The 62,439-nt window shown below is 39.1% G+C and overlaps 5 protein-coding genes, 1 long non-coding RNA gene and 2 other non-coding genes across 17 annotated transcripts; 6 read left to right on the top strand and 2 right to left on the bottom strand.

The window, feature by feature from the left end:
- The first annotated feature begins 4,572 nt into the window (after positions 1-4,572).
- LOC144050757 (uncharacterized) lies at positions 4,573-5,678 on the top strand. The gene is made up of 3 exons (XR_013293922.1): positions 4,573-4,689; positions 4,766-4,892; positions 5,281-5,678. It is a non-coding gene; the product is annotated as an uncharacterized LOC144050757 (long non-coding RNA).
- Positions 5,679-13,519: 7,841 nt separating this feature from the next.
- Positions 13,520-19,555, bottom strand: LOC144050686 (voltage-gated potassium channel regulatory subunit KCNG4-like). The gene is made up of 3 exons (XM_077564191.1): positions 19,166-19,555; positions 17,259-18,108; positions 13,520-14,745 (listed from the first exon to the last, which is right to left on the bottom strand). The coding sequence occupies exons 2-3, from the start codon at positions 18,015-18,017 to the stop codon at positions 13,903-13,905; spliced, it is 1,602 nt and encodes a 533-aa protein (XP_077420317.1). The 5' UTR covers positions 18,018-18,108; positions 19,166-19,555; the 3' UTR covers positions 13,520-13,902.
- A 13,760-nt stretch (positions 19,556-33,315) lies between these two features.
- On the top strand, positions 33,316-35,817 carry rpl12 (ribosomal protein L12). Of its 2 annotated transcripts, none has more exons than XM_077564216.1 (6): positions 33,316-33,484; positions 34,184-34,257; positions 34,510-34,608; positions 34,748-34,829; positions 35,018-35,104; positions 35,680-35,817. In XM_077564216.1, exons 1-6 carry the CDS (start codon positions 33,448-33,450, stop codon positions 35,796-35,798), a joined length of 498 nt encoding a protein of 165 aa, XP_077420342.1. In that variant the 5' UTR covers positions 33,316-33,447; the 3' UTR covers positions 35,799-35,817. The 2 variants fall into 2 exon arrangements, with proteins under 2 accessions (XP_077420342.1, XP_077420343.1); XM_077564217.1 differs by having other exon boundaries at positions 33,330-33,580.
- Positions 34,297-34,423, top strand: LOC144051126 (small nucleolar RNA SNORA65). The gene has a single exon (XR_013294002.1). It is a non-coding gene; the product is annotated as a small nucleolar RNA SNORA65 (small nucleolar RNA).
- LOC144051136 (small nucleolar RNA SNORA65) lies at positions 35,427-35,554 on the top strand. Its single transcript, XR_013294012.1, has one exon. It is a non-coding gene; the product is annotated as a small nucleolar RNA SNORA65 (small nucleolar RNA).
- A 1,148-nt stretch (positions 35,818-36,965) lies between the features above and the next one.
- pole3 (polymerase (DNA directed), epsilon 3 (p17 subunit)) lies at positions 36,966-39,433 on the bottom strand. Its single transcript, XM_077564218.1, has 4 exons — positions 39,068-39,433; positions 38,541-38,626; positions 38,071-38,189; positions 36,966-37,846 (listed from the first exon to the last, which is right to left on the bottom strand). The coding sequence occupies exons 1-4, from the start codon at positions 39,131-39,133 to the stop codon at positions 37,671-37,673; spliced, it is 447 nt and encodes a 148-aa protein (XP_077420344.1). The 5' UTR covers positions 39,134-39,433; the 3' UTR covers positions 36,966-37,670.
- Positions 39,434-45,034: 5,601 nt separating this feature from the next.
- kmt5b (lysine methyltransferase 5B) lies at positions 45,035-54,810 on the top strand. Of its 8 annotated transcripts, none has more exons than XM_077563478.1 (10): positions 45,035-45,116; positions 47,213-47,470; positions 47,555-47,702; positions 47,801-47,966; positions 48,060-48,169; positions 48,274-48,440; positions 49,636-49,655; positions 49,782-49,918; positions 50,150-50,349; positions 50,540-54,810. In XM_077563478.1, the coding sequence occupies exons 2-10, from the start codon at positions 47,302-47,304 to the stop codon at positions 51,997-51,999; spliced, it is 2,577 nt and encodes an 858-aa protein (XP_077419604.1). In that variant the 5' UTR covers positions 45,035-45,116; positions 47,213-47,301; the 3' UTR covers positions 52,000-54,810. The 8 variants fall into 8 exon arrangements, with proteins under 8 accessions (XP_077419604.1, XP_077419601.1, XP_077419607.1 ...); XM_077563475.1 differs by having other exon boundaries at positions 45,099-45,205; XM_077563481.1 differs by lacking the exon at positions 45,035-45,116 and adding an exon at positions 45,247-45,508 and having other exon boundaries at positions 47,267-47,470.
- Positions 54,811-55,988: 1,178 nt separating this feature from the next.
- On the top strand, positions 55,989-61,895 carry ccnb2 (cyclin B2). Of its 2 annotated transcripts, XM_077563483.1 has the most exons (9): positions 55,989-56,157; positions 56,267-56,380; positions 60,187-60,450; positions 60,529-60,687; positions 60,759-60,848; positions 60,942-60,995; positions 61,110-61,250; positions 61,366-61,476; positions 61,545-61,895. In XM_077563483.1, exons 1-9 carry the CDS (start codon positions 56,131-56,133, stop codon positions 61,650-61,652), a joined length of 1,068 nt encoding a protein of 355 aa, XP_077419609.1. In that variant the 5' UTR covers positions 55,989-56,130; the 3' UTR covers positions 61,653-61,895. The 2 variants fall into 2 exon arrangements, with proteins under 2 accessions (XP_077419609.1, XP_077419608.1); XM_077563482.1 differs by having other exon boundaries at positions 60,759-60,995.
- Positions 61,896-62,439: the final 544 nt, after the last annotated feature.

Genomic DNA, 62,439 nt, shown 5'->3' with positions numbered 1-62,439 from the left:
CCTCAAGCGCTGATCAAATTACTAATTCTTCCAAAAGACAACATCAATTATCGCCACAGATGCTAAATGTCCATTTTGCTTTTTGTTAGTTGTAGGAAGCTTCCTTGAAATGGTTGGGGTGTGACACAGGGTTATGAGGCATGAAGACACTTAATTGCTGAGAAAAGGTGGGCTGGAGGAGAAGCTGAAGGAAGACAGGTAAATATGGTGTACCATGCTGCCAAATTTGAATCCAATTTAGAAGCCGGCACCAAAGCCAGTAAGCAGGTATCTTATCATCAACCTGAATAGTGCAAGGCATGGCATGAATGAAGCAGCTACATTCATATTTCCAGAGGTGGGTGCATCAATGAATTTTCCGTGTCTGTTATTCGGCAATCGTCAACAGTCAGGACACCCTTCCGTCATCGCCAATCCATCTATATTTCAAGCCGAACCATCATTCCGTCATTTGTCAATCCTCAGCAAAATGGAACATCCGTCATTGACGGATTGCCAAATTTTTTGTCGATTACATAGACGAAAACCCCCTTGTGTCAATACTTCATCAATTTTTTGAAGTTTCCTGTCAATCGTCAACAAAATGGGTGGAAGACTTATAGGATGGCTTGCATGCACAACTAGCACGTATTGTGTCAGTCAGACACAACAAATAAGTCTGCAGGTCGCAACGTATTTATGCTTCATCGGACCATTGCTTGTTATGCGACCAACAAAGCAGCCAAGTACAAGCCCTGAGCACGTTGGAATCCTCTCCATCACCACCACCATTCACTGGACTTGTCCTCAATTTTGCTCAAATCTGATTGGTGCAGGCTCATCTCATTTTAACTTTTCAACAAGGTAAGAATGAAACCTGAAAACACTGTCACTGCTCATTGTTTATTAGTCGGTCCCATGCCACGAGGAAGGAGAAACAAAAAATGTTCGGCCTTTGGTCGTTCGCACTGAAGCCCCCTCCCATCTAAAATTCCCGGGCCAAGTTTTGGGCCCAGTACGTTCCTGCATGAGCGCAATGTTCCTCATTAATGTGCGTGCGGCTAGCCCAGCGAAGCTTTTGGGCTCCGTCTCGTCCGTTAAAAAAAAGAAAGAAATCGATTTTGTTATTCAATGTGTTTTGAAACCTCTTATTTTGAGTCTTGCAACTACACCTCAACATTGTGTACTTACTTACACACCGGCTATTAAAATATGCATTGCACTGACTGCATTGACTTTGTTTTTAAGGGTGTCACCAAAAGTCGCAATATTCCATCATAATTCCAAAAGTTGAAACTCATGGTAGCTATATTGCATCCTCACCGTTGGCAATAACACATGAAACAACACAGTCAGAAACAGGGCGTAAACTGTTGTGGCTAGTGGTTTCCAAGAGTACAAGCAAGTCACCCTGCATTTTTACCAGCCACAATTTCGTTGTTGGATGATAACAGTTATGTGCAATCAACTTCCGCATTGGGTAAAACAGGTCGGTTTGGGTGTCTGGCAAAACCCTACAGCAGGAGGCGATGCATTCAGTGGAACTGGTATTTCATCCAAAATTTTATTAAGATCCAGATCAAAAGTGTCTATTGTGATATACATTCAAGTGGGCTAAACGTTATGGAGGACCAAAACTTCCAAAATTCTTAATAAATAAATGACTAAATTAATAAATAAATTACTAAAAACTGATAAAAATGGCTATTAAAAAATATTGTTAAAAAATTAAATATGAATGGCAGTAAAACTATCTATTATTACTATCTAATTGCAACAACACGTTCATTTGCATTCGTCACCTCACGGCGACCAATCCAGGGTGTATCCCGCTTCTTGTCCAAAAATCATCTGGGTTATGCTCCAGTTACCCACAACCCTCTTGAGGACAAACAGTAGGCCAAAAGAAATGAATGGATTGATTCATCATAACTAGAATTGCTTCATAAAACTCACGCAGTAGTTTTCTCTTCCCTATTTCATTTCCTTTATCTGCTCTACCAACTTCTCATTAACGTTCTCTACTTAGTAACTGATAGAACTTCTCAAATCTAAAATTCTGAGAAACATGCTGTATTTGAATATTTTCAGTGTCATTTTTCATTCAGGATAACAGTTTCACACATAAATCCCTTTTTTTCCAATTAAGCCTTTTATTGTCACAGTCCACTACAATAAAATAAAAATAAAAATAGAAATACAAAAGGTGTTTTTTAGCCCTCTAGAATATGCTCATTAAGAAAAATTTGCTTTTATCACAGCTATTGGTCATAAAGTTGTAATATTATTTGCTGTTATGCACTATTCATAGAAGCAGCTTGATTGGATAAAAAGTGGAATGTAGTGATTTGTTTTAATTTGAAATAAAACCTAAATACAATGTTGAACTACCATGTGAAATGGTTTTATGATGCCACAAAGAAGAACTTTTTTTTCATGCTGTTCTTGTTGCCCGTGTGTCTCTTGTTCAATTTGTCTACTTGTTAGTTTTTTTTCTACCAATCAACTCCCTCTGCCACTTGTGTCTTATCCAGGTATTCCTCATTGTCTCATTAGTTTCTTGTATTTAGGCCCTGTCCACACGAAAGCCAGATTCAATGTATCCTCACAAGTTTCTTACAGTTTAGGCCGTTCGTCCACATGACGGCGCGGTTTCGGAGCTTGAAACCGATCACTTTTGAAACTGGGCTCCAGAGTGGAAAGATTTCAAAACGCACCCCGTACGCGTCCATCTGAACACCATATGCAGGACATTCCTCCAGCGATGACGTAATGGTCGCAGCTCGATGACGACGCATTGTCGTAGTTTGATGACGTATGCTCCAATTCTAGTGTGACTGCGCGCGAAACCGTCAGTCTGTCAACAACAATGGCGGATACGCTGCCGTAGTCGTATAGAGCAGCCTCCTTAGCTTGCTTATGCTTTTACAGCAAAATATTATGCTTCTGTATTCCCACGTTCAACAAGCGGTGTTGTACTTGAATCATCCGCCATTGTCACTTCTCCTGTGTTTGACTTTTTCATGTTGTTTTGATACATGCAAAGCCATGTTTGTTCTGTAAATTGCAACAAAGTAAAAAACATTTTAAAAAAGTGTTCGTCTTCTTCGCTGATTCTTCTTCTACGCTTTCCGTTAACTCCCTGTGGCTGCGCTACAGCATGTACGTACGAGTATGTATGTACGAGATTTGTTTGAGGAACGAAGCCGGCTTTGCTTCCGTCTGGATGGGGCCTTAGTTCCCTATTTCTTTCCAGTCTGTGTGGAATCGTTGCTTCTGTTTGTGTTCCTGACAAACTCCAGTCTGTGAGTCCACTATGCATATTGGGTTTTTTGTGTGTGTTTTTTTGTGGTTCCTTTTTTTTTCCAGGAAATTGATCAGGAAGCTTCGTAGTGAGCAGGAAAACATCACCTCACTTTAGCTTCTGCAATCCCTTCTCCTGTTGCTGTTCAATTAAAGAAAATGGAACAGTGTAATGTAGTTCTGTGTTTTTCATGCCTTAATGATTTGAAATCTAAGTTAAAGCTACAATGTGGAACTTTTCCCCCAAAATATCTTTACAATAGCCTTTTTATCTGACCATTTATGACTGAAATGTCTTCTAATTAGTAGACTGACACCTTAGTTGTTCACAATGGGTACTCCTGCAAGCCTCTGACCATTAGTTTTCAAACAGGATTCGGGTTCGAATTTCCCGCGCCCTGTCTGCGGATGTGGCGTAATGTGCGCGGTGTGTATGTGAAGAAGGGTGTGTGCGGTTGTATTTTTTGTCAGCAGGTGGCAGTAGCGATTCGAAATTGAATATTCTACGTTCAGTAGCTTTAAAGCATAGGTGTCAAACTCCGGTCCTGGAGGGCTGCAGTCCTGCAGGTTTTGGATGATTCCGTTCTCCAACACAGCTGATATATGATCAGCTCATCAGCAAGCTCTGCATTAGCCTGATAACGATCCTGCTGATTGGAATCATATTTGTGTTGGAAGAGGGAAACCTCCAAAACCTGCTTTTTTATAACTTAAGTCTATTTATCCAGGGTTTGCATGAGTTTATCAATATAAGTTAAATAATAGTAGTGTTTACTTTTTTGTTTCACAGTGGAGTTAACAAGCTAAGCTAAGTCATTGGTTGGCGGATGATTGCTACTTCGAAATTTTTAGGCAATGAGTTGTTTTTTTTGTTTTTTTGCAATGGCATAATGTGGTTTCAGCCTAGTTACACCCTGTCAATGCTTTCGTGTTCTCATTAAAGCATTAATTTGAAAATGCAAGACAATTAAGAACATTATACAATTCAAAACATGGAGACGGACGGAGGTTGTTAGACACACAATGGCCATTGGCCATGTATCCTATAACCAAGAATGACTTTACTTCTCACACTTCAATGCTCATGTCAAAACTTCTTTTTGTCTCGTTTTTTGTGACTGTCTGTTGGAACCTTCATTTTATTCTCTGAAAAGCTCTAAGTGGAAGTGTGTGCTCAGTAGTTCTCAGTAGTTCAATGCAGAAGGAAAAGGGTAGTGTGAGAGCAACAAACCGCAGCTGTCTTCTTAAGAGGTCACTGTAAAAAGTGTAGCAATGTCAGCTCCATATAAAGGAAAGTCAGTGCAGGTCACCAACACCAGAACATGGTGAAGATCAGAAGCGCAGCTGCCACTATGAAGACACTTGCCCCCCTCATCCTCCTCCAGCTGATGTGCTTTGTGTCTGCAGGTCAGTTGCCATTTTGTTCTCATTGAAATTAATGTAACGGTGAGTGAGATTATTTCATGTGCGCATGTGGTTGCAGGCTCAGTCAGCCTAGTGTTCTTGCTGAAGGAAGGGTGTTGTCCAGACAGCTCCATAAAAACAATCCCAAAGGAAATTGTGACCCATGTGGCGAAATCGCCACATGGGTGCCCACACAAAGCAATTATGTAAGTATCAGACCTTTTTTGGAAGTGGATTATTTAGCACAGGTTCAAATGCAGTTTCTCAATATGAGCATATTTACAAAATGTTCATTTAGTTCAGTTGTGATTATATAGACTTTTCCAGTGGGGGGAAAGGAAATGTGTTGGTATCAAGACCAAAGATTAAAAGCATTTACAAGTACAGTCTTTATCATGTTGGTGTTATTCTCTGAGGTTTTTTTTAGAATTTATTTTGATATGTGCAGTGTTAAAGTGTACATAAAACATACAGAAAATAACTACCTGGATGCTACAACAGAAATCGTGGTTCAAGATTAAATGCAATTTCACAAGTGCATTTGGACTTCATAAGGTGGCTTACATTAAAAAATGGGCCTGTTTGTTGTTTCAGAGTCACAGATGTGTGTGATAAAAAGTTTTGCCTCAAACCCAAGTGGAGGGAGGCAAAAAAACTGCTGAGGGATTTTGAAACGGCTTCTGCCAACCAGACATCTCTACCTGCCCCTTTCAATCAGACCAGCTGTGTTAAAATGACATGAGGGGAAAGTTCCTGCATGTACAATGACTTGTCTCACAATTTTTAAGACTATTCTGTTTCCCGAGGGGTTTTTATGACTACTTGTAATGTATTTTTTGTTGATTTCTTATAGCATGTATTTTATTGTTTTAAACTTTAAAGTCGCCATGTTGTAAATGCTATGTACATGTGAACATTGTATGTTCTTAATATTTTTGTCATTATTGCTTTAATTATTATTAATCAATAAATGATTTCCCTGGACACACACATTCCAAAATGTTGCTAATTATATGTAGTATCAAACATAGAATAGCAATATATATAAAGTGCTTAGCATAAATGAGTACACCCCCCTTCATAAAATTAAACTTTAAACAATATGTCAATAAAGACAAAAACAATTTCCAAAATGATGACCAGCCTAAATTTCTATAACATCTGTTTAATTTACAACATGAAAGTAAGGTTAATAAAATAAATTAGAGAACAACATTTTCAGTTTTACTCAAATTAGGGTGATGCAAAAGTGAGTACACCCCACAGAACGTCTCTGGAGCAAAGCTCCAAAAGCCCAAATTTTAGACTAGATACGTCTATCCATCCATCCATCCATCCATTTTCTTAGCCGCTTTTCCTCACAAGGGTTGCGGGGGGTGCTGGAGCCTATCCCAGCTGGCTTCGGGCAGTAGGCGGGGTACACCCTGAACTGGTTGCCAGCCAATCGCAGGGCACACAGAGACGAACAACCACTCTCACAATCACACCTAGGGACAATTTTGGAGTGTTCAATTAACCTGCCATGCATGTCTTTGGAATGTGGGAGGAAACCGGAGTACCCGGTGAAAACCCACGCAAGCACGGGGAGAACATGCAAACTCCACCCAGGAAGGCCGAAGCCCGGACTCGATCTCACGTCCTCTGCACTGGGAGGCGGACGTGCTAACCAGTCAGCCACCGTGCTGCCCTAGATACATCTAGTTGAATCTAATTATTCATTACACAGATGTCAAGCAGACAGTTGACTATAATTGGGGTGTTACTTAAAGAAAACAGTTTCCCATTTCATGCTGTTAGCAATGGCACCACATGGAATAGAAATATCACAAGATCTGAGAAAGAAAATAATAAATAAAGTTGAAGGCTACAGGAAAATCAGCAAATCTTTACTTATCGGTCAGAATACTGTAGCAAAAGTGGTACAAAAATGTAAAAAATATGTTGTTCATTTCATGCCTAGAAGCTGTGCTGTGATTAAAAATCGTGGAGGCCATACAAAGTACTAGATTTAGTCATTCTTGTTGAGGGGTGTACTCATTTTTGCATCACCCTTATTTAAGTAAAACTGAAAAATGTTTAATGTAATTTATATTATTAACCTTACTTTCATGTTATAAGTTAACCAGATGTATTGTTTTTGTATTCATTGAGATATTGTTTAGAATGTTACTTTACGCTGAGTACTGCATATATATATATATATAAATATATATATATATCAAACGTGTAATTCCAAGATTTGTCCATTCATAAAAGGAGACTCGCCGCTTTTTTCAGTCCGCTTGCTTCTTGATTTTGACAGAACAGCAGGCTGTGCAGGTTGGAGCTAAACAAAAAGTGGGAGAGAAAAAGAACAAATGATTGTTGGACTTTCCCTATTTTTCTTTCTTTTCTGCTTTGGAGTAAGAAAGGCTGCCAGCCTCACAAGTTTGAAAAAGATCTTTGAAACAGTCCATCTGCCCCGAAAAGCTAAACACAGTGGAACACAACACATGTTGTTTTGATGATAATTTATTGAAGGAAAAAAAAAGACACAAAGGGTGGAAGTAATTTTGAATGTCATGAAAATAGGATTATGGTTTTTATTTTTCCAGTTCATCATGCAACTGTTTTTCAAATGTAGAAAACAATTAATTACATCACAATACATAACCAGAGTATAATGATTTCTGAAAATTAAAATGATTATGTACAACTGTACTTCTTTTGTTTCTTTATATATGAAGTAAGGTTCTTATGTAACCATATTAGAATGTGTGTCATTTACATTCATGTCAAAATCAGTCAAAATGATTTCCTCTATATAGTGTAAAGGTCATCTTAAAAGTATTGATTTGGCTTATTTATTTATGATAACTATTAACACCTAAGGATCACTTTGCATTTTATCTTCAACAAAACACAGATAATAAAAAAATCTTTCTATAGAACAAATCTGTTTTGGGCGTTGTTTCAAATAGATGTGTGAAAATGTTCTCTGCAGCTTATTTGCTTCACTAGACACAGTTTTAAATATATATATGTCGAAAGTTGTATTTTATTTTTATAACTTCTAACATCAATATGACAAAAGCTGCAAAACATCTAACGTAGCTTCAGTCTTCCCTTGTTTTTCCACATTGAACATGTTTTGCACACATTCAAGCAGCATATATTTCAACTAGGGGAGTTAATTTAAAGTTCCTTTATCACCACAAATTTTTTTAACGTGTGATTAATGACCGCCCCTTACTTGGAAAGCCTGTACTGCGGGAATTCCAGTCGCAACGCAGCAGACACATCCACGTCAAGATTTAGCAGTAAGAAATTTAATAATAATGCATATATTTGTGGAGATTGCTGTCAAGCGGTATTTTACCATTTTAAAAATGTGCAGAATTTCACAAGTTACTTCTTGTTAAAAATTAGATAGCTCTTAATATGAAAAGAAAAATGCACTGAGCTGTCACCAATGTCTTACAAAGGCAATTATGCCATCTAGTGGCAGAAAAATGACCTCAACACAAATCAATATCACACTCGTTTTTTACAGTACAGTACATCTTTTTGATTTTAACTAAATGTTATCAATTATTAAAAAAAAAAAACACTTTTATGTTAACATGAGTATGAAAACTTTATATTTTATTGTACATTTAATTGTGCATTTAGAACGGATATCATTTGTGATTAATCATGAGTTAACTATTGAAGTAATGCGATTAATTACGATTTTTACGAATTTTAATCGCCTGACACCCCTAATTTCAACTCACATTGGGAATTAAACCAACTCTGCTGGAATTTAGCAGGTGATACAGTATGTTAAAAATTTTAAGTACGTTTTAAGACACCTTCTAAAATATCAGTAAAAACGAAGCACATTCAGACCTATTTGTTTGATTTTGGTTCTTTATTGAACATATAAACACAAAGAAAACACATTACAAGTCTAATATATAAATTGAAGTAAAAAAGAAAACAAGAATAGGATGAAAGAAAAGTGTTTATATGTTTAAAAGGGGTAGGAGTAAGTTAACAGCTTATATAGTCCTACCCCTTATTCGTTTTATGTTCATAAAATAATAAGGTAATGTATTTCAACAAAAGGAAATGTATAAACCTAATCATATATACAAGTACATTTTAACATACACACATTTGCTAGTGACATATGCACACAAAATCAACAGACACATACCACAATACATCTATAAATCACATCCTCATACTCACATATTTAATTTTCATTACACTCATACCGATACATCCAATGAAATTACACCATATGTACATTTTTAACAGCTCATGACTGATGTAAGTTTTTTTTTTTACTTTGCTTTTAGACATTTTTTTTTAATTCAGCAAGTGACTGACATCTTTTCAGATCAGTTCCAAAATCATTCCACAAATTAACACCTTTTACAGAAACACACCTTTGCTTAATATTTGTTCTCGTTTTATTTTTTTTGTAGACACGTGTACCCCTTATGTTATAAGGACTCTCTAATTTCAAACAGCTTCTGAGTACTGTGGCAGAGTAGATTGTTGTGCACTTTATACATTATTTGTGCTATTTTAAATTCAACTAAGTTGTAGAATTTCATTGTATTTGATTTAATGAATAGAGAATGAGTTGGTTCTGTATATTTTGATCAATTAATAATTCTTATGGCTCTTTTTTTGTAGTTTGAAAACAAGATGAGTATTTGCTTTATATGCTTTTCCACAGATTTCCACACAATAGGTCATATATGGTAATAATTATGAACAATATAATGTGTATATCATTCATTATTCAGGAGTCAGGACATCCTTAGTTTTAGAGAGTATCCCTATAATTTTTGACATTTTCCTTTTGACATTACCTATGTGTGACTTCCAGCATAATTTTTGATCAATAACTACTCCAAGAAATGTATTTTCATACACTCTTTCTATTTCAATTGAATTAACCATAATTTTGACCTGTTGTGTGGTTTGTCTAGTACCAAAAACTATAAACTTGGTTTTGTTTAAGTTTAATGATCATTTGTTTAAGTCAAACCATTTTTTTAACGTGTTCAATTAATTCTCCACGGTAGTCAGAAGCTGCTTCAGGTTCTCTCCTTAACCTTAGAGAGTTGTGTCATCGGCGAATAAGACACTTTTGAATATTTTTGAGACACAACAGATATCATTTATATACAATGATAATTTGGGACCTAGCACAGACCCTTGGGGGACCCCATGAGTAATCTTCAAGTGTTTTGATTGTATATTGTTAAATTGTTTCTCTTGCCTTTGAAATGTCTTAAGCTGCTTTTCGCTTTTTTTTTTTTTTTTTTTTTAGCTCCCAGTAGCTACAGACAAGTGAAGTAGATGATGGAGTGTTTTCCTTGGTGAGTAAGAATGAACACTCCATGTCAACGGACGGAGACAATACCTTGAAGAAGATGGGCTTATTGTTGTCAAAGCCCACAATCACAATGTCTTCGTGAATGTAAATAGTGTGCTGGCAGAAGGTTTCAACTGCATACACACCACTGGTAATGTTCAAGAACAGAAAATCTAAAAAGACTCTGGAATCAGATTTTGTCCCCCCCCAAAAAAAATTGTCAAAATGTATCACAATGAAAAGAAACAGCTTGTGATCCAAATCATACCACATCAAGTATTAAAAATGTCAGACATTGTTCTATGGCATAGGCATGTATACCCGCTCATCAGCGGCAGCTGGTCAATAGAGGTTGTAAGGGCACTGCATCCTCAGCTGAGTCATCACAAAAATAATATAGTAACACACACACATCCCACACACCCAATTGCAGGTTCCACGTCTAACGATTTTGCAGATTGATTTTTCTTTTTTCTTCTATTTTATAGTTCATAACTATTTTGTTCTATCTTTTGTTTAATTTGAATGAAATTCTACTGTCAACCACTAAATGGCAGCATAATATTTATTTTGCCAGTAAGTCCATCTTAAAGAAAAGGAATGAAAACATGAAGGATTTCAGCCTAGTTTTTTTGTTTTTCTTTTTTTCTTTTTTACTGAAGATTATTGAACGTCAAGTCCTCTTCATTTGTGATTTTTATGCCTACAGAAATGACAGCTGTAGGTTCATTTTTTACATTTTTGGGTATAATTATTTATGTACTGTATATTGCAACATAAGTTGAGTTTCTTAGTTTGGAAAAATCAGGATTTGTTTCATGGATATTTTATTTTTGTGTTATTAATTGCTTTTGTTCTACTTCTCTCAATATATTAAATGTTTTTAAATGTGTTTCTATTGTTTTAAAAGTGTGTTTAAAAAAGTAAGTGCTATAAATTCCTTTAAATAAGATGCCTAGGGAGTATTTAAATGGGGTTTTCTGTAGTGCGGATTTTGTTTATTGTGGTCTGTGGTCTGGAACGTAACTGCCACAACAGAGGAAGGATCACGGTCTTTTGGGTCTTTTGAGATGCACCTTTTTTATATGAGCAAATAGTACGTTTGTAGTTAATAACGAGTAAAGTTGTTTCGTTCATCTCTATTGCCTAATTTTGTGACTTTTTTTGTGTTCTGTGGCGGACAAATCTTTGCCCAATGATTCTCCTTAAAAGTTGGACATGTGCAGTAGCGCCCATTCCACTCAGTACGAGCAGCATGGATCAGTGGTAGAGTGGTCGTCTCCCATCCGTGAGATTGTGGGTTTGATCCTCAACCCTGGTGACTATGTGGAAGTGTCCTTGAGCAAGACACTGAACCCCGATTTGCTCCCAGTGGACCTGGCAACGTCTTGCATGGAAGCAGTCGACCACTGGTATGTGAATATGAGCCTTTGTAAAGCGCTTTGGGCACTAAAGATTTAAAAAAATAAAATAAAAAACTATATAAATAGCAGTCCTTTGCATTCCAATGCAGATAAAGTTGATATAAAATATAGATTAAATTCCAGCGCCTTGAGCTGGCTGAAGTAACATCCGACTCTGTGCCGGCAGCATTAATGTGTTGCATGTTGACGTGTCAAGTTCACTCTTCAATATTTAACTGAATTTCAGGTTTGCTTCTGATCATGCTGCTGCAATTTGTCTAAATTTTAATTTATTTTCTAATGTAAGTTTCCTGTGATACACTATATATATATATATATTATGAAGGAGCTAATGCATGTACAGACACATTGGCCAGCGTTACCAAAGCAGTAGTTTGCTGTACGAATAAATGGTAGGTAATGGCCACCAATCGGAGCACCTCTTGCAATTTTAGAGACCAAAGGTCATTTGTGTTAATATTGTGGTGTCTGACTAAATTGAAAGTAGCTAGCAACGGTGGCTGCAATGAAAACCTGGCAACGTATCTCAGGGGATGAAACTCAGAATCTGGTGATGTCCATGGGCTCTAGCCTTCAGCCACTCATTGACTGCAATTGACTTTTAGCCAAGTATTATGTCTAATGTAATAGTGTATGATAATAGATGGACACCCACACTGTAAAAAAAATAAAAATAAAATAAACGATAAATTTCCGGCAGCTGGGGCGCCAAAAAAATACACTGAAATAACAGAAACTTATTCTTACTTACCGGTAATTCTCATAAAAATACAGTTTTTACCCATAATTAAAACACAGTTTGCAGTTGTAATTTCAACAAGATTTTGCCCTATTCTCAGGTTGTTTTTAATGTTTAATTAGAAAAAAAAAAATCACATTTTAAAACAGTTAAATTACCTATAAATATAGTTGGTAAACGTATTACAAATAGTAATGCTTAAGAGTACAGAAATGTGCTGTTATTAGTTGTTTTTAAATACATGATTTTATGGAACGATGTTTTATAATAATTTGTGTTTGATGTAAAATAACAGTATGACACAAAACATAATGTGATTCATCTTTCAAAACATGTCAAAAAACTGTTGAAAAACTAGATATTGGGTTTAAAATTGCAACATTTTACTGTTATGGTACTTCATTTAAATAGCATTTTTCCACCTTACGAGGCTCTATAACCATTTTAAATTTTGACTACTCATTCAACTTCTAATGACCCAGCATGAGTAGTTCAGTATCTTGCTCAAGGATACTTTGACATGTTCACCAAAGGGGTCAAACCTATAACCTCAAGGATACTAGATGACCACGCTACCACAGCGCCACGCCACCATTGTTTTTAGTCATTTTAGATTACCGGTACATGAAATGTATACTTAGTTGTTAGTGCTGATGTCCCAAAGCAGAGGCAGCATCCCTAAGTTCAAGTCCAATCTTTGCTTTGCATATTTTTCACCCTCTCAAGCTTTCCCCTTTCCATGTCTCAGTAGATGTCCTTTCAAGATACAACCCCAATTCCAAAAAAGTTGGGACACTATACAAATTCTGAATAAAAACTGAGTGCAATTATGTGGAAGTGCCAAATTTTAATATTTTATTCAGAATAGAACATAGAGAACAGGTCAAAAGTTTAAACTGAGAAAATGTATAATTTTAAGGGAAAACTATGTTGATTTTAAATTCCATGGTGCCAACAAATCTAAAAAAAAGTTGTGACAAGGCCATTTTCACCACTGTGAGGCATCCCCTCTTCTTCTTACAACAGTCTGCAAACATCTGGGGATCGAGGAGACAAGTTTCTCAAGTTAAGAAATAGGAATGCTGTCCCATGCTTGTCTAACACGCGTCTCTCTAACTGTTCAACTGTCTTGGGCTTTCTTTCTTGCACAGTTACAGTGATTTCATGTAATTTTACATTCAGTATATAAGATCACAGTCTATTTTTTTAAAATGAAATGATATTTTAAAAATATAGGAAAAATCTATTCATCCATCCATCCATTTTCTCGCGAGGAGGAAAAATCTGTAAAAAAAAATTAAAAGAACATCAAAATTCAGTTATTTTAGTTTTTTTTTATTGCAGTTATTTGTAATATGTCTTACAGTATATTTTGTCAAACTGAAATGATATGACTAGATGCAGTTATGCACATGTTTTAATTGTCCTAAAAGCAAAAGGCAACAAGCTGTTACACAAGACATAATGTACGCAGCCATTTTATCAAACCTAGACAGAAAAAGCAATACGGTTTATCTCAATCATCCGTGTTGATCTACCGTTCTGCTGTTCACTCTTTTCCAGTTGTACACGTCTACTTGTTCTGATTGATTCATAGTTGAAGTGGCAGAAAGAAAAAACAATTGTCCAAACACCAGTTTTGCGATTAAGCGTTCAACAGATTTTTTCCCCCATGCATTTCCAAGATTACTGTTCTGTTAGAAAGCTGTACTTGGAAGAGTAAAATGATTGTCTCTGTCTGTCATTAGCTCCAAATTGTTGACTCTAGTTAGAGATGTGAGCTCATTTGATGTCAACTCAAACTTGGAGCACCTTTCTTCTGACTCTGCTGCAATTTCCTCTCCCCGCTCCTCCTTCCAAATCCTCTCGTACTCCTGCTTCAGCTCCTGATAGGAGCGCGAGAAGGTGTGGAAGATGGAAGTGGCGGGGAAGGCCATGATGAGTATTCCACTCAGGATACTGGTTAATGCCACCATCTGTCCAGGGATGCTGCGGGGGACCATGTCTCCGTAACCGACAGTTGTCATCGAGATGATTGCCCACCAGTAAGTAGCCGGGATGCTGCTGAAGCTGTGTTGCGGATGGGTAGCGGCGTATGGTGCCAATTCACTTTCTGCGAGGTGGACTAAGGGTGAGAAGAGAGTAACGGCCACGCAGACGAACAACAGCAGGAGGCCGAACTCCCTCATGCTGCGTTGCATGGTCAGTCCCAACGTTTGCAAGCCCAAGGAGTGACGAGCAAGCCGCATAACGTACAGAATGCGCAGCGCGCGGAGTAAGCGGAGAATGAGACTCAATTTGTCCAGGTAACCTCTGCCAGCGCCCATAACGACTTCCTCCTGGGACTCATCTCTGACGTCCACCACCAGCGACACATAGTATGGTAGGATGGCAATGGCGTCGATGATGTTAAGGGGCCCGCGAGCAAAGGCCAACTTGCTCTGGGCATTTATGAATCGCAACACAAATTCAAAAGTGAACCAGGCTACACAGATGGACTCCACCACAAACATGCTGTGACACTTCTGGGAACACACGCCCTGCAAGACACAGTTAGGAAATCACACTCAAAGGGTGTTACGCTAAATGAGCACAACTATCAGTTAAAAGGGAAACCCAAATTTTCCTTTACAATATGTTCTAAACGCCCCCAATAGTCTAAACATGGCAGGAACGCACACACACTACTACCACAAATTCTTATTTTGCGTTAGCAAACGAGCATCTTGGCGAGCGATGGCGACTCGGCAGCCATTGTGAAGCTCGGCAAACAATGCCACAAGACCGAGTGAGACGGAATTAGCCGGAGCAGCTAACAAGAGCAGCTAGCGAGAGTTAGTCGGAACCATAGGCTGGAGTGGCTAACAAGAGCGGCTAGCGGGAGGAGCTAGTAAAAAAAAAAAAAAAACTAGTAAAAGAAGAAAGTGATGAACAACAGGCCCGAATCACGGGAGTAATTGACGACCACCTGCAGGCCTCAGCTGTGGAAGGTAAGCTACGGTTGACACATTGACAACATTCGTAAAGTTGTCCTTTGGGCATCCATAGCAGGAAAATGGCGGCGAAACATGGCAGCTCTAGTAAGGTGATAGTAGTGACATAAACAGTCGTTTTAAAAAATGAATGAATTATTAGTTCACCACTAGATGGCATTAGGGATCACTTAATGTCCCTTTAAAAAAAGTTTAAAGTTTAACATTTTCTGGGATTTTTTTCAGCCAACAAGAAAAAAAAATTTGCATTAAAAAATTTAACTCAAATTGAGGAAAAATATCTAACTTTTTCTTAATAAGACATTACAGCTAATATTAAGTAAAAACATTACTCATAACAAGCTAAAAAAAATGGCTTGCACAACGGTTTGCATGAAATGACCAGCAGAAGAGCAAGATTTTTTTTGCTTATTATTTTAAAGGAAAAGCAATTACGGTACACAACTTCTCAATTAAGAAATTAGGGAATAATATGCCAATTAAAGTTTGAACACTGTTTTTGTTTGAAATGTAAACCTAACCTCTGTGAATCTCGTTCTTTGAGAGGCTCTCATTAGTCCATACTGAGCTCCTAGCATAAAACGCACACGAAGAACAGTGTTTTCAACACACAAAAATAACCAAAGTTGCCAATAAAAGTGGCAACATAAGATGGCTGCCCTCTGGCTTCAACTCAGTCTCACATCAGTCTGTTGGTAATGACCAATAACGGCTCACCTGTTTTCTGAGTTTGGTCATGTGACATTTGCAGGCTGAGCCGTGATTGGTCGTTACCCAAGCCCTGAGCAACTATGATGTAATTTAAAGGTGACAGCAAGTCACAAATGGCCGCCCCCTGAGATGGACAAAAACACATGGATTTTGCTGCTTAAAGGTATTACATCTCGGCATTTTAAGCCCTTCCACAGTTAACTATAGGCATATAATGATTTAATTTTAACTTGGACACCATGGCGATGTAATTTTTCAATGAAATATTAGGTATTTTGCTGGCTGTTTTTCTAACATGGAAGTAAAACACCCAACTCAGTACAACTCCGCCTCTCCACACCCCTCTCGTCCTAACCCGGCTGCTGCGCGCACTCTGGAGCGCTGCATTCGAGCACTTTTCTGTGTGGCCATGCAAGACCGGCTAACCCTTGCAGTACAACCGCGTCTTCTTTAAATATGGAAATTTGATGGATGTTCAATTCTTCAATAATTATTTGAAACAAAACGGCTCCTTTACTGCAAGAAATGTAGTGGAGGAGGAGGGGAGGAGAAAAAAAAACATGAATCGGACACAAACCCAGGACGTACTACTTAGAGGGTGGGCGCACTAACCACTACACCATGTTCGGTTCAATTGCACAGAAATTTTACTTGCAGTTTACACAAGTGTCAGCCCCCATGGAACGGAACCTTTCTGGGAATTGAATGGAACAGGACCTTTCTGGGAATTTAAGACAGCAAATTGTCATTGCACTTTGGCATTGCAAATGTGAAGGATAATTGATTGCTTTGAATTCGTTTGGACAGAACGTTTACTGATAAAAGCTACTTTTATCACTATCCTCCGAGCATGGAAGTCTCAGAGAAAGTGGGCGTGTGTTTAGGCCGCATCGGCGGTGCGGGGGTTGGTCCGCACCTGATGACCTCATAGAGTGAGCACCCGCTCATTTTCTCGGGTTGGGAGGGGCTGGTGCTTGGAGAGCAGAATGACCTAGAATTTCTCATAGAGGGGTGAATGGAGGAAAACACCACTTTGGTGAGGAATTAGCATTTTAACATGGCTAAAAGCTCCCAAAAGTGAAATTTTTACATTACTGTCCCTTTAAGTAACTGGATGTAAATATTATTATTATTATTATTATTATTATTATTATTATTATTATTATTATTATTATCATTATAATATTTGAATAATAATCATTACATTTTTAACTGTATGGAAGTTTGCCTTCTGACGTTTGACTAATGTGGCATGATTGTTTTTCTTACTGGTGCATCACATCAATACTTAAGTGATGTTACATAGAAGTGTAAAAATGTCAATGCTAGTGTGACGTTTACATACACACCCTGGTTTCTTCATCTCTGAGGTCTGGCATGGTGCTGATGCACAAGCTAACCACCGTGACCATCACCATAATGACAGAGAGGCAGGCAAATATCTTTCCTGCCAACCCCGAGTGAGGGTTCTCCACCACTTCCCGCAGCATCCAGATCAGCTTGCAGTGCCCCCTCTCCACTTCTGCTGTGCTTTTCTTCAACATCATCCTCATCTGTCTCCATTCCTCTTCTTTGCGCTCTCGCTCGGCCACCTCCTCCACACGGGTGATCATCCGACGGCGGCAGCACCGCTCCATATGACCTGGGTCGACGCCCCAGTAGTCGAGCTCGTCATGCAGAGACACGGCGCATAATTCCCTGAGCAGACGCAATTTGCCTGCTGCAAGGAAATTGAGGATGACCCGGAAAGCTGTAGGGTTGCGGTCAAAGAAGTATTCCTTGCACGTCTCATCATAGTCGTCGCAGAGGTGTGCGATCTCCTCGGGGGTGGTGCAGAAGCGCAGTCGTCCCAGGCGACTCTGAGGGAATTGCTCCAATGTGCTCCAGGGGAAGGTATAGCGATTACCCCCAACATTGATGAGGACTTGAAGAGTGTGATCAACCACATGTGAGGCCTTGGGCTCACGTAGTAGCTGGGCCCGCTGGAAGTACACCCCCTTGATTGTCTCTGTCTCTGGGATCTCAGTGAAGAATCGGTCAAGGCTACTGTCGTCACTGCTAATGGAGTAAGTGCTGAAGTCATGGTTGGCATTGCTGATAATAGGCATTCTGACTTCACTGTATGAGTAGGGACTAAATAGGTACCTGTGCAAGCGGAAGACTGGATACTATGGTGAGCAACCACAAAGAAGCCGACAGCTGAAATGATAAAAAAGAAAAGAAAAATATTGTGATGTATAAGCTTTTATTTTCATCATGACAACTTGACTTGTGATTAGTCCAGGGTGTACACTGCGCCTCCAGGTCAAGTAATGGATGGCTGAGGATTTCAGCAGAAAACGTAAGGCACATTTACAAAGTTGGTAAACACTTGACTTTTTCTTGTTTTGTTCCTTTGATTCTTTTTACAGAGAGATTGAAACATGCATGGTGGGCCAGTACCATGTCAATGCACACCAACTCCTGCTCTTACCATTTTCATATTTGTAATACTCGCCGTTCATGATTTGAGCTATGAGAGCATTGTGTCTTGACTGGTCACAGTTTGATGCTTTATAGGCTCTTTCTGAAGTATATAAATGCTGCAAGGCACATTTTCATTGCCATGTATATAACATTTTGCCTTGTGTGTGGAATAAAATGAAGAGTAAAATAATGTACATTATTTTGCCTTTCAGCACAAGGATGCTGTTATGAGGTGTTCTTATTATTCAAATCATTATCTTTTGTGCAATCTCATTCATTTCTGTTCAACTGGAAATCTGGAAATACAAACCTCATGACTCATGTGTACCTGACACCTAGCAATGTCCATTACAGCCAGACTATAAAACACGCGCACACACAGAGAGGCACACAAAAGCAAGGTTCTGTAACTTCTGCTCATAACAAAACTGTCTCGTAAAATATTACCTTGTGTAATTATTTTCCCAAAATAGGATTTATATATTAACTTATGAAATAATGCCAAAAAGGTATATTTTTTCTACCATTGTATTTATTTTTTAGTTTAACGCCTACTTTTCTTCAAGTACAGTCACTCACCAATACTGTAACTTGTAGTCTATTCATCTATTCATGGTTGGGCTATAGTATTTATAGTATTACATATTATTAGTGATCAACAAGAAGAAAACACATTTCATTTCTTGAATGAGATGCACCCTAACATTGTGAGGTATTATATAGAGGGATTGAAATACAAATGTTACAAAATGGGAAAAATTGGATAAAACAGTAAATTATATTTACTCACCTTAGAGGGCGCGTGTGGTCTGTGTGAGCTCAGTAACATTCCTGCTTAGTGTCCAGCACATTTTCCAAGCTGTTGCTTAAACAAACACTCATCTCGCCCACGAAGACAAAATTGTTGACGTAATTGTGCGCATGTAGTCAAACACTTGTAGTTTGTTAGTAATGCCACCGTTATTGCAATAATCCCCAACTGTTTCTAAATGGTTTCTGAAGTTTCCCTGGTGGATGTATGCTCCAAAGACTGCACTCCGCCAGTATAAAGCGAACGCATTTCATCTGCTGTTGTGTCCGGCTCGTGTTCCCTTTCCCTTATCCACCGTGCCTGCAAGGAGGGACGAAATACGATTATGTGCACTCCTCAAACCTGCTGCTGTATTTTCATCTGCGCTTGACAGCAGGACCATCCTCCTCCTCCTCTCCCTCCCTTTCCTCCTCCTCCTCCTCCTCCGCGAGCACTAGCAAGCTCACTCTTCATGCACACTGAAAAAAAAAGGGGGGGGGGGGTAAGTTTGATCACAATAGCTCGTCTTTGTTTCAATTCAGACGTTAGTCAGGACTGGAGGACAGTTTATGTTCTCCATGAAATTTGAAATCGCTAATCCATACAAAACACAACCTGCAACAACCTGATATTACTGTAAACAATAGTTGTCCTGAGATAAAAAAATAAAATAATTTTTTTACCTACAACTATAGTCAAAGTGTTTCTTAACCAAATAGTTTTTGCGCACATCCTATAGTAGTTAATCGATCTTGCCCTCCTTTTTGATGACCAACTTTCATATGTACAGCGCCTTGCAAAAGCATTCAGCCCCCTTGAGTTTTCAACATTTTGGCATGGTACGAAACATAAATATAATTCATTGAAATTTTATGTGAAAGTTAAACACAAAGTAGCACACTATCATGCAGCAATATCTTATTTCAAACTTGTTTTACAACTAAAAACTGAAGAGTAGAGTGTGCAAAAGTATTCATCGCCCCCGCCCCTCCCCGCCCCACCACCACCGCCACCAATTCAGGGGGTGTGAATACTTTTGTGACATCCCACTTTCAGTTTTTTAGTTGTAAAACAAGTTTGAAATAAGATATCCACTTTGTTTCACTTCATGATTGTGTGCTACTTTGTGTTTAATTTGTACATAAAATTGCAATGAATTATATTATATTTTATGTTTGTGGTCATACTGTGCCAAAATGTTGAAAAACTCAAGGGGGATGAATACTTTTGCAAGGCGATGTAAATTTAACAGATCAAATTAGTTTTATATTTGTGATTTTGTGGCGATGTCTTCCTTGTAATTGATGAAATGCTTGTTTTTTTACAGACATATTTAAAATCCGGGGTGTAGTCAGAACTTTTTCAGTGAGACGTAGCCCTATAGGCATGCATAGAGGCGTGTTGGCCATCAGCAAGTTCGGGAAAATTTCCGAACGACAATCGGCATTGACCGCACAAGAGCAAAGGGCTGCATTGGAACACGGCTGTCGCGCCACCCCGCCCTCAACCAAAAGGTTTAGTTGGGTTGTCTCCTTCCTCCCTCGCGCCGTCGACGACAATGTTTTTGGTGCATGGTCGTCGCCACCAACAAATACCGGCCCCACTTTGATTAGCCAGGAGTCTGCTTCATTCCCTCCCACAATGGTGCAAATGCGCTTTTCAATCTGCGCTTCTGTAGCAAAATACCAAAACAAAAAAAAGTACGCCCACGCACACAGTTAGACTGCACTTCGCACAAGACTGCGCTGAGCACAAAAATAGGTGCCATTGTGTCACCCTTGCCACACCACTGGAAAAAAAAATTGACAACGCCCCTGGCACAAGTACTGCACTATATTTTGAAGTGTCAACTGTGAAACTCTTGTTTTGATGCAGCCAAAGCCAGACTGACAAAGTTTGTGCGGTGCAGACAGGATTTATATCAAGGAAAGAAGATAAGCAGTGCTCGTCTTCCTGTATGTCTATTTCTCACACACACACCTACGATTTGCATGCCTGCTTTACAAGATGCAGGTTGTTTTTGTCCATGTCTAATCAGGACACCAGCTGCCGTGACGATGACATTCCTCCACGTTCTATTCAATAAATGTTTGCAATCTCTGAAAAAATAGTGAAATATTGAGGTACAACCCGAGGTAAACCTCGCAATGTATGACTTATGGACCCAAATAAAAATCCACGATAGAGTGAATCCGCCATAAATAAACCAAGAAGTAACATATATGTACAGCAAAAAAAAGCCTAATAGGCCTATTAATAATTATGATGACAATAAAGGTGTCCTCCTGTTGCCCTGATACCTTAAAAATTATTATATGGGATATTAGCAAGTCTGGAATTTGCTTCTGAAATTATTTCTGAGTCACTCTCAGAGCTTGATGATGCTTCTTTCAACAAATAAGAGACATAATTCTCTGAACATTCTCCTTCATCAGATTCTTCCTCATTAAATCTCCAGCATGTCATTTTACCTATACCTTACCTATATATATATATATATATATATATATATATATATATATATATATATATATATATATATATATATATATATATATATATATATACTTGCAACCCCTAAAATTTAATGTACAAAAACAACAACAAAAGTTATCTGGAGGCCTGGTATATCTAGCTTTTAGCATCACATAGCATAAACAAAAGAAACAAACAATATGGTCATTTGAGGTAGTAATACTCAGGTCTCATTTGTGTTCTGAAATTTTAAGGATAAAACCTTAGAATCAAATATACACACATTTAGAAAACTATTGTACTATTGGTACATAGGTTTTTGTTAAACCAAGTAATGCTGTTGCAAAATTTGAAAGCAGTAAAAATGACTGCTTGGTAGCTCTATTCAAACTCCCAGCCCAGCCACTGATACATATAAATATTGAATGTGATGGATAAAATACTGTACTATAAATTTCCTCCATGAAATTATTTTTAAATTATGGTTATCTTTGATAATTTTAGTAGTGCTGTAGTGTTATGGGGTCAGAATGTAAATATTAAAAAATATATATATATTGAATTACAATTACAATTTAATTTAAATTGTAAATCCACATGTACCGATTTAGTCCAAACAAATGTGTGACTGTGATCATTCCGGTGCTGCCCTGTTGCCTCACAATCAAGACCAGATCATTGTGTCTGTGCTGAAAGGAATATTACATTGTATTAAAACAACCTCTGACCTTTTTGGTTGATGAATACTGGGGATTACATGATAATCCACTCACAGGGGGGACATAAAGGAAAGGCATATTAGAGCATGCTGGGACACAGCCAAGACATCAGTAACATGAAACTTTTACCAATATCGTAATTATTTGTGGTATTATGAAAATTACATGGCTATTATTTCGAGGAATAGAAGGATTTGAGTGCCAATATTTATTTATTTATTTGTTTGTTTTTTATTAACTCTGTATAAGGCTAAAACAAACATGTTGCTGCACTTCATTGTGAAATATTCATTTAATTTACAAAGTGAACATGCACATTTGTTACATTACAAATGAACCACTTCATTAAGATGAGTCAAGGCTGGTTATCAAACAAACAATTGCGGAAGGGAGGCTGAGCAGGAGAAGAAGATAGAGGGTCATTCATGTAATGGAAAAGCGACAAGAGAATTGTCACACTTGACACTGATGCACAGAGGAAGAGGATAAACCATTCATTAGGGACTACATAGTTGAAAGCTAAGACAATCAAAATGATATTTTTTGTGACTAATCCATTCAGCAGTCCATTTCCAACACAGTAGTGAACTTTGTTTATAGGAGCTATGTGAGATCTGAAACAGAGTTTAAAAAACAAAACAATTGAAGGCTTTAAATCAGACGAGACCAAATTACAGTTGTAAAGTGTACTTTTGCAACGTTTCGGACAAGCTGATCTATAAGACTTTTTTTCATGTGGACTTTTTTGACTGAAGATCAATGTGAAGATTCGTTGTGAGCATTAGTCCCTTAGTGTAAAGCCAATCCTCACTCAGGGATTTCATCAATTAATAATTCACTCACCCAGTCATCAATATCCAGTGTCAAATCAACTTCTGGCTGAAGGAACAGGTAAAGAAACGGGATCAGTTTGAAGAAAAAAAAGAAAAGTAAACCATTGTATGAAGAGTATACACGCAAAACACAAAAACTCTGAACCCTAAAATCTGGCCTTTAAATACACTTATTGAAGATCAATGTGAAGATTCGTTGTGAGCATTAGTCCCTTAGTGTAAAGCCAATCCTCACTCAGGGATTTCATCAATTAATAATTCACTCACCCAGTCATCAATATCCAGTGTCAAATCAACTTCTGGCTGAAGGAACAGGTAAAGAAACGGGATCAGTTTGAAGAAAAAAAAGAAAAGTAAACCATTGTATGAAGAGTATACACGCAAAACACAAAAACTCTGAACCCTAAAATCTGGCCTTTAAATACACTTATTAAATCATTTAGTTGGCAAAAAACACTGAACACTATATGAGCTCAATATAACATTGAAGTGGCAAGTAGTAAAAATAGTAGTCATGTTTATAATTTACCCATGTCCTTTAAAAATTGACACTTTTGGTCGTTCCGTTGACAGGATTTCTGTGAAGCAGTTTGATGACGACAACAGCCAGTGTAGCTTGTTTCATCTCCTTCTGTTTGGAAACCTTAAGCCTCTTTTGCAACTTAATTTCCTGATGGAGCTGGAGGTTAACATGGTTCAGTGGAATCAGTCTGGCAGAAGAAATTAAACTAAAACTCCTGGGGAATTGCTCCAGTCTCTCAATTTGTGCCGAATCACCTAGGGAGCTGTGCAGCGAGGCAACAGATAATTCACCCTTGATTCAGCACAATCAGTCCACTCAAACATTGCTTAATTAACTCCTGCATGCTTCACAATCTTATCAGCTGACGGAAAGTCTGCTTCCACCGGCCATCCTTGCTTTAGCATGTTGTGCAACTATAATTCATTAATATGTGGCAGAGCTTTACTTGAGCATTCAGGCTTTGTTAGTGTTGTTTTTCTGTCTCCTCTTTCTCATAATGTAATTGGGAGATGCTGGTCGCAGGAGGAGGAAACCCTCAGAAAGGAATCCGATTATTTAGGCCAGGAGTCATATTACAATTATTGGCAAGCAGAGCTTTGAGCCACCGAATCAGCTTACGTACAAACTGTTTGACAGAAAGCGAAAAGAACATTTCTGAGAGTGTTTTCAAATGTAAACAAAGCTAAACAATCTATATTGTGTCACTTAGATTATGAGACACTTTTACTACAAAAAGATAACAGTCTCTCACAGGTTTTTTTTTCTTTCTACACAGTAAATTTTGTAGAGTACTGTAAAATGAGTCTATTTGGTCCCACTCTAAACAGAGTAAAATTTACACTTGGGAGAGAGTAAAATATTCAGAGCAAATTTTACTCAAACTTTTTTTGTACAAGAGAATGTTTTTGGTCTCCTTTTGGATAGTAGCAAACAGTAGGAGTGGCATAGCCCAGGTGGTAGAGTGGCCTTCTCCCAAGCTGAAGGTCATCAGTTTGTTCCTCAACCCTTGTGTAACGTTTTTTTTTTTTTTTTTTAATAAACTAATAAATTGTACTCACTAAATTTCCTTCTAAAATGTCATTAGAATTTCTGAGTGAAAAAAAAAACGTTACTAGGTTTTTGTCATGAGACAATTAATTAATTATCTCGTACACAATAAAAATACTTTCAGAAAAAATTACTCTGAATATTTTACTCTCTTCCAAGTGTAAATGTTACTCTTGTTTAGAGTGGAACCAAATTGACTATTTTTAAAGTAAAATGTACTTTACAACATTTACTGTGTGAGCAATAATAAAGTGTAATTACCAGAATTACATTTTGCTGATTTTATTGTCAGAAGGAAAATTTTAACATTTCTAGCATCAGCAAGGAGGGTTTTGCAGCTGATAAAAATTATTTCATCAATTTGAAGTCAGATTGAAAACAGATTGCCTTTCTGGCTGTTTGGCAGCAACAGCAAGTACAAGTCAACAAGGAATGTCAACATCCCTCAGCATGGCAAACAAACAGACAGCTCAACATATCAAATAGCATTGATGGTGTGTGTTTACTTGGTGTGTATGCAAGGCTGAAAGGAGTTCTGTTTGTTTGTTAAATATTTGCAACTGAAAGAGGACATTTTCCTTTCCAACCTTGAAAGCCCATGCATGTTGCTACCAAAAATGTCGATGATGTCATCTGCATTTGTCTCATCAAGAGCATGTAATTATTTGCAGTCATTTGTCCATCAACACCCCATAATTTCTGTTGCCGTTTACAGCTCTACATTAAGTCTACATAAAGGAACAGTACTTAATAATATATAATAATCTTACATATTTTTACATTATGCTACATATGACATAAATGATATTGTGCATTTCATATGTGAAAACTAGTCTAACAAATCTATGTGAAGTACTTAGCAACTGTAACATATGGGCAAATGAGAAGTATTTTGACGGTTCTAGTTGACAAATAAAATAAGTGTGAATCCAAATATTTACAGACGTCTAAACATCTAAATTCACAGGCATTACCTTAAATGGCCAAGAAAATGATGTACGCAATCCTTTGAGATTTCACGGCCAGAGATGGATTGCATTAAATGAGGGGAAGATTCAACTTGGAACATTGATTTCATTCCTGTGAGCCCAATCACAGCCAAATGAGTCTGAGCCACTTGATCAATTTGTATTATTGATCATCAGATTGACTAGGTTATTTAAGGAATACAGCCCAAAACAATTTCTTCCAATCTTTTTAATCGAGAGCTCCCGAGCATAACATCTTTGCTTGAAAAGAAAGATAAATAAGCCGTCAAAGTGCACAAAATCAACACTGACTCACTGGTTCTGCTTCACACTCTCAGTTTATGCAAAGAGAAAGACTCACACCTCCCCTCCATCTTGTTTTGTGCCTGTCAAGCACAAAGTAAAAGCTGGGGAGAGGTAAATTTAATTGCATCTCATGCTGCCTTCTCCTTTGCATCACTGAAATACTGCATATCATTTATGTCTCATTTGTTATCTAGTTTATAATGGTGTTCCATTTACTACAACAACTACTACTACTACTACTACAAATACAAATACAGATTCTACAGAGCTATTTCATCACCATCCTCACAATGGAAAACAAAAACATAAAGAATAAAATGCCAAACTACTGTTTGGACTCAAAATAATATAATAAATGTGCATGAAACATCCTAACTGATGGGTTGCATCTGTTATGTGAGAGAGAGATACAGCACAATCTGTGTAAGCGGGTACAGCTGAGGAACAGCTATGATAATAACATTTTTCACATTCAAGTTCATCCATTTAAGGTTATCCTGAAAACACAGCAAATACACAAACGCCTATCAAACCTGTTTCATTACTGTAGGCAATAATTGTGGATGTGTGCTTGTGGATGTGCACACGTGTGTGTTTATTATTCATATTGCAATAAGAGAGCTATTAATCAGAGCTTAAAAATATGTGATACCAGGCTTATGCAAATGTGACATTTCTCATCAATATCTTTGAAAATAGACATATAATATTGTTTCATAACACTGGATGTGAATTTCTGACCATCACTGATTTTCATGGTGCATATTAAAAAGCTTCACAGTGATGATCTCTGATTCTCACCCACTTACTTCCTCTTGTGTTCTGTTGCTATTCCTGTGGAGCAGCACTGAGTCAAAGAGACATTCAAGAATCCCAATTCTGTGTTGCTCTTTCACATAGGGACACTTGACGAGCAAGAGGCCCATTATTCTGCTACAGAGGATGTTCAGCCATTTAGCAGCAACGTGCACCTCTCTGGCTCACACGCACGCACACACACAGGCACATGTGTCATGTGCATTGTGCACTGTGAATACCTGTGGTGAGACCTCCAAACATTCATTAGTCTTTTACCTTCAGTAATCTGACTGATGTCAGTTGAATAACAATTAGTTCTCATACTCCGTACACAGCAAAATCGGCAGTGTTAGATTAACACTGAGAGTGTTAAATCTAACACTAAAAAAGTGTTCATGTGTGTCTACACCAATAAGTAAATCTGACACCTTTCAAAGTGTTACTTTTTTTTCACTTAACCAGTTTTACTCCAACACTGTATAGTGTTAAAAATCTACACTGGTAAACAGTAACACTGTGTAGTGTTGAAAGCACTCAACACTAGTGTCAGTGTAGAACATTTAATTCTGCCAAACTACACTTAACTCTTGTGTTTAAACACTTATGAGTGTATTGCATGCACTAATTTAAATTTAAATTATAAATAAAATAAATTATTCATATAGCGTTTTTCCTCCTCACAGGGACCTCAAAACACTTCACATTTTGACTACTGATGACACAGCGTCAGGAACAACTGGAGGTTCAGTATCTTGCTCTCTTTGACAGAATCGCACTGACCTGGGAGCGAACCCACGATCTCAGGCTAGGGAGACGACCACTCTATCACTGAGCCACGGCACCTCAACGACAACAGCTTGATGTATTGCTATTGAAATATCGACCGGATATGAGAGTCGTCAATTTAACACTCAGGGTAGTGTTACTCAGGTTACACTCAACATCCAACATAAGACGCAAGGAAATTTACTCTGACAGTGTAACTTAACGGTGTTAAAATAACATTGCTTCCTGCATATTTGATCGAACGCTGGAAATTCAACACTGACGATTTGCTTTTTCTCTCCTGGGGATAATGAACGGCTTGACTGACTCACATAGGAGGGCAGAGAAAGTAATTTATGAATGTATATATTTTACTACAGGGTGTCCACAAAGTCTGGGTGCATAGGGGATTTAAATATTTTATTTATTTATTAGTGCTGTCAAATGATATATTTTTTAAACTAATTAATCACACAATAGACCATAATTATTCATGTTTGAGCACATTTTTTACTACTATTTTCTATATTTGCTTCAGTAAAATCAGAGTTAACGCTTTAATTTTGACAGCGCTATTATTTTTATAGTTATTTTTATAGTTATTTTTTCTCCCCAGAATGAAGATCACCCTGTCTAAAATCGATTTGGTATTCTTCAGTGGATTAGAAGGATGTTCTTATCGCAAAATTGCGAGAGTTTAGCCTTCAATGCCCTGCCATGCATTACCATGCAGTCAATGTTCTGAAATTGATGGCAATGCAGACCTATTCTATCGAGTTCGCCCAAATTTTGCAAAGTGCGTCAAATTTTGTATTGAAAATTATGAAAATCATGTTGAAAATATTATTACTGTACAGTTTTTACCGTTCTTTACACACTAAAATGAACATTTTCACATAATTAACATTTGTTTACGCTCAAAGAGCAAAACACCTGTAAGGGGTTGCACGTGCGTGTGCGTATGTGTGTGAAGTTACTTCCTTGTCATTGTTTGCCAATGACCACTAATAAACACATTAGGAGTGTGCTTTATTGCTAAATTGAAAATACGTCATGCAGTATTTTTTATTTGTCTACACTTAACAGTAGAAAGAAAAACTCCTATTTTGTTCAGATTTTTATTGTGGAGTGATATGATACTGTAGCTGAGTATGGCAGAAATGGGGAATCCAGGTCCAAAAAGTAAAAACCCTGCCATAGATTGGCTTTAGCCACAGGTGCTCCTCCTTAACTTGCAGATAAACAGACTTGTCTATAGCACCGGAATCTGACATTTGGATTCAAGTTTGTGAAAATGCATTTAAAATGACAAAACACACAAATTTACAACTTATCCAATATAAAATTATTCATAGAACATACATTACTCAATATATGATAAAGAAAATGGGACTCTCAGACTCCGACATTTGTCTCCAGTGTTTACAAAACACTACAGACACTTATTTTCATGCTTTATGGTTAGGCACTCCGGTTATGTATTTCTGGACTAAAGTCTTAGAAAAACTTTCCGCTATCTTGGACTGTAGGATACCTTTATCTCCAAACTTGTGTTTGCTAGGTGACCTAACAACAACTGACTTACCACATAAACAATTTCAATCTACACTTGTAGCCCTTACTATCGCAAAAAAAACAATTCTTGTTAACTGGAAAAATAAACAAACTCTGAATATCGACCAGTGGTCTAACAGTGGTCTAACCTCCTCATAAATCACATTTTAATGGAAAAAATATCTGCCTCAAATAAAAACCAAATATCAAAATTTATAGAAACATGGTCTACGTATATAGAATATTTTAACCTAATTCTGGTTCCTTAATTCTGTCTGTTAGCGAGAGCCACCACATCGTGATAACTTACATTGATGTTTCTGTATTTGGCAATTTGTAACTAATGGTTGTGTTTTTATAGTCAGGAAACCAGTTGCTGCCAACAGGATCGAGCAGATTCACCTCCAATGGGCACTAAGGGTGAATATTCAGATTCACTGCATGCCAGGGGGTTAATTCTATAGGTGCTGTCCCCCCCTGGCTGGGCGTGGGCGGGTCTGCCCCTCTGTTGGCTGCTGGGTGGCGGCTGCGTCTTGGCCATTCCCTGGGTCTCTTGGGGGGTGCTGCATTGCGGGGCTCTCCCTGGTGTCCGGGGCAGCGCCGCCCCGGCGCGGTCCGTCGCTCTGGGCCCGGCGACGCGGTTCGGGGCCTGTGGGCTGCCGGGGTGCCCCGTGGTTCCCTCTCCCCTCCCCCTTCCTCCCCCTTCCTCCCCCTTGCTGCCTCTCCCTCCTCGTCTCTCCCCGCCCGTCCTCCGCCTCCCTGTCCCTTCTCCCTCGTCAGCTTTACCCCCCCCCCCTCTCTGCGGCCCTGCCGCTGCCTCCTGCCCTTCTTGTCGTCTCTTTCCCCCGTCCCTTCCCCCTCCCCTGTCCGCCTTCCTCCCCCTCGGCGCTCCTGGGGCCTGGAGGGCGGGTGGGTTGGTGTTGTGCCCGCCCCGCTCCGGTGGACCTCCTGGCACATCGGGCGGGCCCAGTATGCGGGGGGCAAGCCCTATCGCCTCGCCGGGCTGGTCCCATATGCCCGCCGGGGTCCCGGTGGGGTGGATGGGGGTTTGGTGGGCAGGTGCACCTCCCGCCCCCGCCCGGTTGGGGTGGGGCCCCGCTGGTCGCCCCTCTTAACTCACTGTACTAGTTTTGCACAATAGACTTTTATAGACACATAGGGCACATAACACACTTTGGGGGGTGGGGGGGTGGTAGGGTGGAAACACCGTCTTCGCCCTACAACTCCCCTCCAATTTTAATGCACCACACAACTGTGTGTGTGGGGGGGCATTGGTTGGGGCAGACCGCAGTATAGAGCAGTGCTGCGGTCCCCTGTCCGTGTCCCCCCCCCTTTTTTTTTTTTTTTTAATGCACCACATACACTCACTGACCTGGGAGGCAGGTGGATCGGAGCAGAGGGGGATATAATTTCCCTCTGCTCCGGTTCACCTGCTCCCAATTTTAATGCACCACACACACACACTTGTATATACACTGGGTGGGGTCACATTCAAGGTAGGGTAGAGTTCGCCAGTCGGCGAGCTGGCAAACTCAGTAACAGGGTTATCTCTCACTAAGAACGCTGGAGTGACGACCGGGGCCTTTCCCCGCTGGGCCTGGGGTTCGGGGGTGCCGCCCGTCCTCCGGTGCCCCCATCTCCCCTTCTGCCCCCGGTGTTCCGTCCCTCCACGCGGTGGGGGATGGGGTGGGCGCGGATGCCCTCTCCGCTCCGCTGCCCAGCCCCGCTTCAGCGCCGGTGCCTGGGTGCGGGGGATCCCCGGAATCTGGGGGTCGGGGGCTGGGGGGCTGCCGGTTGGTGGGGGTGGGGTCGGGGGGAGGGGCGGCTTGTTGGGGGGGGGGGGTGCCGGGGGTGGGAGGGTGTCTGGGGGTTTGGGGGCCTGGGGGCGGCTGGGGCTGGGTTGGGGTGGATGGGGGGCGGGGGTGCATGGGGGGAGCGGGGGCTGTGGACCGGTGGGGTTCCTGGCGGGCCTGTAGTGCCCCGTCCTGCTGCGTTGGGTTGGGGGCGCGGGCCGCGTTGGGGGGCGCTCCTGCTCCTGGGTTTGCTCTCCGGCCGGTGGCCCCTGCGGGGCCCGGGGGTCGTCCTTTGGCGTGGCCGCGGCCTGGGGGCCCTGAGGTGTTGCGCTTGCTCTGTCCTGGCGGGGGTCGACGGCTCCCCTCTTTGGTGGAGATTTTCATGCATGCACGCCAGATCCACCACACCAGCATCTATCGAAACTCAGACACAATCTTCCTCAGGTCATTGAATCGGTGGAGGCTGGTGTCTGTGGATCTCACTCTGCTTCGTCTGTCCTTCCTTCCTTTCCTCAGTCTCTCCTTTGGTCTCTTGAGGTCTCCCTGATTTGTTGAAGTTTGGATGTCTCTGGAGTTGGTGAGGGACTCTGGTTGGTGGCCTGGTGGGTGGTGTCTGGTCGGTGCTGGATTTCGCTTTCCTTTCTTTTCTTTGGTCCTTTCTCGGGTTTCCTGACGGCCTCACGACTCTGGCTGGAAGTGTTCGGTTTAGGGGAGCGGTATGGTATTATTTTTTTTTTGATTTTTTATAGGTTTTAGGTGAACTAATGAATTTGCACGCACGCACACACGCACATACACATATTCACTCACATACAAAAAAATAAAAAAAATAAAATATATATATATATATATATATATATATAATAAAATAAAAAAAAGGAGAGCAATGATGATGACATGTCAAATCGGTAAAATTACCGAATGAACAATACTGAGCTCTCCAGGAAAAAAGAAGAAAAATATTGCAGATAAACAAACTTGTCTCCACCTGTTGAGTAGAAGCCCATGTGACTATCGCCAATTGTTTTCAGGCTTTTTACTTTCTGTACCTGGATTCCCCAACTCTGGAGTATGGTAAGAAATAAGCATTTCCAGTCCGCAGCATCAAACAATGTGGTGCAGTGCTTGGTATAATTTTTGTAGTTTCTCATCTTATCCTCACAAGGGTCGCAAGCAAGCTGGAGCCTATCACAGCCGTCAATGGGCGGGAGGCAGGGTACACCCTGAACTGGTCGCCAGCCAATTACAGGATTCAAAGTCCAATGTTTTTGAGTGACTGGAGAGCGTCATTTCACCGAGTTGACTGCCATTTTGACTTGTGGCATAAGCTCGGAACAGTAATCCGTTCACAAAATATACAGGGCTGTGAGACAGCACTGGGAAACCTAAACAGCTGTCACAGGGGGAAGGGTTTTATGCTAGGCTCTCTCCAGTGAGTCAGTAATATACTAAAACACTGATTTAAAAAAATAAGCACATCAACATTAGTTAGATTGAATTTGATTTATTTAAAAGGGGGCTGTGCCATTTAATAAAACACATAGAAATTCATGAGTTAAAAAAGACAGAATTAGCCAGAAGGCTATTTTCCATCTGTAGTCCCTGTGCCATGATGTTATAAACAGCAATAAAATACAAAAATATAAGTACAGCATAGACACACAATTAGCAAAAACATATAATTGGACTAAACAGGTAAGAAGACTACACAACTTTTATGGAAGAATAGAAACAATACAGTATGTTACAAAACACATAACAGCACACCAGATTCAGTGTATCTTAGTGTTGACAAGTATATGAATCAACAAGCCACTTTTTCAAATGTTTAGTAAAAGCCTTATATGTTGTTGTTGTTGTTATATGTATAATGTAATTAATGTAATTGTGAGCGCTACTTCATATTTCTTTGATTAGTGCATTTTCCAAAAATATATTTGTGCCTGTGTGCTGTCTTGTATGTGTGTGTTAACGTTTTTTTTTAGGGGTATTACTTTGTGCACTTTGGAAAAAGACACTTTATGAAGTTCAGTCCGTTGACTTGAATCAGTTTAGTGGGCAGAGGTGTCACATTCAATATGGCACACGCGTTTACGTATCTCAGGCAACTGGCAAACTTGCTCAAGGCGGGCCATGGTGTGTCCGTGTACACGTGTGGCTATATTTATTAAATCACAGAGCACATCTCATGCATTCCACAGAAAATAAAAACGAGGCAGTTGAAAGTGTTAAGTATTATACACTTTTTATACATACTGTATCTATATTACATCTCTCTCATTTAGGTACACTGCAAACTAATGTCTATGAGCTTTATGGCTCCACCCACACGCTACTGAATCTCGCGAGATTTGGTGCACTCATATAAAGTGATCGCCCCTCCAGTCTTTCTTTCTTTTTTTCTTACACGGTGAAGGTGCAACAGTAATCGGTCGTCCCGAACAGGGTTCATCCGACACCCTCACCAATCAAGCTGAACTGAGCTCACCCTCGATACCAACATGCCTCCCAAATTCGACCCCGGCGAGATTAAAGTTGGTACGTTTTCCTGTCAATGGTAGTTTAAAGCAGACGCAATGTGACAACCAAGATGGAGTCGCATTCTGTCGACCTCCCCACGCCGCTTTAACAATGGTAATATTGGCACTCGAGCTGTGACAAACGTCAGTGTGCTTGTAGACTATTTGTTTTGTGATTAAATTACGTTTACGCATTATACGTTGTTGCTCGACCGAACCCACTCGTGCTTAGCCACGTGGGCTAAACTGGTAGCTGCTAACTGTTAGCTGCTTTGCTATAATGGCGACGTAATGATGCCACATTTGTGGGTCTTATTTTATGTTTGTTTGTTTTTAAAGCGTTCCCACGTTCTGGTAAATTTACGCTTTGGACAGTTTTAAGGTCTTCTAAGAGAAAAGTCAAACGGCGGCTCGGAATAATTTATTTTTAAGATTGTGTGAGTAAAAGGCAGGAGGCTTTTTAGCACTGTTACAACCAAATATTTAAATATTTGTGACTTTTTGTTAATTTAAATGTATGCCACACCGCTGAGCCACGTTTTTATCTTTTAAAGAGTATAGTAATAAATGTGTGAATACAAACTAAAAAGATACTGCTACCATAATAAAGATTTAGGCTATTCCATGGTTAGCCTGTAGTGTATAGTTAACAATGTATTTGCACTAAGATTACTATCGCAAAATTGCTTTATATTCCAAATGTTAATTTGTCTTGCAGTGTACATGAGGTGCACCGGAGGAGAGGTTGGCGCCACATCAGCCTTGGCCCCCAAGATTGGGCCCTTGGGTCTGGTGAGTGTTTTGCGAAGGTTCACACAAACCAAGAGGCCTCCCGCCACTATGCCGTTCTGTTTAAGTGACTTGGTATATTCCAGTGGAGGCCTAGAGTAACCCGGCTTTAGGAAACGGAGCTGCCCAACCTAATGGTCAACCCTGTGCCGGAAAGTCTGGAACACTTCATCCGCAAAGCCACGTTGCCAAGATCAGATTGGTTATTCGGTTCATTAGATAAATTAATCTTTCTTTTTTTTTTCTCTCTTGCAGTCTCCCAAGAAAGTTGGTGATGACATTGCCAAAGCCACCGGTGACTGGAAGGGTCTGAGGATCACCGTGAAGCTGACTATCCAGAACAGACAGGCAGCGGTAAAGACGTGCTATAGTTTCTTTCTTGGGGACATTCTTGACTCCCACTCTTGTTTCAGTTGATTATGAAGTAACACACTGTTGAATTTGGGAGGGTTCAAGTGGAACTGAGGCCTTCGTCTTAATCCTGTCTTTCTAGATTGAGGTGGTTCCTTCTGCCTCTGCACTCATCATCAAAGCTCTGAAGGAGCCCCCTCGTGACAGGAAGAAGGTCAAGAACAGTAAGTGACTGCTGTCCACAGCTAAATAAGTAGAAGTTTCCCCCTGAAGTACAGGGATACTAATGACTGTCACTGATACATTTTGGAATTAGATGCCACACTAGAGATATACTTAATAGTATCTAACTAAATAGCGGGGGTATGCAATTTTCATCCCCTCAATATGTCCTCTTAATCCTTTTTTCCAGTCAAGCACAGTGGAAGTGTGACTTTTGATGACATTTTGGGTGTTGCTCGTGCCATGCGGCCTCGCTCCATTGCAAGGGAGATGTCTGGTAAGGGTCACATTTGGCCAGGCTGTGTGTAAAGTATACTAGTGCTGCCTTCCGGGAATGTGAGAAGTGGAAGTTTTCCAACCTCTGACTAGGAAAAGTGCACTGTAACACCCCTCAAACTGAGATCCAAGTCGTGAAGTTGGAGAAAAAAATGTCTACCATCTGCCACTATTTCCCTGCATGACATTATTTTATGATATGTGTGTTTGCCTGGAACACCAGCAAGTTACAAATGGTACAATCAGAGTAAGATATGTCAGACTTCCCACTTTTCTAGACTGCAGCAATAGACCCAGTATTACCACTATTGGTTATTTAGCCTCCCGCCACTATGCCTGTCTATCAGAGTGACTGAGTATAATCCAGTGGGGGCTCAGATTGACCCAACTTTAGGAAACAGAGTTGCCCAATCTAGTGGACAACTTCTGTGCCGAAAAGTCTGGAACACAATATTTATCTCATATAATTTATGCAAGTATGTTCCTATCAACACTTAGGTTAACTGGGAAGAAGAAGAAACTGATGTGATGACGGTCCATTAGTTTTGTTTTTAATGGATTTGTGTCGTTTGTCAGGAACCATCAAGGAGATCCTGGGTACCGCTCAGTCTGTTGGCTGCACCATCGATGGTCGCCCTCCACATGATGTCATTGATGACATCAACAGTGGCAAAATTGAGTGCCCATCTGAGTAATAAAATGTTAGAAATCGAATCACTTTGTTTTGTCAGTGTTTTTGCACTTTCGCAATTGTCCAGTCTCATTGAAACAATTTCACTTTGGGTTTTTAACGCCCATGTTGACTGAACTTTTTGAACACCTTACATGTGAACTGGCCTGTAAAAGAATCAGTTTTAAAAGAATCTAGCAAAGGGCATAGGTACTTGCAGCCTTTCAAGAACGATTGTAATTTCAGTGGAGGGCGATGTGGCAGACAGCAAAATTGCATGTTATTTGTTCAGCAGCAGAGATAGCGCTGTACTTTTCTTCCCTGTTCTAGTCCTAAAAAAAAATTCTGTCCCCGGGCTGAGAAAATTGTAAGAGTTTTACCATACCAAATGAAATAGGGCTACAGATACCTGACTGGGCTATAGCACCACCTTGCTCGAATGTAGCCATATTCGTTTGTTCAGTTCGGTGTGGTATTTTAACAGGTTGACATAAAGCTCCTCCAGTGGAACTGTTGTGTAAATAACTTGTGGCAGCAGGCTGACAATTACCTGGCTTCCATGTGTAACGTGAATAAAACTGCATGGCTTTACAGGTTGCAAAGAGGCCCTATGCCATAGGCCCTATGGTGAATTTACTTTTCATGGTTCAGTGCATTTACTGTTTTAGACGTTCCACTGGCTTTTTTTTTAGCGTTTCTTTCCACATAACGCGACCTGGCAAGGGCCAAGGAACGAGAGGTTAGTTACATTTTGATGCCTGCAGACACTACTGCCACCTATTGGCGATAGGTTTTGACCTATTTGCGTGAAGCTTGCATGCGAGATACTGTGAACAAAAATACTGAATAGTGGTCCTAAACTTAACAATTAGCTCCAGTTCGTTTGTCTAGTCTTGAGTGCGCTGAGCTCCACTCCAACACTATACTGGTCCCAGCCACGTGGATGGGATTGGAAGGCCCAATGCTAGGAATGGTAACCAACAATCTGGAACAGTCAGACAGTAATTTCTCTCAACCAGTTTCAACCCGGGAGGGAAGGTTGCAGTTATGTTGTGGTCAGTGTACACTTTTCTGACATTTTTGTCTATTAAATATGCTACGATGTAAAATATGTGCTTCAGCTAATCAAGGTTAGGAAACACTAAGGGCTTGCTTGGACCAAACCAGAAAACTGTTAACTACACATTTGGAGTTCAGTAAAAATATTTATTGAAAATTACATTTGTTCATGAAAATCATACAAAAGTACACATGTTTATTACTTTAAGAACAAATCACCAGTGCAGCCCAATACAGTTTGAAACATTTCCCTTTGTAAACATGTTTTTTTTTTTACTAATCCACCCCATGATGCACAGTATTTCTGACATCGACATGTCAAAGGTTCAGCAGAAATTCAACACCTTGCTATGAGCAAAATCTCTGGACTGTCATCATTAAACAGGTAATAAATGCGCGTGCTTCCCCTGCTCATCATCCGTCTCAATTGAATAAACTTTTCCTTTTTTTTACTCCCTGTTCACATCAATTCTACAGTAGATTTGACTATAAAAGTATATAACCATGTGCTTTTTATTTGCAGGGTGGACAATATTGAACCCCCTTTGTCAAGTTGGTAAATTTGTTAATCCAGCATGTACAATTAACAAGTAAACAGGTCAATACCAGTTAGTCAGGGTCTGTTCCATTTTGTCACATGCTCAAAAACAGCTAAGCGGAGGACAGAGACTTAACAGTATGTTGTGCTTTGTTTTTAACATTTGGACTTCAGAAAATAGGAGACAATAAGTAACAACCCCTTCAATAAACCAACCAGTTTCTACTGAGATGACCTCACGGGAGCTGATTGAGTGCATTTTATCATTTAAACAGCACTTCGGACAGCGGGAAATGATTGTCAGTTTTCCACCTCCTCTTCCTCCACCTCGTTCTCTGCTTCAGGTTCTTCCTCCATGTGTTCCTCCTCCTCTTCCTCCTCTCGGCTCTTTTCATTTTCAGAGTCTGTCTTCTTTTCTTTATCTTTGCGCTTCTGCTCTGACACCTCCTTCTTTCCCTTTTGGCCCTTCTTATACACTGTTAATGAACACAAACGGCATCAAATGACAATGGCATTTACTTTTGTTAAATTCCACAAGTATCAATATATATATATATTTTTTTACATTATACAAATTATACAAACAATGTTGATGCCAGAAGTTTGACTCTGGATTTAAGGAGGTTTAGAGAACCATGTTTGTCTTGCATAACAATGTCAGATATTTTAATGATTTATTGTCCACCAAATAGTTACTGACCTTCCAAAGCTTCTCGGAGAGGCTCCATAAACCGCTCAAACTCCATTTCCTCCATTGCAGCTAAGACATCGCCTGCGTTCAGAGTTTTTCGCTTGGCTTTCATGGCAAAGTTGTTTGCACTGTAACATAAAAACAAAGAAAATAAAGAGTATTTCTGCATAAGTGGCTGTAAGTATATTGGGGTCGTAGGCCACATCTTTGGGCCATAAGTCCTTTTTGGCGATGAACGTGATTGTTAAGTGTGCAACGTGTTACTCAAATCGAGCTTGTGGAACAGTATGTCTATTGAAATGACAGTAATGTTATTCTCCTCATAAGCCATCAAAATGATTTTGAAGCTACTGTTTTAAATGTGAAATTACTACATATCCAACTGGAAAAGAAATATTCACAAATTCTAAGCAGTCAAGCAAAATGGAAAGTTGCTGGAATCTAACAAGATTTAGTGAACGAGTTGTCTGTCTTCTTACCAAGATGTTGCATACAACACAAACACACTGGCAGCTTGTGATATTGCTCTCCTTGCTTCTTTTGACACATTCACCCCATCTGGGAGCTGTTGAAAACAAACGGTGCGGGGGAGTTATCTCAAAGCTTCAAACATGTTCAGGACTACACGAGCTGGAATATAATATTTATTTACACAAGGACCACAACACCCTCCTGCAAAAACAACAGTGGCAGTAGGTCATAAATTGTCAGAATGGCCGTTTGTGTTCTTGAGTTCAACGCAGATGAGTATAGATTACGTATACTGTGTAATTTATCGAAAAAAAATCAACTTTTCTGTACTTGGAATCAGTCTCGCTTTATTTAGCCGTGAATTACGCAAGAACAAGTAAAATGAATCACTTTACACGAAAAGCAAGTGCTGTTACAAAAAGAACAAGAAGACATTTCACTTTTCGATCAATTGGAACAAGTCAATCCACTCAAGGAGAGACATGATGAATTTGTTTGTAATGTAATCGGACTACTGAAATGTTTCTGTACTCACCGCCTCTTTGATGATCCGGGTGATGACCGCGTTGGGAAGGTTGAGGTCTTCTGGCCTTTCTGCCATTTCGCTCACTCTTCAAGACAGTATTAACAACCGTCCCCAAAAGTCCGTTGAGAGCTTCGCTGACAATTACTTGCTAACGCGCGGTCAGAAGCTGCTCAACTAGCTTAAAAGCTGTTAGCAAGAATACTTTTAAACGCTATAATTTAATACTTGGAATACGACCAAGTGAGGAAATTCTGTCAGATTATGTTCGTTTGGACAGTAAGGTTGAAAAACTTGGTGCTCTTCCGAAGCGATTTGTTTTGGGACGTTTCCCGCGAACCGCCCCGTGCAGTTCAACTTTGACCTCTGGCGCATGCGTGACGTGTGTTTCTTTGCATTACGTACACAATGGCTGCTATTCTCTATTTGTCTTGTAGCACGAGTAGCGTCAATCTATTTTGTCACACTCGTCATTTTATTATATGGAACTGTTTTATGCATTTACGCAATGAAGGGGGGGCATTTATGCTCATTATAGAGCCAAAGAAAGTCATTGTAATTACTGAAGTACAAGGTAACTTAATTACATGCAATCAAAACGGCAAGGAAACCATTAAGTTTAAATCCATTATATATGAAATCAAACTAAATACTGGCATTGAATCGATGGCGCTAACAGATTCTGGTTGTTTTTTTTCTGCTGAATGACGCTTGAAGTCACGTGACCACTGAAGAAGGCGCTCGCATACTCGTGAGTCGTGATGGATGACTGTTAAAAACACTGCAATGGCCGATTTTCAGTTCAGTTCACACCTTTATTTCACAGGCCTTTAAGACATTATACTAGTTTCCATGGCAGCTGGCTTCATTACTAATGGAGCAGCATGATACAGCCCACACAGTGTAAACCACTCAGTTGCGGAGACCATAGGGCGAGTTTTTACACCGGTACACCCACCTGGTTCAAGTTGCTGTATCTTTCTGGGCTGTGCTCCAGGACACTTAACGCCGACTTGAATCACAATCACAAATCATATCTGTAGTTGTATATGTGAAATGATACATTCAATTACATTAAATTCTGTAGATTACACAGTACATAATAAATGTATAGTAGCTGGGGGTTTTTAAGATGTCAATTTTAGTGTGAGCACTAGCTACATGTAACCAGAGGCATCTTGGAAGAGTTTTGGGATGCACAGTGCTGAGTGCACCCCTTGAAGGTCATAATGGCAATGATATGAGATTGCCATCGCTCCGCCAACTAGTCACAGTTTCTTAAAAATATCAAGGATTACTGACTTAAAAGTAGAATTATAAACTTTAGAACGTTTTCAAAATGTACTTGTAACCAGCTGCAAAACCGTCAAGCTACCTTTGTACAACCTACTGCTGCCATTTTTTAAATACTGTATTAATTGACAGAATCAAGTAACTATAGAATACAAGAACATAAAATACAAGCATAAGGGCTGGTCCAATTGTAACATTAAAATATTTAAATCGTCATACCACACTAATAGTGTGCATTTGTAACCATGTACTTTGATGCTTAAATTAAACTACAGTATTTTTTATGTACTCTTTATCTCAAGAGCATAGTTTATTAGAGGTCTTAAATGTAACTGCAAATCACACAACAGAGTTTCATAATAGATGATGCATTTTTGGTGTATTCATTTGTTTGAATCGGTGTGATTATTACGGTATGACTCCTGTATAAAATAAAACAACGTATACATGTTACCTTCAGGGCAAATATCAAAAGAAAGACAGATGACAGAACAGTAATTTCAGACTTGTATTGATTGAGTGAACTTGCTCTGCCAACATGCTGGTAGTAAATTAGAAAATGCGAGCACTTATAAAAAAGTCAAGTGTGATAAGTTTCACTTTGACACAAGAAAGCATGTCTGGCTATTTTTGTGTTTGTATCTATAATGAACAAAAATATGAATGCAACACTTGAGTCTGTGCTTATATTTTTTTCTACATACACAAAAGGCAATTTCCCTCAAATATTGTTCACAAATCATAACCAAATAATTTATGCCCAAACTGTCAGAAACAGTCTCAGGGAAGCTCATCTGCACATTCGATGTCCTCACACGAATTCTCGAACTCTCGATTGCAGTTTGTCGGCCGACTTGAGTGAGCTTGACTTGAATTGACTTGAGTGGGCGAATGCTCACGTTATATGGCATCTGTCACATTGGAGAGGTGTTCTCTTCATGGGTGACAACAACCTGATCAACTCTATGCAAAGGAGATGCACTGCACTACTGAATGTTTTTCTGGCCCTCAAAATAAAGAAAAACTGCATCTTTCAGAGTGGCCTTTTACTGAGGCCAGCCCAAGGCACACTTGTGCAATTATCATGCTGTCCAATCATCATCTTTTTATGCCACACCTGTGAGGTGGGGTGGATTATCTTGACATAGGAGAAATGCTCACAAATGCAGATTTGTGACCAAAATTTGAAGGAAACTGCCTTTTGTGTATGTAGAAAAAGTTGTGGATCTTTGAGTCAAACTCATGAAAACTGTGAGCAAAAACAAAAGTGTTGCATTTATATTCATTTTATATTGTCAAGTTCAGTGAGCCAAATCCCAAAAGTAGGTTGAAGGACACTGAGTTAAAAATAAATTGCTCATGACATAGTGTAAGGATTTGGGCAATCAACTCAAACCCTGCCACAGTTTGGCTTTAGCCCCTGATGCTAGCAAGCTAGCTAGCTACTTAGCAAGTAAACAAGCACCATGGGAGCTAGCTAGGGAGTTAGACAGGGTCAAATGAAGTTCACCTTTAAGGTTATATATAATGCATTTTAGATTAATAGATCCCTAACTTTTTGTGAGTAGTGAATAGACAGCAGAATGCAAAATGAATTTCCCTTTGAAATTGTAATCTGTATACATTTGAATGAATGAATAGTTTCTTTCATCTCCAGATATAACAGAAAAGAAAACACAAACATCCTTTCAAACAAATCAATTAATCGAAAAAGGAATAGGCTGAAGCACCTGTCTTATTATTGCCTATCCTGTTCAGTTTGCTTCCACTACACAGTCCCATGAATCACATAGAATTACAACAAAACAAAAACTAATTCTATTTTCACATTTTAATTCCTAAATGTGTTACATTTTATCAATGGCAGTATTATTGAAGACACTATTTTTCATTTTAATTATTTGTTAAATCCGAACAGAAAAGTTTCAACGCACCATAAGTCCATTCAAATTTACACCCAAAACTGAAACATATTTGTATTTTATGCTCTTTCTCACTTTACATGTTTCAAACACAAATAAACCCCTTCGATTATAGCTTCCTTCTCTTTATATAAATACATTTTGAATAGAAACAGGCCAGGTAGGTTATTTCTCACTGCACAAAAAAAAGCATTTCCAGTGTTTTCATTTATTTATTTTTTTTTCACAGAAGAGCTCAGTATTGTTCATTCGATTTGACATCATCATTGCTCTCCTTTTTTTTCTTTTTTTTTTTTAAAAAATAACAAATCAATTTAAAAAATTTTAATAAATGTTTTTTTTTTTTTTTTTAAATACATATACATATATATATACATATATATATATATATATATATATATATATATATATATATATATATATATATATATACATATATATACTTTTTTTTTGTACGTGGGTGAGTATGTGTATGTGCGTGTGTGTGTGTGTGTGTGTGCGTGCGTGCGTGCGAGCGTGTGTGTATTCATCAGTTCACCTAAAGCCCATTAAAAAAAATCCCATACTAATAATATAATATAATAATAAATTGCCAAATGCAGAAACATCAATGTAAGTTATCACGATGTAGTGGCTCTCTCTAACAGACAGAATTAAGTAACCGGAATTAGGTTAAAAAATTCTATATACGTAGACCATGTTTCTATAAATTTTGATATTTGGTTTTTATTTGAGGCAGATATTTTTTCCATTAAAATGTGATTTATGAGGAGGTTAGACCATTGGTCGATATTCAGAGTTTGTTTATTTTTCCAGTTAACAAGAATTGTTTTTTTAGCGATAGTAAGGGCTACAAGTGTAGATTGAAATTGTTTATGTGGTAAATCAGTTGTTGTTAGGTCACCTAGCAAACACAAGTTTGGAGATAAAGGTATCCTACAGTCCAAAATAGCGGAAAGTTTTTCTAAGACTTTAGTCCAGAAATACATAACCGGAGTACATAACCATAAAGCATGAACATAAGTGTCTGTAGTGTTTTATAAGCATTGGAGACAAATGTCGGAGTCTGAGAGTCCCATTTTCTTCATCATATATTGAGTAATGTATGTTCTGTGAATAACTTTATATTGGATAAGTTGTAAATTTGTGTGTTTTGTCATTTTAAATGCGTTTTCACAAACTTGAATCCAAAAGTCAGGTTCCGGTGCTATAGACAAGTCTGTCTCCCATTTCGAGATGGGTAAAGACATTTTATCAGTATATGAAAGTAACTTATATATTTTTGAAAGTTTTTTTGTTGTTGTCGGAGAAAGCTTGTTAATATCTTTAGCTAAAACAGGCGGTTGGAGCGTACCCCGAAGTGTTGGAATTTTTTTCTTTATCATATTTTTAACTTGTAGATAATGTAAAAAATTTCCGTTTTTTATATTGTATTTTTGGAGCAAGGATGTATATGATATAAACATATTATCTGAGAAGAGATGGTGGAGATGTGTAATTCCTTTCTGCTCCCACACAGCTAAATGAAACGGTTGGTTGTTAAGTTGAAAGTCGGGGTTATGCCATAGGGGAGAAAGTCCACAGGGCTCCACTTGGGCTTTTGTCAATTCTAGTGCCTTCCACCAGGCAGTCACGGTGGCGGAAATCATTGGGTTTTTAAAACAATTATGGCGCTTAATCGATGTTGTAATAAAGAGTAAATCTCGAAGTCTGAGGTTATTACAATCCTTCTGTTCTAGTTCCAACCAACAGTTAGTGTCTCTGTTGGGTTGTGCCCATAGAACGATATATTGTAGCTGGTTAGCTATATAGTAGTACATAAAATTTGGTGCCTCTAGACCACCTTTGGATTTGCTTTTCTGAAGAGTAGATAGACTAATCTTTGCTTTTTTTTTATTCCAGTAAAATTTTGTTACGGCTGAGTCCAACAACTGGAACCATTTAGCCGTAGGTTTAAATGGAATCATTGAGAAAAAATAGTTTATTTTAGGTAAAACTTTCATTTTAATGGTGGCTATTCGTCCTATTTCCAGTGTTTTCAAATACACCATACATTTTAAAATACCAGACAGATCCTATAAATAATTGATTAGTTGATTCTCTGTCGCCAACTTTATTCATTATTCTAATCATTTCCCCCCCTGTAATTTAATAATTGGGCTATATTTGTTTTATGTACATTTTCCCAAACGTCAGCACGATATGGGATGTGAAGTAACACAAGAGAAGAGTACAATATCTTTCTTATTTAGGAAATCCTTTACTTTATAAGAACAACCACTGATTTGGCGAATCGTACTATTAGCTCATTTATGTTTAGTGTGTTCTATCTGTGGCTTACAACACAGTTTATGATCAATAATCACTCCCAAAAACTTTGTTTCAGTAACTTGTTCAATTTCAATACAATTAAATTTTTGTATCACAGTTGAGCTGCATGCCGTTCATTAAGTTTTTTAAATTTAATAACTTATTACAATCAAATCATTTTTTAAAATACGATCAACTCCCTTTCTACAGTTTGTATTAGTTGTTTTGAGTATTGTTGTATTAGTTCTTAATTTGTTTAATCGAATAATAACTTATTACAATAAAACCTTTTTTTTTTTAACACGATCAATAAACACATAGGCCTAGCCTATACACAGTTTAGGTACACATCGTCATTAGGTGGGCTTAACAAACAGACTATAGTGTAGGTAGGACGATGTAAAGAGTAGTGAAGAGAAGACTGAGAAGTAGACAGCTACAGATTGGCAAATTTGCCCGTCGTGGTTCTGTTCTGTATGCTCCAAAATCAGGTAGAACAGAACCTGCTGCCGTGTGACTTTGGAACGCGTAAATAGGTTTGTTTATGCTGCAACACTTGTGTGTACATCCGACCATCGTGGCCTCAAAGACAAGATAAATATGGTCGTCCTCATGTGACATGGATGTAAGAAATGCCGATCGTAATCTATAATTCGATAGTGCTATGCAGTCAGTGTTTGCCCTGCTAATCGTTTGGGTCCCGGACGGATGAGGACTGAGTATACATTGGAACTACTTTGTGTCGGTTAGCCGTGCTGCGCCTTTCTCTCCCACTTGCCCGTGCTAGTCCGCCATCTTGAATTTTAATGTTAATTTCATTTTTTTTTTTTAAAAATGTGTTTCCTGTAATATTTGCGGTGGTGTTTTAGATGTTGATGAGTTTTGAGTAGGGTTGTTTTATTGCACGGTTAGTTGACGAGGCCACCCGGTGAGTAAAGCGCAATTTATTCTGTTTCCGATTTCTTCACTCGGGGTATTTAACGATACTATCGTGTGAATTGTTTTATACTTATAATAATATGAACTGGGTGCGAACATTATAAATAACTAACGATTGACGATTTACGTAGCGACCATAGATTATATGTGGCAGGATTTAGACCCGAAACTAGGCGATTGTTTGCTTCCAAATCAAACAAGCAAAGCTAGTAGTGTATTAGCGAATGCTCACTGCTGCTGTTTAGTCACTTGTAGGTGGGCATTTTTATCGTTTTATATCATGTTTGTCGCTAACTAACGTCACTTTCCTTCGCGGGGTAAATTAATTTACATGGCTGAAATGTGATAATGCTAATGGAAGTGTGCTTTACCGACCGATTGCTATTGACAGTGTTAGCTTAGCAAGCTAAATTAGCACCCTGATGAACTTTAATGCTAGTCGTCTCAAGTGTTCGCTAACGAATAGCTCGCTAGAAACGCTAGTAATCTGTTAGTTGAGTCTCCAAAGGACCCTGTGGTCTGTGGTGTACTTGTCATTCTGTGTGTTGACTGATTTTCATGCAAATGTGGATTAATTCTTTCGCTTTGGGTGTACTCTGTATTTATGTGGGTTAAAACATCAAAATGTAATCCTAATCAAGCATCGCAAAGTCATTTTTTTGCTTTGTTTTTTGTTAACGTCAAGTGATTATGAGGCGTCAAGTAAGCTTTGTGAAATTCTTTCATTTTGTCATTACATTTTGCCGGCGTCTGCTCTAGCTGCAAACCTAAGCACCGCGGCGGAGCCTATCAGGCGTCGTCCTGGTGGCTAGCTCCATGCTAACCTAGGCAATGTGTGGAGCGGCACCTGTTAGCAAACAATGCAAGCTAATAGCCAAGACACAATTGATAGCCTCCAAACGTCGTGATGGCCTTCCGGGTTTCCACCTCAGTCAACAATATGCTTGCGTGCGAGCGCGTGACTTATGTCTTGTAATGTAATGGACGTTGTTGCTTGTGTGTTGCTAATGAGTAGCGCACGTATTGTGTTTTGGTACAAGATCAACGGCCAGTTTAGATGCATGAATGTCTAATGTAAAAACCGCTTCTCATGCCACCGATGATATAAGTTCAACTATGCGGTCATTGTATAGTCCATGCATTGCAGTTTAACATTCAGCATCGATATAATCAAGTACGTTACTGTTGCACTGACAGCAAAGCCGTGCATTATTTTAGGTTACCACTGAATAGCGCTACAGTGCCGTTTTTGAAAGCTTTCCGTCGCTCTTTTCAGCCTATACCCTGGCTCACTGCGGAAATTGGCATAAGCTTATTTTAGTTAAGCACTCCATCCCTGCAGCAATCGCCCGTTGAAGTTCAGAAGTTGTTCGACTTAGATGTCATTATAAACATTTTTTTTGCTGCTTGCTTGAGTGGCTTTCAGAATTAAACACATTCTAAATGTCTGCAGATATGTGTTTAGTGATTACAAATTATCTTGAGATTTGCTCGTGAACTACAAAATGTCTTCCGGACCTATTCTGATAAGACGCATATGTCATCATTTGTAAGGGGTCAATTTCATATTTTTCTTAAACTTGGCAACACCAGTCTGTTATTTTCATTCACATTTTATTAATTGGTACAGAACAAAACTTTTTTTTTCTTAATTATTATTTTTTTTAAAACGTTTTTTGCTCTGTGCCTGCAGAATTAATATTCAAGACCCCAGTCTTCCCCACTCAAGAGTGTTATTTCATCTCAGAGACTAAATGCAACTGGACCAGGGGGCTTGTGGGCATGAAGTGGCTGGGCGAATCCAAGAACATGGTATTAAATGGCAGACGACATGGAAACAAGTTGACCAGCGAGCAGCATGTGAGCCAGAGCCAGTGTCGGTCTCAGCATTCACAGCGGGTCTCCCTGCGCCACAGCAAAACCCACCCCAGAAACCGAAGATGTAGCCGTAGTGAGTTGAATAAATTTTTAGTTCTAAGTGTAGTTTAGTTAAGGTTCCACATTCTGAATCTTGTTTGTTTGTTTGTTTTTGCAGGGTTTCACACAACCAGCCTGGAGGCCGAGAGGCGATATGTGCCCTCCTCAGGAATGACTGCTAAGGAACTCTGTGAGAATGATGACCTGACCACAAGTCTCATATTAGATCCTTACCTGGGCTTTCAGACGCACAAAATGAACACCAGGTCAGCTATTGAAAATATAAATTTTGACCCCCCCCAATAGGAATACAGTGTGCATCTCTCTTATAACTTTATTTTGTGTTGTTAATGTGGTCTTTTAGATTTCGGCCAGTCAAGGGAAGGCAGGAGGAGCTGAAGGAAATCATTGAACGCTTCAAAAAACATGATAACTTGGACAAAGCATTCAGAGCATTGATATCAGGAGATTGGTCCCGAAATCTTTTTCTTCATAAGACAAAATCTCAAGAAAAGCTATTTAAGCAACATGTAAGATATTTTTCTTGTGATCCACAATCCACATTAAGTATCACAGTCACTGCAATCACTAGACTAGATGCTTAACTACAAGGCCTTCCACAGGTTTTTGTGTATTTGCGGGTGTTTGCCACTGACAGCGGCTTTGAGATTCTTCCATGTAATCGCTATTCTTCAGAGCAAAATGGAGCTAAAATTGTGGCAACTAAAGAATGGTGAGTTCATGCCACTTAAGTAATAAATTCACTCAATGCACATTTAATAACCTAACCTTGGAGTGTGATTCTAGTAATACATTTTTGTACCTGATGTTTTGTAGGAAAAGGAACGATAAGATCGAGTACTTGGTGGGATGTATTGCCGAGCTGTCGGAGAGCGAAGAAAACATGTTACTGCGGCATGGAGAGAATGACTTCAGTGTCATGTATTCAACGCGGAAGAACTGTGCACAGCTCTGGCTGGGGCCAGCCGCTTTTATTAATCATGGTATTTGTCCTTGATCACTACCTATTACGTTTGATGATTAGTGTAAAGACATGCCCAAATTTATTCAAATAACAGTCTTTTTATTTTAACATTAATCTACGTCCAAATAAGGGGATCCTTTTCTCCCCTTTTGGAAAATAACATTGTATTGCCACAAATGGATATTTAATAATAATAATAAAAAAGGTTAAAGGGGAAGTCAACCCAAATATTTTCTTGACAATAATATTTTCTATGCATCCCCACTACTCTAAACATGGCATTCTGATTAATATTGCGTTTGTGGAACCCATTTTTATCCATCTCAGGGGGTAGCCATTTTGCCACTTGCTGTCAACTTAAAAGGACACCACAGTTACGCAGGGGTCAGGTAACAACCAATCACGGCTAACCTGTTTTCTGAATTTGGTCATGTGATGTTAGCAAGCTGAGTGGTGCTTGGTCGTTACATGAGCCCTGAACAACTGTGATATCATTTTCAGTTGACAGAAAGTGGCAAAATGGTCGCCCCCTTATAGATGGGTAAAACCTGTATTTTGCTGATTAATTCATATTCCACAAATGCAATTTCAATCAGAATACTGGTGTGGCTGCCGCTGCATAGATCATAATGTAATGCCAATTTTGATGTACATTCTAACAAAAACATAACATACCGTGCTTGTAAACAGTCTTCCAAGTGTCAAGAGTCTTACTGATTGCCACTCGGGTGTTCTTAACAAGTTCTTTGCACAAAACTAAAAGTCGTGTTACGTTCAGTAGAGGTTTTGACAGTCAGCATTCCAGTCCCCTGTCCTCATTTTTGTCCATTCCATTTTTATGTTCCTGGGAGCTATGCACATTCATTTATTTTTCTTTAAAGTCTGATTTCACTGAAAAACAAAATTTAGGCATACAATACTAATCAAAAGTTTGGCCTCACTTTTTCATTAGAAAATATGAGGACTGTCAAGATATTCATACGTTACATTTGTATGTCATCAATAAAATATTGTAAAGTATTGATATATATATGCTTGGCTCCGTCTGCCACTAATAAAGTAAATAGGTGTAAAGATGCACTTTCCGTGCTATATGAGGAAATGTGGTAGATTATAAAGCTATTTGGTAAATGTTTTCCCCATTTTTTTCATGTCTGCTTGCCAATAATATTCAGATAATTAATTTGTCTTTTTTTTTTCTTCTGCTCTTTCAGATTGTCGTCCAAACTGCAAGGTGACTAACTCTTCAATAGTTACGCATACTGTTTTAATAATACTTTTTGAATTTGTAATCATTTAAAAATTAGGTTAGAAACAACACTAATCTTTACATTTATACTTTTTTTTTTTTTGTTGTTAGTTTGTGTCGACAGGGCGGGACACTGCCTGTGTGAAGGTGCTGAGGGATATTGAACCAGGCGAGGAAATCTCCTGTTACTATGGAGATGGATTTTTTGGGGAAAACAATGAATTTTGTGAATGCTACACTTGTGAACGGTAAATTTAAAAAAATGGTTGTTTACTAACAATGTCACATTTGATGTCTGAACTTGGTTTATCTGTTCTTGGTGTCAATAATTGTCAGTGTCATGTAATAGTTTAAACATCACACTTTTCTGAATGATGCAACCAACATAGCATTTAGACATAATCCCATTTACATTATAGAAATAAATTGTTACCTTGCGTTGCTTTGAATTTACATTATTGCCTTTTGTTCTCGTGCAGACGTGGCACTGGTGCTTTCAAATCCAAAGCTGGACTGCCCGTCGAAGTTCCTGTGATCAACAGCAAATATGGGTTGCGGGAGACGGACAAACGTTTGAACCGTCTGAAGAAGTTAGGAGAAGGAAACCGCAGTTTGGACTCTCACTCTGTAGGCTCCCACACCGACATAGACTCTCAGGAATCACCAAAAACACATCAATGTAAGGGTTCGTGCAGTTTCTATGCCCCTCTGAGACTGCAAAGCAATTTTTACTTCGCAGTACAATTTGATGAAATATATTCATAATACGCATTCCAATTGGAAAGTCATGAATCTATATGTAGAAGGTGGAGAATAATCTTAAATTTTTGGGCCAGTCTGCTGATATGTGTCATTTTGTCTTTGCATAGCTGCCAGAAAAAGATCATCTGGCCTCAAGTATAAAAACAGGACTCAAACAAGACAGACTTTGTCAAGAGCCCTCACTACCTCATGTTCAAAACAAGGACGTGTAAACAATAATAGGGTACCAAAGAGACTAAAATCCCAGTCAAAGCCTTCACTAAGTAAAGTCCAGTTGCGGAGTCGCAGAAGGGGTGCAGAGCCCAAGGCGTTGGCCAAAGGTGAGACTTGCCAGCTGGGTCTCAGGGACTCCAAGGCGTCGCTGTGTAAAGGTGTTTCCGTAAAGAAGAAGGATGGACAGGAACTGGTCCAGCAGACGCTTGGCCAGCGGGGATGCTTAACACGCCACGCTGCAAAGGAAAATGTTAATCTAACGGGCTGCTTGTCTTCGACATACAGAACTCGCAGGTCCACCAGGACACTCGTCAAAGCCCAAGAAACAACAGGTGGTGTCAAGCTGGATCCCAGTGCTATGCACAACTTGAGCACAGTCTCTGGTGCAGTGGTCATCAAATCAGAGCCATCGGACATGGAGGAGTATCTCCACCATGGGATGGGTCTGGAGCAGCCACAATTAGATTCTCAAAGGGGCTCATGCGCAAGACTGAAACGGCCAACGCGGCTCGGGGCGGAGCGGACCATTAAATGCGAGGACTCGTACGGTGAGACGTTTGTGCCAATAGCAACCGGTCATCCCACCAACTACTCAGACTGCGGGAAAGTTCTGTTGAGTTTCTCTGACCGGCACAGGGACTACAACGGGGTTGCCAATGGCAGAAAATCACTTCGCAGGGACAAGGGTAAGAGTAGCTGTCGCTCACAGGACAAGGGCAAGAAGAAGCGCCGGATCACTCGTTATGATGCACAGTTGATCCTGGAGAACACGACAGGTCTCCCCAAACTGACGCTTCGCAGACGCAGAGACAGCAGTAGTAGCAAGACCAATGATCCCAGCGATGTCATTGGTTCTTCCAGTCTTTCTGCCTCATCAGTGAACTCTGCCTCTTCCAGCAAGATTAGCATCAAGTTCAGCAAGGACCACGACAAGGACAAAGGCAGCTCGTACATAGCCAAACTTAATAACGGTTTTGCTCCCGTGGTCCACAGTAACTCGACAAAACTAAAGATACAGCTGAAGAGAGAGGACGACGCACGGAGAATATCCCAGAAGAAGGCGGAACAGGTGTCCTTTAATGGTGACATGGCTCAGAGTTTTGAGGCTCGAAGTGGTGGACATCGGACCCAAAAGATGATGGCAGATCCGTCGTCTGAAGACGAAAATGATGCGGATGCTGACGACGATGACGACGACGACGATGATGACGATTACTTTGACAATGAGTTTGAAGACGATTTCATTCCACTTCCTCCGGCAAAACGTCTGCGACTCATTGTGGGTAAAGACTCCATCGACATTGATATCTCCTCCAGGAGGAGAGAGGATCAGTCTCTGAGACTCAATGCATAGCTTGTGGAGCTCACCACTCCTGTCCTGTAAATACAGAAAACAAGCTAATCAACTGTTGTGTTGATGTAAAATAAGTACAGTAATTTAAAAATAAAAATCTAAAAAAAACTTGCATCTGGGCCAGTATTCATAAAGATTCAGACGTGTGTTCTCAGAGAGCTCCTAGCTTTCCATAAAAACTTGGAGTCAAGTTGTGATGAAAACTGATCTTGGTTTGAATGTTAATTGGGTGTGCCCCCCAAATAACCGCCTACAAAGCAATCATAAATACTTGAGATAAAATGCTTAGAGTGCTTAGCAAAGTCTTTAGGCCACCTATTACAATAGAAGAGACCACCACCTGACATTATGGCGTGCTTTAAAGGCAGACTTTCAATACCAGTCAGCTCTTCAACTTGTGAAGATGCACTAATTTGGACTCTGAGCCAATTTTACACACTCAGATGACAGGATTCATTATGAATACGGGCTCAGAACATCACTAGGAGGGGCTAGTAACTTAAAACAAATCTCTTCTCAATTTCAATTGCTTTCATCAATAAGTACCTGATGTGATGGGGTTTTTTTTTATGTACTTTTTATCCACCACTGGTTCATGCCAACATTGTGTAACTATCTTACCATATGCAGCCAATTTTAGAATCAATTGCCATAGTTCCCGTTTGGAATCTTGAATACAATGGCGAACACAACATGTTTTATGTTTGTTGCATTATTTTTGATCACCTGTTGCAAAGAAGTGGCCTAGTTGGTTGAGCCTTCCAAACTATGTTTACTATTAACTGAACAATTAAAACAGCATAAAGGTCAGATCAAGCACAATTCTAAACTATAAAATGTTTCAAACAAATGCATGGTTGGGTATTCTTTTTTTTTTTTTTACAATTAAAAACTAGTATGAGCTAGCAATGTAGGAAACCATATGAAACACTTTATTTCTATACATGTCTGAAAGCATTTACTTTTTCAAATAACTTCTACAACATTCCAAAGAAATCACAATACCCCATTACGGGTTAGCTTTTCTTAGAACAGCCCCATTGCATCCCATGCATCTTGGTGCATATCTGGTTTAGCTCAATAAGTTGTGTGCATATTTGTAAACATGGCTACATCTGTAGAATTAAGTAATTTACTGCATTTAAGTCAACATGGTGACTTTTTTTTTGTTTTTTTGCACTGGCAAGGCATAAAATGTCTAGTTTGGAAGGCACTCCACATGGCAGGGAAAAGAAAAAAAAACTTTCTCACCCTCAAATTATTTTTGTATTAAGTAGTTGGTTAACTGGCAGCAGATGTTACACTTGGTTGCTTTAAAAACAGAGTTGCAATCGCCCTGTCCAATTTAGGATGTGGGACGATCATCATGTTCAAGAAATTTGTAGTTTTTGGTGCAGAACGTAATTGAAAATTGAGAGAATTGTTTTATGTTCAACTATTCCTTTCAGTGAGTGAACTTGTTATATTCATAATGGACATTGATATTGTAGAAAGTGTACAGTACAGTGACTATCCACTCTGTCTTATAGGCAGGTTTTTATTGAGCTTTGTTTTTTCCTCATTGTATTTTTGTTGTTGTATGTGAGAAGCCATGCTGAATGTTCAGTGTGGTGCAGTTGGTCCAGAAGCATTATAATATTGGTTAAGTGACTTCGTTTGGATTAAGGTGCCATGTTTTAATTACTGTAGTTTCTCAGCCCAGGATTTCTTTCATTTCTGATCAGCATTTTTTTATGCAAACACTTCAAAGAAATTAATAAAAGCACATGGTTTTGTTTTACATGACTGTATTCAAACGGACCGATGTTTCTTTAATTTTGGAGCCACTCTGTAATAAAAACATGGCATATCCAATGAAGTCATTTTGTGCATAAAAGCTACCTTTACTTTAAAACCTCAAATTCAAAAAGTAATGTACAGAAAGACTGGCTTATGTTGCATAATAACAGTTAATATTTTAAGAGCGGATGCTCAATTTTATTTTTCTTTGAGTAATTTTGCAAGCATGATGTGATGTTCATCAATGCAGTTTGAAAATGCATATGATCGGAATCATTCATTTTCCTTACAGTGCTACACGTGTTGTTTGTGGCAGCATAACGTCAAATTAATTCAGTCCAAATGCTTATTCTTCCTTTTGACATGTTATTCACACATTTTTAAATGTATATTTAGTCCAATGTCAGCAGGTGCCTTAAGAGATTTGACCAAATTTATAGAAGAAATCATTGAAAATGCCCAGTTGCCCCCTTCAATTAGTTGCATTTACCATTGTCAGTCTTTCTGTCTATTATTTTTCTCTTGTCTGAAAGTTAAAACAACCCAGTAGATTGAGGGATCAACTCTAAAAGATGTTTGCGTACTTTTTATGTGTTGTTATGTACTGTTCATATCACCAGCAGCTAATCATTGTTCTAAAATGGGCTTTGTCCTTCCTCTTTGTCAGATTGTCTGCATCCTACTCCACTCAAAACTGTTCCAGGTGTACTGTTAGTGTGCTATTTGTCCTATTAGACAGCTGTCAACTTTTCCTATTGATTTAAAAAGGAAAAAGAAATGTAAATAGTTTGCGGACATTTAGCGTTTTGCGTGGTTACTATGGGAAACCTGTAAAAAGAATTAAAAAATGGGCAGTGCATATATTGTCCAATATGTAAATCACATGCACACGCCTTGAGTTTTAATACTTGAAAACTATATGAAGTTGCTATGTGACGTATTTCCTGAGCATCTTTTGAGCAGAAGTGCTGCATAACAGGAGTCACTGTTTGTGTAAATCAAAAGCATTTTAGAATAAATACAAAAGTCATAGTTTTGCATTCACTTGACCTCCATTGTCACAAATTTACTGTACCTTTGCCCCAAAAGACTCACTTTATTTGTTGAACACACTACAAAGTCGAAAGCTTGTTATCCCTCACCATCTATGTTTATAGTTAAGCCTAAAAGTATTACTTGGCCTTCAGATCAATGTTTTGTGCAAGTTCTTCTTCACCAAACTCAACAGAGTATATTTTCTGGACCTTGTATTTTTTAATGGAACACAAGACTCTTCCACAAATAGTTCCCTCGAAATATGAAGTATATAATTGAATTTTTTTTTTTTTTTTTTTTAAAGGTCTTTGTTAAAGATGTATTTTTTTTTTTTTTTTTTTTTTAAGATTCAGCTCAAGCCACTCATCTGTATACATAACTGGATAGCCGATTGCCCATACACGACCGTGGAAGCCGTTGAAGCCACAGGCCGGCCATATTAACCCTCCCATCTCGCGAGCAGACTACCACACCTCGTGGGCTCTTAGGTCACTATTTTTTTTAAGCAAGTGGATGGTATGTGCTGTTTTGAACACCCCCTTTTATCGGTCAGTTCTTTAGGCCCTAATATTAAGATTTGGCAGAGGCATCTGTTGCTGAAATATAGGTATAATTATGTAATTTAAAAAAAATATGTACAAGCTCCCTCCTGTAAACATCATTAAGCATACAATTTATACATGTATTTTTAAAACAAATAATGCTGTTTCTACTAAGTACGGTCTCAAATGTTCGCCAATTACAACACTAAATGCTGAGAAACGTTTCTTGGGAGTGGTAATATGGCGGCCTCGCGGCTTCAAAAGTCTTGGCCAAAGGCTATCCACAAATATATACAGATCAGTGGCTCAAGGGTACATGCTATAGCTTTGTTGGGTGTTATGCTAACTGGTCAAGACAAAACTTGGCAACATAAAAATAAAACATTTTCATAATGTCTTTTTCTGATAACATGAGTGTTACTTTGAGCTGTGGGACGCTCATACAACTATAGCAGAAAACAGGGCCAGGAGTCTGAAAAGATATGAGTTATCTGATTTCCCACTTTCCTCGAATGCAGCATTATTGCGTTTTTGTTTACGTAGTCAAGTAACCTTTAACCCTATATTTTCAACCAATCAGGAGCGTCGCATTAATTTCGTCTATCCAATCAAATGTGACGGGGCTACATTTAAAACATGCTCTGTATTCCGGTGACAAGCGTTTTTTTTAACGAGCATCGCCAGTTGTGTATTAAAAGTCACGTTTAGGTTGTTATTTATATTTTTTAATTGCCGTATTACGTTTAGGGTTTGTGTTCCACAGTTTGCAGTCACCATGTCGTCCATGGAAATCCGACGTTTGGTAAGAAATACAAAGCGTTTAAAACTAAGCGGATGAATGGTACTTGCTTTGGTGGTTGTCGTGTATGTACTTGTAGTTCAAATTGAACTGTTTTTTAAACCTATTTTAGCAGCATCCAGTGACTGATAACCCCCCAAAGATGAGTAAACCCATGGGAGTTGTAAAGCCGCGAGATGCTCTTGGTGAGCTAACCAACGTGCCTGCGTCAGGAGTCACCACAAAGGTAAGTTCCTACGGCAAAATGCAATGGTCGTGGCAGCTTTTGGCCTACTCCAGCGCTTCTGTGTTAAGAACCTGATTAGCGTATTACAATATGGCTGCTTTAATGACGCAATTGCAATATAAAAATATTTTTCTAAGATATGATGGCATAATGCGGTAAACACTAATAATAATTGAAATGTTGTATGGGAATAGGCATGGGTATCAAGTTTTCAAAAACCACTGCCTACAAGTTGGGGTCACTACCTGGTGGCCCATATGCACAAAAATCAAATATGGCTGCCACAGAAGACTGGCATGGCACATCTCAGCCTCTGACAACACCTACTCCCCCCCCCCCCTGTTTTTTGTTGTCAGAGATCCATTTCTGAAGTCGAAATGAAAAAATAATAATTCTGAAGTCAAATTTATGTTCCCAGGTCTTTTTAAGGTCCAAGACTATTTTAAAGGTTATTCAGACAAGAACTAATGTAGAACTATAGACAACAAATGTTTTGCTCTATCCCATCTGTAATCACCAATCAAAACATTCTTAATCAATGCATAATGAAAACAATCATTTAACAGCAAACCAATTACTTTGTTTCCTAAGTTTTTATTGTACTTTGGTGCATTAGTGCAGGCCCCTTCGCATCTGCACAATTTGCTACAGCGGAATCTGCTCTCCATTCAGTGTGAATGGGCGCTGGTGGTGAGCTTTGCATGCTGCTTGTGAAATCACCATTGATTTCATCCATGGTACATGTTAGGGGTGTGAATTGCCTAGTAGCTGGTGATTCAATTCGTATCACGATTCGATTCGATACCAATTAATCCCGATACGAATCTATAAATTGATTATTGCAATTTTTTTTAAACTCAAATAAAATAAAATAATACTAATCAGTAAACTTGTACATGTACACTGTAAGATTTGTATGAAAATGTATTTATCTGAAAATTCTGACTTATAACTGAGCCACTGCATTTAACAGGTTGCAGTCTGTTTCATGTGGAATAAAGTATTAAGGCTTAATATTCCATTAATATAACATTCTTCCATGCTTAATCTGTGAATCCTAACCCTAAGTAAGAGGTTTTGTTGAATATTCCCATTAAAAATTAATGTTTAAAAATCGATTCGGCCACATATCGAATCGATTAGAGAATTGCACGCTATAATATTGCGATATAGTGCCGAATCTATTTTTTTCCACCCCTAGTACATGTGATATAGTCGATGTGATTGAGTGTTGTTGTGAAGCTGTATTTTGGCCTTGGTGGTCGGCTGTCTCCCAACCTTAACCCCCCCCCCCCCCCCCCCCAAAAAAAAAATTTTTTTTTTTTCTTCTTTGAATTGTGAAGCCTTCTGTGCATTTGAGTACTTGATCCCTTTTTAGTTTACCTAAATGGTGCTCAGCCAACTAATTCCGGTTGGATTTGTATTTTAAATGATTTGCTCACAAAAAGTATAAAAATGTTCAGTTTTAAATATTGCTATGATCCCAAAAACATATTTATGTTTCTTAGTTGTTGTTGTTTTTTATTCTAGATCATACAGAAGGCTTTGATGCAGCCTCTGACCTAAAGAGGTCCCTTAAAGCAATGGTAGTTATTACAAAAACGGCCAGCAGGTGGCAGCAGTGTATAAGAGATCATGTTGCAACAAGCTCTTTTTGCCAGTTTAAAACAGATTTGTGAATAATGATAAAATTTAGCTATATTCTAATGCCTGCTGAGAAATGGAAACCGATTAAAATACTTCTTATTTTTTCCCGAAGAAAGAAGAGACTCTAATCTTGCTTTTGGTAAGTTCCATGTTTTATAACAACGGAACACAATATTCTGTGGGCCTTGCAAAATCTGATAGGGGGTTGCTTTAGTGAAAATGGCTGGGAGTGAATGAGTTAAGGATGTATTTCCTGGAAAATAAATAAAATGATCTAAATAGTAAAGGAATACTTTTATAGTGCTTTAGCTCTACACCATATGGCGTCCAAAGCATTTATTTTTTTGTTTGTTGAAAACTTATTAAGATCAGCTGATGCTTTGCTGTTGATTCAAACCGAACAGTTCTTAATAGGGGTGTTAAAAAAATCGATTCGGCGATCTTACAGTGCACAACTCTCGAATCGATTCTATATGCGGCTGAATCGATTTTTAAACATACATTTTTGATGCAAATATTCAACAAAGTGTCTTACATAGGGTTAGGGTTCACACTAGCATGGAAGAATGTTCTATTAATGGAACATTAAGCCGTAATATTTTATTTCAGGGCTCTTCAAACATGAAACAGACTGCAACCTGTTTGTTAAACACAGTAGCTCAGTTATAAGCCTGAAGTTTCAGATAAATAAATACATTTTTATACAAATCTTACAGTGTAAGTTTACTGATTAGTATTTTCTAAATTTGAGTAAAAAATCGGAATAACCAATTTATAGATTTTTATCGGGATTAATCGGCATCAAATCGACAGGTACTACGCAATTCATACCCCTAGTTCTTAAGTTTCAAATGGCTTACCTGAAGTAGAATCTTGCGTTGCATTGTGGCCAACAGTAGAATCTGGGTTGGTTATTGCACACTTTTTTTGTTGTAAAATAGTGGTACTGATAATAGTCCTCGCTAGTACTAGATGGTTAACCTGCATGCTACCTGGAGGCTAAAGAGTATTGGACGCTGGTTTGTTACAAACATCAGACATGCAGCTATGGTACAAGCCACTTATGTCATTTTATAATTGGGGTTTTAATATAAAGAGCACAGCAGGACTCCCTGTTCAACATGACGGCCACTGAATGCATGCCGTTTCGGCTGTTGGCAGTTGCCTGCCTGAAATGTCTGTTCTGCCTCCTTTTTTCTAAACAATCGCCAGCCTCCTTTGGCATTTTAAAATGTCTTGTACAGATTTGCAACTTGTTTGAACTAACGGCCAAAAAAAAAGCCACTGTTTGCGATAAGATTTGCAGGGTGCCGTAAAAGGATTCAAAGTATTGCAAAAGAACACAAGATCAGGTATGATTTTATATGTATTGTGTATGGACTCCAAACACATTCTCTTAATATGCGTTAAGTGGCATTCCCACAGGGTACACCATCTGAACAGTCTGCAGATTTTTTTCGGGGCATGCCCACTCAAACGAATGTCCGACTTATCGCTCATTTGTGCACAGTTCTAATAAATGGTAAAATTCGAAAAAATAGCGTTTGTCCTTGAAAATGAAATTGAAAAATGGATTACTCTCACCGAAGGCCATGGCCAAAGATGTGTTGCACAAGAATCTAGTGCCACTGCCAACATATGATGAGACATGACATTCTGATTTTTATTGGTGGCCATTTTTAAATTTGTGTATCGGCCACCAGGGGGCAACCCCAACTTGCATGCGTTTTTTTATTGACAACCCTTTGCCCATACTTGACACGACACAATACAAAGTTGCAGAAACTTGCCACAAAGTGCACAATTTTCATGAATTCGCTCCTCTTATTAGTGGTGGCTCCAATCCCGCTCTCTACATTTTTTTTTTTAAACTATAATTTCTTGCAGCCAGTCAGGAGTAGTAAACAGGCAGTTTTGTTTGCCACAAAAATAATCAACAGATTTTAGATTACACAAATGTACATGGCATCATTAAGAAGAAAAAGATCAGATGACCTTTAGTTTTACAGGGAAGTGTCCCACAGTGCAGGAATACTGATCAATAGTAATTAATGCTGCTACAATGGCAGAAGTTAGTGTCCCTATGAAATTGAGTCAACTGTTTGAAGTCTGCCACTTGAATTTCACAACTACTTCACTCCAAACTTTACTGCCTCCAGGAAAGGAGAAGAGGCAAAACGGCTGGAACACAGAAAGCTGAAGTAGTAGCTCCGGTTCAGGTTCAAGCGGCAACAGATCCACTTCCTCTGATTTTGGAGGCATCCGCTGATGTTTCCATGAAGGAGGATGATGAGCTGCAACTGTGCCAGGCTTTCTCCAACACGCTGGTCCCAGTGGATGATGTAGATGAGCAGGATGCCGACATGCCCCATCTGTGCTCTGAATATGTGAAGGACATCTACAAATATCTGCACCACCTTGAAGTAATCCTAACTCACTCAGCCATGTTGAACAATGGACTTTTAAATTAATCTGCTTGGTCTCATTGCTCCTTTCCATAGGTAGAACAGGCTGTATGTGCCAATTACATGCAGGGTTATGAAATCACTCACCGCATGCGAGCACTTCTCATTGACTGGATGGTCCAGGTTCATTCCAGGTTCCAGCTGCTGCAGGAGACCTTGTATCTCGCTGTTGCAGTCCTTGACCGCTTTCTCCAGGTAAGCGCCGCCTCAGTTTTAGTTTTCTGGACTTTTGTGAAGTAAAAGAAGCCAAACTGGCCGTCCTGCAGATCCATCCAGTTTCTCGGAAAAAGCTGCAACTCGTCGGTGTGACCGCAATGCTGGTTGCCTCCAAGTATGAGGAGATGTATCCCCCGTTGGTGAGGGACTGTGCCTACATCACAGACAAAGCGTACACCAATGCTCAAATTTTGGAGATGGAGAAGTTGATTCTAAAGAGCCTCAACTTTCAGCTCGGACGTCCTCTTCCGCTACACTTCCTCAGGAGAGCTTCAAAAGTGGCTAATGTGAGATTTGTCGTGACTGAGTAATTTGTTAGTGGCTTGTCCAAACTGCAGTAGGAACAGCTCTGTGTCCACATCTTCGTAACTGTCTCCTTCGGACACTTGTTTTCCACCCAGGCTGATGTGGAAAGGCACACGCTGGCCAAGTATCTAATGGAGCTGACCCTCATTGACTACGAAATGGTGCATTATCGCCCATCTGAGATTGCTGCTGCGGCTCTCTGCCTCTCTCAGCTGCTGCTGAAGGGCCTGCCCTGGGTGAGTCGTAATATTGTGGCAGTTTTGGTCATGAGTAGAAAACCTGAGTTGCGTACAGGCGGCTTTGATTTGAATGGAATAATTTTTCAAAAATACTTGTTTGTCTTCCTGTCAGTCAACCACACAGGAACACTACTCGACATACACCGAGGCCCACCTGAAGCCCATCATGCAGCACGTGGCCAAGAATGTTGTGCTGGTCAATGGAGGGAAAACCAAATTCCTGGTGAGTGGCTGGTGTGTACAGTGAGGTCAATATGAGAAGCAGTGTGATAAGGGCTTCTCTCTTTGCAGGCTGTAAGGAACAAGTACTCAAGCAGCAAGTTGCTGAAGATCAGCCTGATTCCACAGCTCAAGTCTGCGCTCATCACAAACATGGCAGCTGCTCTCGATACTGCTTGAACTTTTTTTTTCTTTTAACTTCCTGCATGCACTTTATCTTAATTTTTTATTTTATTTTTTTAATAATAGTCATTTATTGCAAGTTTCTTAATGAGAATGCATGCTAATGTACAACTGTTCCTTATGACATTAAAGTGACCTGTTGTCTTTGCACAGTTACATGGATTTTCAGTTTGTGTTCCACAATTTATCCTTGTGTATACGTGTCCCTTCTGGCAATTAAAATGTGCTTTAAATATGGTATGCCCGTTTAATCAAATGTATTAGATGTGGGATTTTAATCTGTTCAAATTTACGCAAACCCTTACTTGTAACTAGTATAGTTGTAAATAGGATTTTTTTATTAATTTTTTTTGTTGCTGAAATAGGCTTCATACTGTAGCTTCTCATTGCATTCATACATTTTGTCTATTGACAAATGCATCTGTCTCGGAGCAGTTTGGAGTTCAATATCGTGCTCTAAGAGTGATTTGTGACTTGTCATGGACAGCTAGTAGGCTAAATCACTACTGTGTGCTCTTAGTTTACAGCTGTTACTGGTGTTTCAAGGGTATGAATGGGCTGCTTTGCACAGCATTGGGATCTGTGGCACAAGAAGTTACTCTCGGTGACTGCTATATGTACTGGTTTTCATTGTAGTATACGGAAAGTGCTTAACGCTCTAGCCACACAACTACTGTGTAACAAATTGTGAAGCTTAAATGATCAGTGATTATGCAAAATAAATGGTACATTTTCTAAAAAGAGCTCATTGCCAAGAGTTGTGAATTTTTTTGTGATTGTGGTG

Source organism: Vanacampus margaritifer, chromosome 4, assembly GCF_051991255.1.
Source record: "Vanacampus margaritifer isolate UIUO_Vmar chromosome 4, RoL_Vmar_1.0, whole genome shotgun sequence".
Taxonomy (NCBI): Eukaryota; Metazoa; Chordata; class Actinopteri; order Syngnathiformes; family Syngnathidae; genus Vanacampus; species Vanacampus margaritifer.
Note: the sequence above shows the minus strand (reverse complement) of the source record. Positions and strands in the feature narration are given on the sequence as shown.

Excerpts from the sequence above, each read along its gene's own strand:
- pole3 (XM_077564218.1), bottom strand. The coding sequence starts at position 39,133 with ATGGCAGAAAGGCCAGAAGACCTCAACCTTCCCAACGCGGTCATCACC. Across the intron at positions 38,627-39,067 it reads CCCGGATCATCAAAGAGGCG|CTCCCAGATGGGGTGAATGT; the intron begins GTGAGTACAGAA and ends TGTTTTCAACAG. Across the intron at positions 37,847-38,070 it reads TCTCCGAGAAGCTTTGGAAG|TGTATAAGAAGGGCCAAAAG; the intron begins GTCAGTAACTAT and ends GTTCATTAACAG.
- kmt5b (XM_077563478.1), top strand. The coding sequence starts at position 47,302 with ATGAAGTGGCTGGGCGAATCCAAGAACATGGTATTAAATGGCAGACGA. Across the intron at positions 49,656-49,781 it reads ATTGTCGTCCAAACTGCAAG|TTTGTGTCGACAGGGCGGGA; the intron begins GTGACTAACTCT and ends TTTTGTTGTTAG. Across the intron at positions 50,350-50,539 it reads ATCACCAAAAACACATCAAT|CTGCCAGAAAAAGATCATCT; the intron begins GTAAGGGTTCGT and ends GTCTTTGCATAG.
- LOC144050686 (XM_077564191.1), bottom strand. The coding sequence starts at position 18,017 with ATGCCTATTATCAGCAATGCCAACCATGACTTCAGCACTTACTCCATT. Across the intron at positions 14,746-17,258 it reads TCAGAGATGAAGAAACCAGG|GGCGTGTGTTCCCAGAAGTG; the intron begins GTGTGTATGTAA and ends TGTGTCTTGCAG.
- ccnb2 (XM_077563482.1), top strand. The coding sequence starts at position 56,131 with ATGTCGTCCATGGAAATCCGACGTTTG. Across the intron at positions 60,451-60,528 it reads AATATCTGCACCACCTTGAA|GTAGAACAGGCTGTATGTGC; the intron begins GTAATCCTAACT and ends TCCTTTCCATAG. Across the intron at positions 60,688-60,758 it reads TCCTTGACCGCTTTCTCCAG|ATCCATCCAGTTTCTCGGAA; the intron begins GTAAGCGCCGCC and ends GCCGTCCTGCAG.
- rpl12 (XM_077564216.1), top strand. The coding sequence starts at position 33,448 with ATGCCTCCCAAATTCGACCCCGGCGAGATTAAAGTTG. Across the intron at positions 33,485-34,183 it reads CCCCGGCGAGATTAAAGTTG|TGTACATGAGGTGCACCGGA; the intron begins GTACGTTTTCCT and ends TTTGTCTTGCAG. Across the intron at positions 35,105-35,679 it reads CATTGCAAGGGAGATGTCTG|GAACCATCAAGGAGATCCTG; the intron begins GTAAGGGTCACA and ends GTCGTTTGTCAG.